At 42.5% G+C, this 72,089-nt stretch overlaps 4 protein-coding genes across 4 annotated transcripts; 2 read left to right on the forward strand and 2 right to left on the reverse strand.

Annotated features, from left to right (window-relative positions):
• Nucleotides 1-8,735: 8,735 nt before the first annotated feature.
• LOC111143552 (olfactory receptor 2A12-like) lies at nucleotides 8,736-9,677 on the reverse strand. Its single transcript, XM_022497377.1, has one exon. The coding sequence runs from the start codon at nucleotides 9,675-9,677 to the stop codon at nucleotides 8,736-8,738; it is 942 nt and encodes a 313-aa protein (XP_022353085.1).
• A 14,827-nt stretch (nucleotides 9,678-24,504) lies between these two features.
• On the forward strand, nucleotides 24,505-25,452 carry LOC111142782 (olfactory receptor 2A12-like). Its single transcript, XM_022496077.1, has one exon. The coding sequence runs from the start codon at nucleotides 24,505-24,507 to the stop codon at nucleotides 25,450-25,452; it is 948 nt and encodes a 315-aa protein (XP_022351785.1).
• A 14,315-nt stretch (nucleotides 25,453-39,767) lies between these two features.
• Nucleotides 39,768-40,706, forward strand: LOC111143576 (olfactory receptor 2D2-like). The gene is given in 1 exon segment (XM_022497400.1): nucleotides 39,768-40,706. A coding segment is annotated over 1 exon segment (939 nt).
• Nucleotides 40,707-49,565: 8,859 nt separating this feature from the next.
• Nucleotides 49,566-50,513, reverse strand: LOC111143575 (olfactory receptor 2A12-like). Its single transcript, XM_022497399.1, has one exon. The coding sequence runs from the start codon at nucleotides 50,511-50,513 to the stop codon at nucleotides 49,566-49,568; it is 948 nt and encodes a 315-aa protein (XP_022353107.1).
• Between the last annotated feature and the right edge of the window lie 21,576 nt (nucleotides 50,514-72,089).

Below are 72,089 nucleotides of genomic sequence, written 5' to 3' on the forward strand. Positions count from 1 at the left end.
TCTGGACTTCAAGCTCTGTTACAAAGCTGTAATCATCAAGACAGTATGGTACTGGCACAAAAAGAGACACAGAGATCAATGGAACAGAATAGAGAACCTAGAAATGGGCCCCCAACTCTATGGTCAACTGATCTTTGACAAAGCAGGAAAGAATATTCAATGGAAAAAAGAGAGACTCTTCAACCAATGGTGCTGGGAAAATTGGACAGCCACATGCAGAAGAATGAAACTGGACCACTTTCTTATACCATACACAAAAATAAACACAAAATGGATGAAATACCTAAAAGTGAGACAGGAAACCATGAAAATCTAAGAGGAGAACAAAGACAGCAACCTCTTCGATTTCAGCCACAACAACTTCTTGCTAGTCACATCTCCAAACACAAGAGAAATAAGCAAAAATGAACTACTGGGACTTCATCAAGATAAAAATTTTTGCCCAGCAAAGGAAACAGTCAACAAAAATTAAAGGCAACCTACAGAATGGGAGAAGATATTTGCAAATGTCTTATCAGATAAAGAGCTAGTATCCAAAACCTATAAAGAACTTTTCAAACTCAACAGCCAAAACCCCCAAAAATCCAGTGAAGAAATGGGAAGAAGACATGAACAGACATTTCTCCAAAGAGGACAACCAAATGGCCAGCAGAAACATGAAAAAATGCTCCACATCATTCATTATCAGGGAAATACAAATCAAAACCACATTGAGATACCACCTCACACTGGTCAGAGTGGCTGAAATAAACAACTCAGGAAACAACAGATGTCGATGAGGATGCAGAAAAAGGGGAACCCTTTTACACTGTTGGTGGGAATGCAAACTGGAGCAGCCACTCTGGAAAACAGAATGGAGGTTCCTCAAGAAGTTAAAAATAGAGCTAGTCTATGACCCAGCAATTACATTACTTGGTATTTATCCAAAAGATACAAATCTAGTGTTTTGAAGAGGCACATGCACCCCAATGATTATGGCAGCAATGTCCACAATAGCCAAAATATGGAAAGAGCCCAAATATCCACTGACAGATGAATGGATAAAGAAGATGTGGTATATATATATATATATACAATGGAATATTATTTAGCTATCAAAAAGAATGAAATCTTGCCATTTGCAACTATGTGGATGGAACTAGAGGGTATTATGCTAAGCGAAATAAGTCAGTCAGAGAAAGACAAATACCATATGATTTAACTCATATGTGGAATTTAAGAAACAAAACAGATGAACATAGGTGAAGGGAAGGAAAAAATAAAATAAGATGAAAATTGAGAGGGAGGCAAACCATAAGAGATGTTAAACTCTAGGAAACAAATTGAGGGATGCTGGAGGGGACATGTGTGGAGGAAGAGATAAGTGGGTGATGGCCATTAAGGAAGGCACTTGATACAATGAGCACTGAGTGTTATATGCAACTAATGAATCACTAAATTCTGCCTCTGAAACTAAAAAGAAAGAAAAAGAAAGAAAGAAGGAAAGAAGGAAAGAAAGAAAGAAAAAGAAAGAAAGAAAGAAAGAAAGAAAGAAAGAAAGAAGAAGGAAAGGAAGGAAGGAAGGAAGGAAGAAAGGAAGGAAGAAAGAAAGGAAGAAAAGGAAAGAAAGAAAAATGGAAAACCCATGAGAGGAACATGATCAAGTGGGTGGTAATGAGTTTCCTTTTGAACACGTTAAGATCTGCCTCTGAGATATTAAGTTGGATGCCAGTCAGGCAGAAGGACACAGATTTATGTTCATTAACTTTAACATTATAGAGGGCTAAGATTTACTATATTCAAATGGAATTGGAATTAGCTTCATTCCATAGCACAGGATTTTAGAATTTCCCTCCATCGTGGGCGACTGGGTGGCTCAGTCAGTTGAGCATCTGCCTTCAGCTCAGGTCATGATCTCAGGGTCCTGGGATCCAGCCCACATCAGGCTCCCTGCTCAGTGGAGAGTCTACTCTGTCTCCCTCTATTCCTACCCAACCCCTGCAACCCCAGCTTATGCTTGTTCTCTCTCTCTCTCAAATAAATAAATTAAATATTTTTAAAAAGAATTTCCCCCCATTGTAGCTCTCCTCCTCACCATTGCACATATTCCTTCTTTCTCTGATATTGGACATGAATTTAGAAATTTCCATTATGGCCCCAAGAGCTTCAGTTGCTCTATATTGAGCAATTTTTATTTACACCCAGACATAAGGGTGAGAAGCTTTGTCCTTCCAAATAATTCATTTTCAGAGCCATTTAGACCTTCTCTCCTCTCCATGAGGGAATCTCAGCTTGCCTGCCAAGGGTTAGATTGGCCTCTTAGGAACTATTCATTCAGTTCCATAACATTTGCCTGGGAGCCAAGGAGAAGATAAAATTTTAAGCAGGAAGCATCAAAGAGAGCTGAATACCATAGAGAAGATCACCCAGAGTCAAGTCTTTTAAGCTGAGGCATACTTGTCATGTCAGAAAAGAATGCTTCATGCCAGTTGAAGGTTTTGATGTTATAACCCTGCCTATAACCAAACTCACATCAATGCAATCATTCTTAGATCTTGATATTAATTCTCATAGTGGGCTGGGAAAAATCTTGAAAAACCAAATTGAAGCAAACTATGGATAATTTCATTTTTATTTGTCTTTTTCCAAATAATTTTTCTTCATAGAAAAATTGTGTCACTCTTTTCCACCCTGAGTCCTATTAAGATTATTTTAAGTATTAGTGAAATAAAACTTCCACACAGTGTAATACACATGCATCTTAAATACACAATAAGTGTACATGTACCTAATACATGTACTGTATTAGCAACAACTGACAGAATTAAAGTGAAAATCGGGCAATTTCATAATTGTAGTGGCAATTGTAATACTCTTGTCATAGTACTTGATGGAACAATTAGACAAAAATCATAAAGATGTAGATCTGAACAACAATGCCAATGCTCTTAATCTAATTGTCATTTATTAATCATTATAGCCCAAAACAGCATTCATTTAAAGGCCATATGGAATGTTTATCAGTATAGACCATATATCAGGCTATAAAATTTCAAAATATTGAAATCTTACAGAGTATGTTATTTGAACACAATGGAATTAAATTAGAAATAAAAATATATATATACCTGGAAAAGATCCAAATATTCGAAGTTAAACAGCACATTTCTAAATAACTCATGTCTCAAGGAGGAAATCACAAAGGAAATACAATATTTTGAACTGACTGATAATGAAAAAACAACATAGTAAAATCTGGGGCTGCAGCTAAAGCATTGCTTAGAAAATTTATAGCTTTAAGTACTTATGTTAGAAAAAAATGAAAGGTCCTTTAAAAAAAAAATCTCAGGTTCCACCTAAATAAACTGAAAAAAAAATCAACGAGATAGAAATGGACAAACTATAAAGAAAATCAATGAAATCAAAAGATAATTCTTTGTATTGTTCAATAAAATTAATAAATCTCTAGCTAGTTGATGAAGAAAAAAAAAGAAAACACAAATTATCAGGATTAGGAGGAAAGACGAGGTATCACACAGGTCTCACAGATATGAAAAGAGTGATAAGGGTATGTTCTGACCAACTTTATGCCAGTAAATTCAACAACTAGATAAAATGGACAAAATTCTTGAAAATTACAGCTTATCAAAATGGGCATGAGAAGAAACAGAAAGTCTGAATATTTCCATGTACCTTAAGTAAATTAAATTCATGACAAAAAAAACTTGTTTCACAAAATAAAAATAAATAAATAAATAAATAAATAAATAAATAAATAAACTGGATTTCAGCAAAATGAAAAACTTTCACTTACCAAAAATACCATTTAAAGTGGAGGGAAGTGGGCACCTGGGTGGCTAGTTAGTTAAGTGACTGTCTTTGGCTCAGGTCATGAGTCCAGAGTCCTGGGATTGAGTCCTGCATTGGACTCCCACAAATTTTACTATGTTGTTAACTACAGAGAGCAAACTTATCATTACTGGAGGGGTGGTAAGTGGGGGATGGGTGAAACAGGTGATGGTGGTTAAGGAGCGCATTTTCTGTGATGAGCACTGGATGTTGTATGAAGTGTTGAATCACTATATTGTACGCCTGAAACTAATATTACACTATATGTTAACTAACTAGAATTTAAATAAAAACTTAAAAAGCACCACTAAAAAGTGAAAAGGCTCAAATGGGTCAAAGTTTTGAACATAAGACCCAAAACCGTAAAATTCCTAGAAGAAAAGACAAGTGGAAACTTACTTCAGCCCAAGCTAAGATGCTCACTGAAAAAAAAATGAGCTAAGGATGTACATACAGAGATGATCATTATACCCCAGCTTAGAAAAATATAGCAAAAATAGGACAGTTAGTCATCCTCTCTAATGCAACCATTTTCAGTGCTATTCATGTCTTAGGGGAATGCTCATGATATTCTGTGAAAAAAAAAATAGGCCACACTGAGATTGAGAAGCTGAGCTCAGGGAATGGAGGGACAAAAATCAGACTTAGGGTAGTCTAAGGAGGAGTGCCCTGGCAAACATCACAGACTTTCAGTTTGGGACCCCCAGGGGACTGTGAGTAAAAGTCAAACAGAAATAATATACTCATATATACAAAGACTGAAGCTCAGCTTTGAGTCAGCTCAACCCCTGAATAACCTAAGGTGATTTTCCACTGCCTAGAGTGCCCCCCAGGGCAAAAAGTAAATCCACTCTGAAGGGATACAGCATAATCCAGAGCCTCAAATCATCTCTAGAAAGTTTTTTATACTTAGTGTCTGGAATTTAATAAAAAATTACCAAACAAAAAGATAAGAACTTACTCAAAATTAAGAGGAAAAACAGAGGCAATAAGAAATGGACCTATAGGGCATTTAGGTCTTGACATATATCAGACACAGACTTAAAAATAACTGTGATTAAATAATAAGATGGGGAATTTCAGCAGAGATTTGGAAACTAAAAATGAATAAAATTAAAATTTTAAAATTAAAAATATAGTTGTAATTAAAACTTTATTCCTGGGTTTCATGGCAGAATAAACCCAGCTGAATAGAAAAATTAGTAAAGGAAACCAGGTCAAAAGAAAATATGGAAACTGAAGCACAATAAATAAAATTATGGAAAGTATATGTGTAAGAGACATATAGGTCATGATGAAAAGGTATAGAACAATCTTTATACATGATCTCAATTGTGACAAATGTTACATAGAGACATACAACAATACACAAAAATATTAAGAATAGTTAGCACTGACGGGTGATATTTGAGGCATATTTTAATTACTTTACATTTTTCTGTATTTCCCCCCTCAAATCCACCCATTCATACACTAGCACTTCTCAAAGTGCATTTTTGGAAAATTCTAGTTTCTTTAGAAAGAAAGAGCTCCAACAAGTTTGGTAAGTATTGTGTTAAAAGAATTAGCGTAGGTGTTTTCCTTGTTTTTTTCCCCTCCTTAACACTTGTTTATCTATTCATTCATTCATTCATTCATTCATTCATTCATTCATTCATTTTTAAGGAGAGACAGCATGAGCGGGGTGGAGAGGAGCAGGAGAGGACCAGAGGGAGAGGAACAAGCAGACCCTGTGCTAAGTGTGGAGCCTGAAGCAGGGCTCCAACTCCTGACCCTGAGATCATGATCCCAGACAAAATCCAGAGTTGGACACATAACTCTGCGTTATGGCACCTCAGTGTTTTCCTTGTTATTAATCGTTCTTTTATCTATTGGTTGATTACTATCAGTCTTCTCAGATTCTTTAACATCCTATCTGTGCCCTGTGAAGCATGAAGAGGACATCAGTGTTTCTGAGGCTATATGGGCAAGAAATCTTTGCATTGTAGACTGTTTCACAGGGCCACAGTTCCAGGTAACAGTACTTGGTAAATACAGTCATTTAGAGGAGGGAAAACCTGAAGTTCTCTACCACTGCTGAAGTTCTTTACCCTATCTGTCATATCTGCTCTCCCCTCACTGGGCCTGTGTCCCAGCCATCCTGCCCAATCTCTATAAGCTCCACATCTCTAGGTTTTCAACATCATATCTCCTCTGTCTGGGATTCCCCCCACCCCTGCCCCTTGCTCTCTTCTTCAATGTTTCCAGCTTCTACTCATGCTGCCAGCACCCAGCACAAATATGGCCTCATCACTTCCTCAGAGCTTTGAACATATTTCCAGCAGCACAGTTAGTACCTTATAGCATCCTTGTCTTGTACTTGTCTCTTACCACTAGACAGGGGTTTAGCTTATCATGCCTGCACCCACAGGACCTAGCATTTGGTCAATGAATGTTTGATGCCATCATTATGGCTAACTTTCTTTTCTCAGACAGGTCAAGTTTTTCTCAAGTAATCTTAAATTATTTCTCCTATAAAGACAATATATACTGATTGTAGAAATTTTAGAGAGTAGAGAAAATAAGAAATAAAATAAAAATCACTCATTATCTTACTATCTGGAGATACCCATGTTAAAATGTTAACATGTATCCATTCAGGCTTTTAAAAATGAACATATTGCATGGAGCAGTGGGTGTGGTACATAAACAATGAATCTTAGAACACCGCATCAAAAACAAATGATGTATTTTATGGTGACTAACATAACAGGATAAAAAAATAAAAAATTTAAAAAATGAATGTATGAATATTTTATAAAACTTAGATTAACTTTATATATATAACTTTATATCTTGATTTTTCTATCTGACATTATATCACACTTTTCAATGCCATTAAATATTGCTTTAAAACATGATACACAGTATTGATTGCATAGCATTTAATAAATTGATATATCATATATATAGCTGCTTCTAATAACACTCTGAATAACATATTTGTACATAAAACTTGGTCTACATTTCTGATTTTGTTCTTTTTTTTAAAGATTATTTATTTATTTATGTTACAGACAGAGATCACAAGTAGGCAGAGAGGCAGGCAGAGAGAGAGAGAGGGAAGCAGGCTCCCTACTGAGCAGAGAACCCGACACGGGGCTGGATCCCAGGACCCTGAGATCACAACCCAAGCTGAAGACAGAGGCTTAACCCACTGAGCCACCCAGGCACCCCTCTGATTTTGTTCTTAAGACAAAGTTCTAGAAGTGAAATTTCTGGACCCAAGCTTATAAATATTGTTAAGTTTCATGATACATATTATTACATGCTTTCTAATTATTGGTGTTCTTATTAAATGAATTAATATATGTAAAATTTTAACAACTGTGTTGATACAGAAGTTTTGAATAAGTAAAGCCATAATTATTAGTATTATACTCTTCATATAAGAGATTTATTGAGTGCCTACTATGTGGAAGGCACTACTCTAGAAAGGTCGAAACAAGGATATTCTTTTCAGCAATACGTGTGGGTGTCAGTCTCACTGCATTCTTCCCAGCATTGAGTATCACCATTTTTGTAAATTTTGCTAGTTTAATAGGTGAAAAATGTTATCCCACTGATTCAATTCATGTTTATTAATAATAAAAGCAAACTTTTGGGAAATTTTCCCTATGATTATAACCCAACAACACTTCATCCTTTTTATCTCCTCCCCTTTTTGTACCTGCCACGATTTCCTACATTTTTCTACTCCCAATTCATCAGCTTTCCCACTTACTGGCTTCATCTGCCCTCTCTGGCCTTTCCTGTGAAGTGTCTATCCCTTCACTCATAAAATATTTGTTGAAGTCTGGAATGTGGGCAGCATGGGGCTGGATCCTAGGGGTCAACTGAACAATCAGGATCCTGCCTCATGGACGTTGCTATCCAGCAGAGAACTCAGATGTTGAACCACATGCCTTTTTAATGAGAGAAAGGTACAGGGTGCTTTGGAAGGCTCACTCTGGGGGCTCAAGAAAAAGCTTATTTGAGGAGCTGCAGTTTAAGCCAAGACCCGACAGATGAACAGGAGTCAATGTTATAATGGAGTCAGATGGAGGTGGGGTGGGGTTAAGGGTGAGGAGAGAAAAAGACCATATGTGGAAGCCCTGAAATGGGAAAGAATATGACACAGTCAAGGCAAAGAGAGGCCAGTTTACTTGGAAAGAGAGAAGGAGGAAGAGAGTGACCTGAGATGGGTCTCAGGGGTTGGTCTCAGGGAGATCAATGCAGCTGATCACAGCTGGTCCCCAACCATCCCAGCGTGTTTCCAATCTCCATGTCCAAAGCAAGCATACCACACCCCCAAGTCACTGCAGTGATGTTCACTCACTCAATCCTCCAGAGGCCAGGAATCCTCCAATGTTAGTGCCCTTACCCTTCCCTCCAGCTAACCTAACACAAAATGTGTGTGGTTTCCAGAGGAGAATGAACCTTTCTCAAGATCCAGCTACACAGCATACCCCAAAGCCCATTCTTTTTGTCTCAATAAAAGACTTCAATGGCTCAGACACCCCTTCTTTTGTTATGTCCTGAGACTCTAAAACAAAAGAAAGCTGTAAAATTGACATGTCGGGCACCTGGGTGGCTCAGTGGGTTGGGCCTCTGCCTTTGGCTCAGGTCGTGGTCTCAGGGTCCTAGGATCGAGGCCCGCATCAGGCTTTCTGCTCAGCGGGGGAGCCTGCTTCCCCTCTCTCTCTGCATGCTTCTCTGTCTACTTGTGATCTCTCTCTCTGTCAAATGAATAAATAAAATCTTAAAAAAATAAGATTGACATGTCTATGAGATATTTCATGGTGACTAGTCTGTCAATTAAATGTTTAAGGCATTGACTGTGCATCCTGAATCTTGTTTCTCTGTCTCTCAGCTATCCTTCTAGGATCTCATTCTGGAGCCCTGCCCCAGCTCACCACCTTAAAGAAAGCCCTCTTCACGTCCTTGTTCCTGAGGCTGTAGATGATAGGGTTGAGGAAAGCAGAGATGACATTGTAGAACAGGGCCAACTTCTTGTCCTCTTCCAGGGAGGCCCCAGAGCCAGGCTTCATATACATGACCATGGCTGGCACACAGAACATGGTGACCACAGTGATATGGGAGGCACAGGTGGAGAAGGCTTTCAGTCGCCCCTGGGCTGAACAGATTCTCAAGATGGCAATGAAGATATTGACATAAATGACAAGGATAAGGGAGAGTGGGATCAGGATGACACTAAAACCGAGAATGAAGTCTACCCAGTCATTGACTGAGGTGTCTGCACAAGCCAGCTTTAAGACTGCAGGGACTTCACAGAAGAAGTGGTTGATCTTGTTGGGGCCACAATACGGCAGACGCATGGCAAAGACAGTATAGATAAGAGCAGAGATGACACCCCAGAGTCCACAGAAAATGACCATTAGCCCACATAGCCATGGGCTCATGATGACCTTGTACCTGAGTGGGTGGCAGATGGCCACATACCTGTCTATAGACATCATGGCAAAGAGCCAAGACTCAGTGATGCCTAGCACCAAGAAAATGTACATTTGGGCCACACAGCTGGCAAAAGAGATGGTCTTCTTCTGGCTGGCTAGATGTGCCAACATCTGAGGCACAGTTGTAGTGGTATAGCCCAGATCCAACATGGAAAGGATGCCAATAAAGAAGTACATGGGTGTGTGGAGGTGTGAGTCCAGGCAGATGAGGATGGTGATAAAGCTGTTGCCCAGAATAATCAACAGGTAGGTCATCAAGAAGGCTGAGAAGAGCAGAGGAGTTGTCCTGGGGTTGAATGAAAAGCCCAAAAGGATAAATTCAGTCACGTAGGACTGGTTAGGGTCTTGCATCATGTCCTACTTCTAAATGAAAAAGAAAGGAATCTATTCAGACAGAGAACTAGCTAAACTGTGCACCAGGGTGAGGGTTACTGATGGGATTGGAGTAGCAGTCGTCAGTGTCCAGTTATGAGACACTGTGATCCCCCTCAACGTGACAGCCCATTTTATTTATTTATTTATTTATTTATTTATTTGAGAGGGAGAGAGAGAGAGAGAGCGCACGCGCACAAGCAGGGGGAGCTGCAGAGGGAGAGGAAGAAACAGGCTTCCCACTGAAGAGAGAGCCTGGTGTGGGGCTCAATCCCAGGATCATGACCTGAGCCAAAGGCAAATGCTTAACCAACTGAGCCACCCAGGTGCCCCACAACAGCCCATTTTACCTGCTCTTGGCCACTGCCACTGCTCTCAAGAAATCTGTGACGAGGAAAGGGCTTCCACCTCAGGTCAAGGCTCTGTCTCTGACCCACCAGTAATTACCCATTTTAGCCTCCGATCCCTCAGCTGTAAAATGAAAGCGTTGGGCTAGCTGATCTCTACTTCCCCTTAGCATCCCTTCTCCTTAGTAAGGCAGCCAGAGATTTAGAGATAAATATTGGCATACAGCCTCTATGCAATTTGGCAAATTACAGTGAAAGAACTTAGTTTGTCCTGTTGAAGACATCAATTTATTTTCCAGTTTAATTTTATCTTCAGTCCTCTCCAGGCTGGGCCATCTCTGCTACCCACAGGCCCCCTCTTGGGCCATGGCTTGTTAGAAGGCACTGAGTTCTAAGTCCTGGCTCTATAATTTACTAAGTGAATGACCTTGAGCAAGCCCTTTACCCCACTCATGTACCCATTTGAGACTGCTTCCTTGAGTACAAAATGAAGATGATTGTCTCCTAGCTACAAGTTTGCTGTAAGACTATGGTATCTATGACATATGATATCAAGGAATGACGTTTGGGCATGAAAAGCATCACACAGAAGGCCAACGACGGGGAAGGTGCATAGTGAGTGTTAACTGTATTTCTGGATGGTTTTCCATACACAAAACTGAGATTCAGGTCTGAGCTATGCAAGCAAACTTCCTGAGAAGTACCCCATCATACTTGAAGCCCATAATCAATTTTCACTCTCCCAGATGCCCACTCTCTGTTGCTCCTTCCCATAACAGAGAGTATTTCTTTCTTTCTTTTAGCTTCTTACTGACTCTCAGCTGTTTCTCAACCTCCCTGAGCTTCAGCTTCTTCATGGAGAACAGGGAAAGGACAGCCTCATCGAAGAGGTGTCATCTGCATCATTGGTACTTAGGGAATGGGAGCAATCTTGATGCTGTCAATATTTTCCTTCTCCTGGCACTAATTTATCTGATGCAACCTACTTGTTCTCCAGTCTGCTTGTTCTCCTTCAGAGCATCATGAATGAATCTGCACAAGAACCTGTGTCTACATTGAACCCATCAGATGGTTTCTTGACTTTGACCAAAGGACTGCATACACTCTGAACCTCCTATATGCTAGGCACTTTTCCAGAACCTTCAGAGACATTATCCAATAGCTATCCAATAGTCAGATAGCTGGAAAATAACTATTTTTTTATTAAATCCCCTTTCACTGAAAGGTCTTTTTTAAGTCACATTCTCTCCCCAGGGGGAAAGAGCGTGGGGTTTAGAGACAGTGGGTTCTGCTTCGATCCTAGCTCTGGCTTTACTTGCTATGTGACCTTGGGCTGCTAGCTTACTTCTCAAGCCTCAGTTTCTTCATCTGTAAGATAGGAATAAAAATACCTACCTTGCAAGCGACCCTCTTCCTGAGAGAAATTTCCCAAGGACCCAAGGTGAGAATACTCCACCTTGGGGCCAAGAGTGGGAAACGTGCTGCCATTTCTAGCTTTTAATTTTTCACACACAGCTGATGGATGGACTGACTCTTTCATAGTCTTATGTTAAAGAGTGCTTAACATGGTTGATCCGTGCAGGGAGGCAGAGGGCAACTGGAACAAGCTGTCTATAAACCAACAAAGTGTGCCCAAGGGTGCTGTTCCACAACCAGGATCCTGGGTCAGAAACTCAGGCTCCCTGAAACCCTGGCTCCCTGTCATCCTTCCCCTGACTCTCCTGAGGGGAAAACGTTTCTTTTCCCCTGGGAAAAAAATTGCCTGACTCTCAGGATTATAACCAGAAGCCCCATGTGAGGGAGAACAAAGGGAGGCATTATTATCGGCCATGATGAACTGGCTTCTGTGACTCTATTTGGGCCAAAAATATAGAATTTGGCTTTTGAGGTGTAGCTTACAATATACCTCGACATTCATTCTCTTTGAGCCTCATGATGACTCTGTGAGATGTATACGATAGGGATCATTGTTCCTACCTCATAGATGAGAAACTGAGGCTCAGAGATGGAGTGTATAGGAGAAATGGAGTCTCATTCATTCTGTAGTAACAATAAGGTTTTCTATGTGTAGCAAAACCATAGCTAACCAGAACTCAACTAATGAGCCTTCAATTTACTGAAATGTTTTCTGTTTTTGATTCTTGGGGGAAAGGCAAATGTGAGGGCAAAGAATTTTGTGTTGGGCTTTTAATTTAACTATATAATATATGGGTATAGATGTGTGCACGCACACACACACACACACACACAGATTAATTGATGGTATCTCTGAGGTAAACAAAGTCATATCAATCAGAAATGAGAAAATCTCCTCAGCTCCTTTCCCATCTCCCCGCATCCTATCCAACTCCAACTTCCTATTGCTGCCACCTTCAAAATGCCTTTCACACCCACCTGTCCCTCTCCAATTCTACTGCTACTAGACAGTGTCTAAACTAGACACTTGGCCCCTCTCTCTGGTTTCATTTCCATCCTGCAGCTGGGTCTTTACCCAGACCATTCTTTGCACTAGCCTCCAGAGTGCTCTTTCTAAAAGAGAACTCTGACTGGGCCACTCCTTCCTTTCATCCTTCAGCAGATCCCTTGTCTACAGGGAAAAGTCTAAGAGAGTTAGACCCATACCCTGGCATCACTCCTTAAAGTCAGATTCAGTTTTGGTCACCAGGTTCCAAGGCAGGTTGGTGGGATCTTTGGCCACTGCAAGGGCTGAAACAGAAAGCCTCCCTGTGACCCAAGATGCCGTGTGCAGAGAGGACACATAGGAAAGAGACAGATCCCAGGTCACAGTGGGAGCTTGTCCCAGAGTTCAGATTAGGACCCAGAACCCCTGGCTACCAGCTGCTCAGCTCCTCAGCCTCTGTGCTAGCTCAAGATAGGCCCAAGAAAACTGGGATCCTGAGGTCAGACACAGCCTGCTAGCAGCTCTTTCACTGTGTGCAATTTAATTGTTTCCCACTGCACCCTCATTACTTCATACTGAGCCCAGCGCATAGTAAGACCTAGTAACTGCTTGGCTGAATGATAAACAGACTGAGAGACCCTGGGAACCAGGAAAAAAAAGAGAGAGAGAAGGAAGAGATTCCAGATATTGTCTCTGTCCCTACACTTTCCCTTTGAGTTTATCAGAGATCTGGAGAAAAGTATCTGTGTCTGGAAATCATGAGTGCCTTGGGGAATAGTCAGGACGCAAGTAGGTTGAGGGAAAAAGAATGAGAGAGTTGGCACTAAGGTTACAAACCTCTTGTCATTTCTCTCAACTCCTGTCCTAGCCACTAAATAAAATAATAAAACAAAAACACTATTTTAAAGACTATAATAATTTAATAATTAAGGTAGTGATTATTACTATTTAATACTTTAATAAAATATTATTCTTGTTCTTTTAGCAACTCTCTGTGGACCAGATGCTGTAACATGTGCTTTACATGCACTGTAATTGGGGCGATAGCTGAAGGATTTGATAGTAAATATGGGCACCCTCTGATCAGAATACACACCTGCCACAGGAAGCAGGAAAAGCTGTACCAGCAGGTGCGCAAGCTGAGCAATAGCCCTGTGCATAGCCACCCTACGAGCGGGTGTTATTGCTGAGTCCACGCTACAGGTGAGGAGAGCAGAGACACAACTTGCCCCGGGGTGACAGCTGTAGCTGACTCCAGACCCTGGGCTCTTAACCACCAGGTGATGCTGCCTCTCGGAGCATCTCTGGTAGGAATGGAGTTGGACTGACCCACCTGGAAACAGGTCCTCCTGTTTTCTCCTCATCCCCTACTCTCTCACTTGCTCTCTTGTTTTCTGCCTCCTCCAAGGTAGACGCTGAAATGAAAGGGAAGAGGAAGAGCAGGAATCATGGCCAAAGAGCAGGGGGAGTGAAGCTGGGGGCAGGCATCCCTTCAGACCAGGCAGATGCGGGAGGCAACAACGCCAGCCATGCTCCTAAGGCTGCTGCTGCCGGCTCTGCACACAGCAACACAGACATATGCTGGCCCTGCGTGAGCCCATGGGTCCCCTCCACTCTCCTTTCCAGGGACTTTGTCCTCCCAGCAAGGTCCAAGAGGGGAACGGGCTCCCTGATGGGAGGTCAGAGGCTAGGCAGGCAATGCTGGGGCTGGCTCTTCCCACATGTCCTCCTGCTGCTGCATCCGGCAGCCCCTGGAAGCCTCCAAGAGAGCACTGCTTGTGCACAAGGGCAACCAGGGTGTTCTCTGATGGGCCTGAGGTCGTCTGCACCAGGGGATTGGTGGAATGAGCCATGGGAGCCTAGTGGGATCCAGAGAATGCTGGGAGACCAAAGACAGAGCAGGTGTAAGGAGGGGTCTGAAGTGGCAGCTCCCCAACTAAGGGCAGCAAGGAGGGACTAGGGAATAGACCAGAGACCCAGAAGCAGACCAGGAAGGATCAGTGTACACAGATGGACAGATAAGAGGACAGAGGACTATGAAGGCAAGTAAGAGTATGACTAAACTGGAAAGGGATGGCAGGTGAAGTCAGAACCTGGCTGCTGGGCTGGGCGGGGGGCGGGGGGAGACTCCCACCTTCACTCACCCCCTTGCCAGAGCACACTGAGCGTGGATGCCAGAAACATACAGCCTCTCCGAGTACTGCAGGCAGATGTTGGCTTCAGAGTAAGACCCTGCCCGTAACACTCCCAAGCCTGGTCCTCCCTTCCCAGCCAAGGAGGGCAATCCCAGTCCAACTAAGATCTTGCATCTAGGTGGCAGGTGATTCACCAAACCTTGGGACTGGAGGCGATCTTGGAGAATCTAATCCCGGTCCGGACATGCATTTTCTCTGCAGCCTCCCCGGCAAAGGATGCTCCAACTCTGGTTCACATATTCCCAAGAACAGGAGGCTCACTATCTCCCAGGGTAGCTTAGGTAGCCTTGATTGCCTTTCACAAAATCCCTTGTTGAACTGAACGGAAAGCAAGTACTTCTGACATCAACGTTGTGTTCTCTAAAATACCTCTTTGCCCCTCCACCCTGCTGCTTCTAATCACAACCACCCCCCCTCCGGAATCCCCAGTCTGCTTTACAATGCACTAGCAGCCCTTACCTGCCCTACCTTTCCTTATGAGGGTCTCTGAGGCTGTGTGAGCTGCCTTCCTTGCCCTTGATAAGCCCTCCTCCTCTGATCAGCCCATTTTCCCCAAGCTGTCATCCTGCCTTGCCCAGCATCTCTGATGCCAGGCAGCACCCCAGCAGAGCCCTCACACTGGCAGCCCAGGGAGGGCCCCACCCTTCAGCTCAGCACCTAAGGGCTCCAGTGAACAGCCTCTGGGGAAGCAAACAGTGCTCTGATGAAGATCCAGGGATTCGTAGTCAGGCAGATGTGGTCCCTGTGACCTAGCCAAGCCACACAGCTTCCCAGAGCCTCAGCTTCCTCTCTGTAAAATGCACCTGTGTTCCCTAGATCAAAATAATACTGGCTATTGGGTTTTAAATTTTTATTTTATTTTATTTTTTCAGTATTCCAAGATTCATTGTTTAACCACCATACCCAGTGTTCCATGCAATACATGCCCTCCTTAATACCCACCACCAGGCTCACCCATCTTCTCACTCCCACCCCTCTAAAACCCTCAGTTTGATTCTCAGAGTCCACAGTCTCTCATGGTTCATCTCCCCCTCCAGTTTTCCCCAATTCACTTTTCCTTTCCTTCTCCTAATGTCCTCCATGTTATTCCTTATGCTCCACAAGTAAGTGAAATCATATGATAATTGACTCTCTCTGCTTGGCTTATTTCACTCAGCATAATTTCTTCCAGTCCCATCCATGTTAATACAAAAGTTGGGTATTTATCCTCTCTGATGGCTGAATAAGATTTCACTGTGTATATGGACCACATCTTCTTTATCCACTCGTATGTTGAAGGGCATCTTGGCTCTTTCCACAGTTTGGCGACTATGGCCGTTGCTGCTATGAATATTGGGGTACAGATGGCCCTTCTTTTCACTACATCTGTATCTTTGGGGTAAATACCCAGTAGTGCAATTGCAGGGTCATAGGGTAGCTATTGGATTGTGTGTGTGCATGTGTGTGTGTGTGTGTAGCCATTATGGGCCAGACACTTGATATCTGTGCAGCATTATCATCACCACTTTAGAAATACAGAAATGGAAACTCAGAGTATTAAGGAGCCTATACAGAGCTGAGATTCTGCACGTAGTTTTGTCTGACCACAGAGGCTGTGCTCCTAACCAATGCTGATCCCAGTGTCATGATCAGACACAAGGCAGACCAGAGGCAGGGAACCATGAAGCAGCTTGGGGTGGGAGGAAGGACAGAGTCACAGGTGGAGTGGAAGGTGGTTGGCTAATGCACTCTACACCTAAGAGCAGCATTTTTGAGGGTGGGAGGCTCTTCGGGGGCTTCTTCCAGATACACAGTATCCTGAGGATAGGGAAGGAAATGGGGAAAGGGCCAGCATTTATTAAGTACCTCTATGTGCCCAGCACTTCACAGGTATCATTTCGTGCAATCCTCCAAGAAGCAATTTATTTCCACTCTATCGATGAAGATACTGAAGTTCAGGGAGGTGCAATGACTTATTCAAGGTCAAAGCAGCAAGATCCCAATGTAAGTCTCCCAGATTGTAAAGTGCCTCTAGCAACACACTCTGCTTGGGGGTGGGGGAGGATGACAAGCCAGGAGCACCCAAGTCTCTAGTCTGGGGATGGGGTCTGCCCCCAGCTTTTCTGATTCTCCTAATTTGCACACCAGCCTTTCTTCAAGTCCAAACTTGTTTCTGAGGCCTCCATGTGTGCTACAAGGTGCTAGAAGCTGAGTGAGAGACAGAGAATCCTGTTCTCAGTCAAGAGGCTGTTCCACTGCGAATTCCTTTATATCCAGAACAGTCCCTGGTAGAGTCATCCCTGTTTTCTGAGTTACAAAAGTAACCCATGTTCATCAGAGAAAAGTCATAAACAGAGAAAGGTAGAAAAAAGAAATAATTACTCTTCAGTTCCTTCCATACTAGAGAACATTTCACTGATGGCTTCCAGATGTTTCTCTCTAATTTTTTCTATGCCTGAATGATAGTAGCTTTTCCCCCCCCATCTCGTTAATAGCACACTTTACATACAGCTTTATTGTGACAGATACTGCTTGGCTAACTGTCCACTTCCCCCTTGTTTGCTGATACAACTGTGTTCTTGCTAACAACATTTGTTTGAGGCAATCAAAGCCCAAATGACAGTGTCGTTTCTTCCTTTCCCAGAATCCTTCTCAGCAAGGACAGTCACAAGATGTAGTCCTGTCCAGTGAGGCATGAGGGAAACTCACCTGAGGAGCTTTTGTGAAAAAAAACTTCTTCTCCTAACAAAAAAGATAGAATGACAGTGATACATCCCCTTCCCACAAAACTCCATGAATACAAATGTCATGTCCGCAATTGGGCAAGTCACCTTGAGACCATAAGGAAGAGGCTGAGAGAGTCACAGGGGTTCTCTCACTAACAATATCCAGCTGCAAAATATTAACTAGCTTCCTACCTCGAAACTTCTTTTTAGGTGAAGAAAATAAAATTGATTCTTGTATATCTAAACCACTGTCCGGCGGGTTTTCTGAGTTTTGTATGCAAATCCTAATGGATTAAGTACCTGCCTTTTAAAACATTTACCATTATTTGATAAACCTGTCACCATCTACTTACATATTCTTTATAACCATTATTGTCAAGCATTTATTCACCTATTGTTGGATATGTAGTTTTAATCCCATTTTTTTCTATTATACATGATACCACCTTGGATATCACCGCAATGTATTGATTTCCTGACACAAGAAATCTATTGGGTTGAATTAGAGTTATAAAATAGAAAGACACCAATTTCATACTTTTGTTCCCAATCAGGATGAAGTAAAAGAAACCAGAATTACTGCCTCACCTGTAATAACTAAAAACCTAGACAGATTGCATAGAATAATGTTTTCCAAGACACTGGACATCAAGCAACAAAATACAGGGATTTGTGAGAGATGAGAAACTGATGAGTTGAGCCCTGCAGTTGTCCCAGGTTACTGTTCACAAAGCGCCCAGGCTGCCACAGGAAGTGAGGACACAGAGGAGGCTAGTGGTTCCCCTGGGCAGAAGAGACAGAATTGAGAGTGTGGGTGGCTGCCATGGACTGAATGTTTGGGTCCCTTCAAGGCTCGTGTGTTGAACTCCTAATCCCAGCAATGTCCACAATAGCCAAACTGTGGAAGGAGCCAAGATATCCTCCAACAGATAAATGGATAAAGAAGATGGATGTACAGTGTAATATTACTCAGCCATCAGAAGGGATGTATACCTACCATTTGCATCTACATTAAAGGGTATTATCCTAAGTGAAATAAGTCAAGCAGGGAAAGACAATTATTATATGGTTCCACTAATATGTGGAATATAGGGAATAGGGCAGAGGATCATAGGAGAAGGGAGGGAAACCTGAATGGGAAGAAATCAGAGAGGGAGAAAAACCATGGGATTCTGGATTCCGGAAAACAAAGGTTGCAGAAGGGAGGGGAGGGATGGGGCAACGGGGTAACTGGGTGATGAGCATTAAAAAGGGCATGTGATGGGACAAATAATACATTATATGTTAATAAAAATGATAACTTAAAAAAAGAAGGGCATGTGATCTGATGAGCACTGGGTGTTATATGCAACTAATGAATCATTGAACAATACATCAAAAACTAATGTACTACATTATGTACTACATAATGTACATGTTGCTAATTGAACTTAATTTAAAAAGGAGAGAGAGAGACTAATAGAGAGGCAGGGAAGTGTTCTGGAAGGAAGGGGCACCAGAAGGGCACAGGTCTGGGTGCAGCTTACCACCTGTTGGCCTCAGAGGAATGGTGATGATCATGACCATGACCATTACAATGACCACAACTTCTTCCATCCCTCAAACACATACCATAATTCTAGTGTCAGATGCTTAAATATTCCATTTCGCTTAGTCCTAGAACATGTGAAATTCACATTTTTCTCCAAATGTTATAGTTTAAGGAACTGAGGCTTGGAAAGATGAAATAACTTGCCTGAGTAACAAGTAGGGACAGACTGGGATTTGAACTACGTTCAGGACTGAATGACAAGGACTAGACAGTTGGCACCACACAGCCCGGCGCAGTAGACAAGCTCCCTTACCTGCTCAGTCATTTATGGATGCGCCATCCCCTCTGGGATGTTAAATCTCTGCTTCCTATCCCAGAGATGCCAGATTCAAAAGTTTCATCCTCTTTTCGGGAGGAAGGAAATGACCACTCCACAAGCACAGTCCCCTCTTGCTTGAGAAGTGTGACCTGGGCAGGGGCTCCATTCTGCAGGCGGGCATCCAGGCTCCTGCCTGGCTACAGGGTGTCCAGCTGCCAGCTGGGGAAGAACTAGCCTGACCCTTAATACTGCTCACTTATTGCTGTTAGTATGGGATCTGCCACAACAAAGTCCCTTCTGTGGACCAGCACTTGTGCTCAGCACCTTACACATACTTCCTTAGTCCTCTCAGCATTGCTTTCTGTTCTAAATATGATGAAAATGAGGCCCAGAGAGGGGAAGTGATTTTCCCAAGGTCACATGGCAAAGAAGGGGTAGGGACAACATTCGACCACCAATCTGTCTGGCGTTTTCTTCCCTATCTTGCCCAACAAACACTGGCTTTGTGTCTTCTGGAACTTTAGAACCTAAGCCTGGGGCAGAGAATGATGTAGAGATAAACAGTTATGAGAGAAAATATATCAAAATCTAGGACTGTATTGTGCATCACCTGTTCCCTGTGCCCTGGGTAGGGCCGCCCCATGTCAGGCAGCCAGAAGGCTCATGACCGCTAACATAGACCATATTAAGTCCAAATTCAGATACATTTTGAGAGCAAAAAGGAGAGTTTGAAACAATGACAGGAGTTAATTGATCTACAGCAGGAATAAACCAGAACTGTTCCACAAAAAACAGTGTATGAGATCACCCTACCCAATCCCATCCTTGCCTGCCTTGTCTCCCCACAATTGGAGCCAAGCACTGTAACTGAGACTTGTCAGCCCTAAAAATCTATGCTGTCTGGATGTGCTATGTCTCTAGGAACTTAAGCAGTAGATCTGAGATAACATCCAGTTTTGCTCACTGCTGGCTTGTCCAACTTCGCCTTCTAAATATGTTACCAAGAGTTCTTTGTTCTTGACCTTGAGAACCTGTCCTTGAGGATGACTTGCTCTTTTCAGAACCCCTTCCAGTTCCCAGGTCTCATCCAATTCTGCCCCCTCAGGTCCCATCCAGGGTTCTGTAGACAAACACCCTTTGAACTCTAAGTATCACTTGAGCTGGATTCCTCATCACTGACTTCTAGCAAGGTTAAAAATGTATTCCCCTTTGGTCTCAAATCCCCCAGTACCCAAACTGGACTTCATCTTGCCCTGAACTTCACCTTCATTGCCACACTCCTCAGAATTTTAATTCCACCTCTCTGGACTACACCATCACTCATAGTTGGTTAGTGCCTCCCACCCATGGGGCAGTCTCCTTTCCAGTGAGCCTTGTCCTGCAGTAGTTAATGAGGCCAAGTCAGTCTTCTGCCTTTCTCTCCTGGAATTCCATAAGGACCCAAGAGAGCATGTAGTTGGGGAGAGTGTCTTCCAAGTCGACCGGAGAAAGACTGTACATCTGTGCTGGCCTTTGACCATCTGGCACCTACATCTACAGCCTGACTGTACACACCCTATAAACCAGCATTGCACCTTGGCCATAGAGACGCTGCGGGAGAATGATCTCCAATCTAGCAGATCTAGGTTCAAATTTAGACAATATCTTTATCTGCTAGGAGGTATGAACAAGCCACTTAATTCTCTTAAACTCCTGACTACCAAATGGCTTGCTGACCTTGTTGCAAGGGTGAATTGTATTATGTGTTGTGCCCAGTGTACCATATGATCAAAGTAAGTGCACAGTACTAGGCAGTTATTGCTAATGCAATAGGTTTTATAGCATTTACGCCATAATGAGGTCTGTGGCCTTGGATAATGGCAGTTATAAGGACACTAGTATTAGCAACATTTATGCTGTCCATATCCAAGCCTTAGGCACACAATCACGGGTAAGATGCTGGGAACATAGAGATACATATGCATGCTTCTGAAGGAAACAAAGCACATCTTACTAGTACAATCACTATGTCACACAGAAACATGGCAGCTCAGCTGTAGGACTCCTCCCTCCTCTTGAATCTCAGTGGGAAGAAGTTTCAGTCCCTAGTGGAAATTTAAGAAGGATGCCCAGCTCATTAGCTCTAGGGACCAAGCCTGAAGTGTCTTGTGGCATTAAACTCCCTGGCCTAGGCTTTCATCCAGCCCAGCGGCTCTGTGTTGCATTTACGAGCATGGACAGAGAATCCTCAGGGCTTTTCAGGGATCAGAAATACACTCTCTAAACCCACTGTAGTATGAAGAGGACCTCCATGTCTGCCGGCTGGAAGCCCTTCCCTGCACTTAATAGGGGCACTGTCTCCCCTGTAAGCCACCATGCTAAGGTGAAGGGCTGAATCCTTCTACACTGTATGAGACTAGGAGAAAGCAGGTTGTTGGTACCACAGGAGGGAAGGAGGCTACTCAAGCAGAAAAAGGTACTGATCATTTGTACGTGAGACTGAGGGAGGGGCTGGGGGGTTCCTTCCTTGAGCACCTCCAAGAATGACAAAGGAGCCCAGTCTTCTCTGCCCCAGCACTGGGGAAGGAGATAAGGGGGGACCTGCCCTCACCGAAAAGTAGCAGGATCTGCAGTGCACTTCCTAGACTTGCACAGGTCCCTCTCAGGAGCACCCTACCAGCCCCATGCCCAGAATGGGTGCTGGGGCCCTTGATAAGGCATCCTCTTTCCTTTTGTGCACCTAAAGAACAAAGGCTGGGAAGGAACAGTGAATTGCTGGCAAGTGGAGAAAGGAGAGCGGTTCTGAATATGGCATTTTCCTAGCCCAAGTGCTTGATCTAATTGTTTCTTCATTGGTGCTTTGAGACATAGTCGCACAGTGGTTAGAGCCTGGCAGACTATGCAATCAGAGACCCAGCCCTGGAGCAGGTGCCCAAAGCAGCCTGCCAGTCCCTGCTAGATAGTGTGGAGAGACCTAAAAGAGACATAGCCTCTGCCTACATCCTGGTTGGGAGGACAGTACACAAAATGTATGATAGGGCTAGACTGGTTGAGTAAGGAGGAGAAAATCCGAAGCTGAGCCTTGGAAGTCAATGGATTGTGGAGAAGCAGAAAGAGTTACAGAAGGCATTCCCAGCAGATAAACAGCTCAATGGAAAGACAGTGTAGATCACCATGGCACATGTGGCTGATACTGAGAAAGCTGGGTAGCTTGAAAGATCTGTGGCTCAGACAGGAGGGCATCTCAACTGCCCAGACTAGGGTCCTTTGGGGCCCATGCTGTTAACATCATGGCTCCGAAGTCTCGGTGAGGTACTGGTGAATCACAGACCTGGAAATGGTTGGAGACAGATGGGAGAGTCCTTAAATTCCAGTCTAATGAGGTATGAAAACACGCAGGACAGATGACAGTAGCAGTGGCTGGTGGGTGGACCGGGAAGAAGATCACCAAGAAGCCCCTGAAAAAGCCCAGTCTGGGGTGTGGACATTGTGAAAGAAGGATTTGATCTCTTCCTTCTTTGCAGCTCTCATCATCCGGGCTTTGGGGTTGGCCACTGGCACTGCTGACCAGTCTTAATCTCTTCAAAAATTTCCCCTCAATGTATAAGACTCTGAGCTTCCCTAGTTCTCCTCTTTGCTTCACAAACACTTCTGATCTAGGACCTCTTTCTTTTTCATCCAATTACTGGTGTTCCCTAAAGCTCTACACAAAAATATGACACCATTTTCTTTTGCCCAGACAGCCTCAAACAATGTTTCCATCTTCAAGATCCCCCCCAGCACCCCGCGGCAATGAGTCCCTACAATCGTGTTTTCAACCCTGTCCTCTGGAGCCTCAAATGCTTGAAAATGCCAGGATAGCTCCTCTCTCTTCCCTCTACCCCTCCTTCCACTCAGCTGCCCATTATCTAAATGCCCAAAAGGAAGCCCTGTTGTTAGATCAGATATATTTTGCATGATCTCCGCTATGGAGGAGATATGACACATGAAGGATATGGGACTCTGAGAGACTAAGTGACTTAGGACCAGGTAAAGAGGCTACAAGATTCAGGTGTGTTGACACCAAGTCTACAGTCTATGTATTCTCCTCTGCTCTGGTCTCACGTCTCCAACTCCCAGAAGGAATCTCTTGCCGACACAGTCCTGGTCAGCGGACTGCCCAGCTCAGCCTTCCCCTTGATGCTCATGGCACAGGTCTTCACAGGTGATAACAGGTCTTCAGTCTGCTATTCCTGGGATCAAAGAATAACAGAGATCGCAGTTTTCTTTGGAGTGGGCAAGTCTGACAGCCTCACTTAAAAATGGGACTGTGAAGTTCACAGAAGGATATGGAGTTACCCAAGATCACACAGCAAATCAGGGACATAGTAAGGATCAGCCCTTTACTCTTCTGATTTCCAGATTCATTCCACTTGTACTAATCCCTTTATTTGTCTAGCATTTTATATTTTGCCAAATGTCTTGACATATAGAATCTCATATGCTCCTTCCCATTACTCTGTACCTGGATTCTTCATCTCTAACAGGTGGGATGACTGACACCAATGGAAGTGAAGGGACTTGCCCAAGGTCACACAGCTGGGTAAGTGACAACCATGGGACATTCAGAAAGAGAGGAATTTAAAATGTGGTCGTGGGGTAGTAACTATAAGGATTCAACAGAAAATCTTCCAGGTATCCAAGCACAGGATACAAAGGGGGATCTGGGGGTACAAGTCAGGAGCCAGAGTCACACTCTCAGTGGCTTGGGGCTGTGAGGTCTCTTCTTTGCTGCCCTGCATGTCTGCTCTATCATTTCTGCAAGGCTGCCACTTTTCCTCTCTATTGCGCCAGCTGTCCTATGGCTATGTAATCACCACTGGCTCCAGGTTGTTGGTACCTCAGGCACCCACAGCCCACTGGCATAGACATCGACAATGTTGTAATTTTAAAATCCCACCAGAGAATTGTCCTCCAGACTGGGACAGGTGTACACCTTTGGTACAATTCAGCAGTGGCCAGAGGTTGGCTAGGCCTGCCGCTACAAACATGGCTACAGAATCCCTTGCCCTTTGTGGGTGAGGATGATTTCCAGAGAAGGACCTGTGGGCCATCAGGCATCCTATGTTCTATTACAGGTATGAATCCAGATCTCCTGACTTATTTCCCAGTGCCACAGATGCCCTCTCTTCCTTTCCCTCTGCAACTCACTCAACAGGTTTGATGAAATTAGTTTGAGCTACTGTGCAAGGCGCTATGTGTGTGTGACTCAGCTTCTGTCAACTCTGTCCTCCCTCCCCCAAGGCCAAAGGCAGAACAGGGAAGTCCTTGTCTCCTTAATAGGCAGACCACCATGCACAGCCTTGGCACGAAGAACCACAGCTCTGTGTCTGAGTTCATCCTTCTGGGATTCTCCAGTGAGTCACAGGTCAGAATAGCCCTGTTCTCCTTCTTCCTTCTCCTCTACCTCATCACTCTTCTGGGTAATGGACTTATCATCACCCTGATCTACCTGGAATCACACCTCCACACACCCATGTACTTCTTTCTGAGTGTCCTCTCCTTGGTGGACGTGAGTTATGTCACTACCACTATGCCCCAGATGTTGGTTAATATGGTGTGTCCAAAGAAAACAATCTCCTGGGGAGCTTGTGTAGCCCAGATGTTTATCTTCTTGGTCCTGGGCATTGCTGAGTGTGTCCTCTATGCCATTATGGCCTATGACAGGTATGTAGCCATTTGCTTCCCCCTTCACTATCCCCTACTCATGAGCCGTCCCATTTGTATCAAGATGGTCATAGGCTGTTGCTCCATTAGCATAGCTGGGGCCCTGATCTACACCATCTTCACCATGCATCTACCTTACTGTGGCCCCCAGAAGATAAACCACTTCTTCTGTGAGGTCCCCGCTGTCCTGAAATTGGCCTGTGCAGACACGTCCTTCAATGACCATTTGGACTTCATCTTGGGTTTCATCCTGCTCTTGGTTCCGTTCTCCCTCATCCTGGCCTCCTATATCCGAATCTTTGCCTCCATCTTAAGAATCCACTCATCCCAGGGGAGGCTCAAGTCTTTCTCCACATGTGCTTCCCACATCACTGTGGTCATCATGTTCTATGGACCAGCCATAATCATGTACATGAGGCCCGGCTCCTGTTATGACCCAGAGCGGGACAAGAAGCTAGCCCTGTTCTACAATGTTGTCTCTGCCTTCCTCAACCCCATCATCTACAGCCTACGGAACAAAGATGTTAAAAGGGCCTTTCTGAATGTACTTGGTAACAGAAGAACTGCTCACTGATCCAAGATGTTTCAGAATTGTCCAGAGTCATGGGCAGACTTGACAGGGCTCATTTGGTATCATACAAGTAGGTTCTAACCAACCTGAGCCTTTCTAGGGTTGTGAGCAACCAAGTTAGGAGTGGCTGTATGGGTACCCCTAAACTGAAGGCCCCTCCATTGGCTGCCACCACCCTAATGCTTCAGTTGAGAGTTGAGGGCAAAGGCTTTCTTCTACAGTGACTATGTCATGGTTCCAGGCATTGCTTTATTGCTTTTCCTGGGTTCTCTCCTCACCTTTAGAAGTTCATGTCAGTTCACTCTGATTACAGCCAAATGTGTACACACGATTTTCTACTGTGTAAGGGATGTGGAGGTGAAAATGACATCAAGAGTAGACAGGTCATGCAGAAGCAGTCTTTCCATGTGCTTACCAATAATAATCAGCATTGTTTTTTTTGCACTAGGAGCTATAAATTCCAAGCCAGAACTATTTTAGACACATCTCTGTAACAATGTATCTAATAATTGATTTGGTCTGGACTCCGCTTGTGATACTAACTCTTCCCTCTCTAATTTTACTACCTAAATCTCACTTTTATTTTGAGAAATAAATACTCCATATATCTCATAAAATAAAAAGATATGTGTTTATGTATATCTACATATCTGTATGCATTTATCTATCCCTATATAGAAAGGGAGACAAAGAAAGAGAGAGATACCCGCAGACAGAAATAAAAATACAAAGACCCCATTTCTCCATACCCCAAATAAATACTTAATGTTTTGCCATATTTAGTCTGAGACTTTATATCTTTTTAAAAAAGGATTAAATAATTACAGATGCCATTGAAGGGTCCTTTGAATATTTCCAGCTCCAGGAATCAACCACTACCATTAAACTGAAGTCATTCCATAGGTCTTTAAACTTTTGCTTACAGACTATCGAACCCATAGAATTGTTCTTGTATGAGTTTGAAAATCTATAATGGTGGTATGATATCCACATTATTCTGAAGAAATTGTAACTCAGCATCATATTTCTGACATCTACCTATTTGTTATACACAAGCCTACTATATTCTCTGTAGCAAGCATTTGAATATACCACACCTCATTTATCTTTTTTTTTTTTTTTTTGAGAGAGAGAAAGAGAGAGAGCACATCTTTTTTTTTTGTTTCATTTGTACTTCCCTGGTTGCTAGTGAATTTAACATTTTTTTTCCCCATAAGCTTCTTGGTAGTGTTGTGTAGTGAACTAAACTCAAAAGCCAGACTCCTGTGTTCTAATCCCAGTCCTACCCTTTACTAACTCAGTGGTGATGGGCAAGGTACATAACTTTGTCTGAGTCTCAGTTTCTTCATCTGTTAACAGGAAGAAAATAGTATAGACCTGAGGAGGTAGCTGGAAGGATTAAATGAGATAATACACGAAAAGAATTTGTCATAGTGAAAACCAAACTAAATATTCAATGAATATGAGATATCATTTGCCTTTTCTTAATTTGCGGTTTATTATGTATTTTGGATCTTCTTTGTTTATTGCATGCATTGAGAATATCTTCTCTCAGCTCATTGCTTGTTTTCTTTATAATAGTACCTGTTTATTCTTAAGTTTAAGAGCACAGTTGCAAACAAAAAGAAGAAAATGAAAATTACCCATTACCTTAGACTTGGTGATAATTACTGTTAACATTACAGCATCTGTATTTTAGGGTTGAAAGATTTTTAATTGTTTTTATTAATACTTTAAAAGAAATAGAATACAATTATTAAGCTACTATGTGTTTTCATGATTTCTTAAATGTTTTAAGCACCCAATTTTTTGGTCAGATTCTCACTTTATTTTATTTATTATTGTTATTTTTTTTTTGAGTATAGTTGAAACACAATGTAGTTTCAGGTATACAACAGAGTGACTCCATATCGCTATACATTATGTTATGCCCACCACAAGGGTAGCTACCATCTGTCACCATACCATGTTATTCCAATATCATTGACTATATTCCCTGTGCTGTGACATTTATTCCCATGACTTATTCATTCCATAACTGGAAACCAGTATCTCCCACTGAACCTCACCCATTTTGCCCATCCTCCCACCTCCCTACCCTCTGGCAACCATCAGTTTATTCTCTTTATTTATAAGTCTGATTCTACTTTTGGTCTATTGGTTCTTTTGTTTTTTAGATTCCGCATATGAGTGAAATCAGATGGTATTTGTCTTTCTCAGTCTGACTTATCTCACTTAGCATAATGCCTCTAGGTGTTCCTTCCATGTTGTCGCAAATGGCAAGATCTCATCCTTTTTTATGGTTGTGTGATTATTTTTAAATTTAATTATACAATATACATTCTTCTGTAACTTGAGTCATTCACTCAATAATAGGTTTTGACATTTATCATGTTGTTTTGTTTTCACTGCTGAAGAGTCTTCTTTTCTTTTGATTAATAAATAGAATTTTTAACAAACTTATGATTCTCTTCCTTTATGGTTTTTCTTAAATGAACATGTGTCAAAGATTTCACTAAGCTCATTAATTCATGAAGGAACCGGTAACATATTAAGATTGGTTCAAAGGAGAATTGGCGTACAGAAATTTATATTCTCTACTGGACAAATTTCGTTTGTGTCCCTATGAATAGGAATTATTTGCATTATTATAGACAGAAATCTTTTGTCTTGCTTCCAGTTTTCTAGACCTTAACAGTTACACCTGCAGAGTTATAAAATATCCAAGGCCTTAGAAACTCAATTAAAATAGTACAACCTTATAAAGCCAGATAATCCTCAGAGGGTCTGCTAGACAACCTCAAGCACTATACCAAGAGGGCACCATGAAATCCCTGTTGCCTTCTGCGAGTCTTAGATGATGTTTTTTTCTTACAACACTCACCCTTGTGATCTTAAATAAGCCTCAAAAATTATTCTTGATTTAAAAAAAAAAAACTGGTCTCATTATTTCTGGCCTCACTGTATCAGCGAGCAATGTTAGGTCCGTAGGAAAGTTAGCCATATGGACCGTTTCTAGTTTGTCTTGCAAATCTAGAGACACACAGTATGGAGCCACTCCTAAAGCCACAGAATTAACTTTTACCTGGAAGTTTCCATATGGAATCTGAACTTGGACTTTTTAAATGCTCTATTATTTGTTATGCTGTAGTTGGAAAATCAATCCCAAGAAAATCTGTCCTTCGTATTTCACCCATAGCACCTATAAATTTGGGTGAATTCCTCTCCAATCAAGGTTCCAAAATTTACTTAAGTTTCCTTCTGGCCAGTAGGTGATATTCCTTACCATCTCTAAGGCTGGGACATTGTAAGCCAGGTCAGTTTTTCAGGGAGAGCTTCATGGAGATTGGATTCATAAGTAAATTCAACTCAACCCTTGCTACTTAATAGTATCTCAGCATGCCTGATTAAAAGGAAATACCTCTTAAATATAATCTTTGTTAAACAATCAATTTGACCAGGTCTATCCTGGTTAAATACAAAACATGATTATTGAATGTAGGCTAATAAGTGAAGAGACTAATTGAAGTGTCTGAATTCTGGTAAGTTAGTAAAAATCAGGTATCAGTTAAAAATGTTTCACTGCAGTTCAAAAAACTTTGATCTACTAAAATCAAGTGTTAGAGACAGCTTGAGGGGAATGAGAGTTTTCTCATATGTCCAAAAACCCCAGAACATTAAAAACAATAGCAACAATGATCCAAATAACCTCATTGGTTTATTCAGCTTTGTGGGAGTACTCTTGCTCTGCTGAACCTGGGGCCAGCAGCTACCATCACAGAGTCCCATGATTGTTGGCAGGCATCAGTTCCTCCCTGGATGTTGCTCTGATGGCCTCGGTTCCCTGTTGTCTGTTGGCCAGCTTGACCACCCTCTGTTCCTTGCCGCAGGGACTTCTCCATAGGGCAGCTCATGACAAGCCAACTTACTTCATCAGAGCAAGAAATTGAGAAGAGTTGGAGAGACAGAGTTAAAACAACACGGAAGTCAAGTCTTTTATTACCAAATCTCAGAAGTAATATCTCATTGCTTTTGCCCTGTTTTACTCATTCAAAGGAAAATGCCAAGTCCCACCCACCCTCCAGTGCTGGGGATTACACAGAGGGCTTATTAGCAGGAGGTAGGGATCCCTGGGGGTTCTTTTAGAGAGCTGCCTACCTGGAGGCACATGAATGGAGATCAGACAGGAAAGAGCAGTTGGTCATCTTGCATGACTTTTCCCACAGATGAAAACCAATGAAGGTTCTTGAGCAGGGGAGGAACCAAGTCAGAGATGAAGGTCAGAAAGACGACTTTAGCAGCTGTGTGAACGCTTATTGCCTACGGAGCCTGGGTGATATTGTGATTTATAAGAAAGGATATATATTTAGTCTTCTGGTTCTTGGCACAGAGGTCCTAAGAACCTTAGAATTTCCCAAGTGGTGAGAACCATAAAGGCTCTTTTGTTGTCTTTTGTTGTGTCAGTGAGGTGACTTTTGGGCAGCCAGTGGAGCCAACCATGGGATTAAAGAAGTTTCAGTCCCACTCTTAACTTCTGGGAAGATGAGAGGGACTGGAGATGGAGTTGAGTCACTAATGGCTAGTGATTTAATCAATCATACTCATGTAATGAGGCCTCCTGTATACCCCAAAAAGATGAGTTCGGAGAGCCCCTGAGTTGGTGACCACCAGATATGCTGGAACACCCCATGCTCCATCCCACATACTTCATCCTGTGGGTCTCTGCCATCTGGCTACTCCTGAGGTATATACTTTTACAATGAACTAGTCATCTAGTAAGTAAATACTTCTCTGAATTCTAAAAGCCACTTAGCTAATTAATTGAACCCAAGGAGTGGTCACATGCACTGATGACAGCTTGGACTTCCATTTGGTGTCTGAAGTAGGAGAGTGGGGGAGAGTCTTGCAGGGCTGAGCCCTTTATTTGTGGGATCCAGGCAGATTATGTCAGAATTCATGTGAATTGTAGGACACACCAACTGGTATGGAAGATCTGCTGGGTGATATGGGAAAAAAAACCCACACTGGGATTTGGTGTCCACATCACCACCCAGCCACATGAGGAAGGAGGTGAATCACACACCTACAGTCTTGTCACTGAGGAGGAAGCACCCAGCCCTACACTGTGGCATCAGTAGGAGAGGGAGGGTACTTCCTGAGAAGTACAGGGTACAGTGAGGCTCCAGGGATTCCATCCCTGGCTTCCCACACCCTACCACAACCACAACCATGACGCAGGCCAGTATGAGCCAAGTGGCCCAGCCTGAGGAGGCCTCCTGTCCCAGAAGCCCAGTTCCGGGGCTCAGTTCGCAGTGGCTTCTCCTTCATGGAGCTCCCAACTAAACCATACCTGGGTAATGAAGTCAAACCCTAGTCTGGCTCCTGGGGGACGTATTGGGCCAAGTTCCAAATGCTATGGCAGCCCCTGGGGCCATCTGTGAGCAACGGGTCTTCTCATGCCCAGAAAGAATGGACCTGATGTTTCTTTTGCCCCCCAGGCAGAACTGATCTCCCCACCCTTTGGCCAGAAACACCAAAAGAGAGGGCTCCGAGGTCTTTGCTGCTACCTCAAAGTTGCAAGGTCTAAGTTCTTCCTGTTACCTGTCTTTAGTCCTTGTTGCTACAGTTCGGACCCTTTCTCTCTTGCTTTTCTCTCCACCAAGAGGAAGGTTTCTCACAAGTGATCTTAAATGACAGAACATACCCTCGAAGGGCGGAGACCTGAGAGCCACTGGGCAGTTTAAGACCTCCATGGGCATGGCCGTTTATAAGACACAGGAAAGTATACCCATGTCTCACATTAAGCATAATTAATGTGTCACTGTATACCCATAAAAAAGCTGAATGAGTTTCCCCTGACGAACTGATAAAATGTTATGTTAAAGGTCACTTAAATATTTGCTTATTTTTATTCTGTGAGATTCTTATTTTTCGACCAGTATCCTTTTCTTTAGGGTCTCCAGCGTGTTTGTAGGTTATGAAAGCCGAAGGACCCTAGGCACTTTGCCTGATGTATCTAAAGAGTGAAACAGCCCTGGGGACACCACTTGGCAAAGGAGAGGACAATTTCTTGGCCTTCGTCAACCTAGACCTCCCATGGTACCTCATTTTTTTTTTCCTGGGGAAGGAGGAACAGCTGAGGAAAGACCTGTCCTCAGCGCCCTGTCTGAGCCCCACACAACTTCTCCCCAGCAACTGCAATGCCTCCCCTAGCTGAATTTCATCTCCCCCCGCCCCCCGCCACAGACCCCCACTGGACGTTGGCGTCCAGGCCGGCACTGCCTGAGATCCTTGGGGAGTGAGGCTCCTCATGGGAGCCTGGGCCAGAGGCTGCAGGGACTGTCCTGACTAGGGTCCTGGGCCCACATGCCACTCAGGAGTGGCCTCCTGAGTCTGAGAGAGCCCTGCCCACAACCTCCTTCCCTGCAGGGTTATAAGCTCGGGACACCAATGTCCCTGAGCATGCAGGGAGGTCAAGGAGGAGCCCAGTGTGGGCCACAGTCCTGCTCACCGGCCGCCTGTCTCTCTCCTCATGTCTATGTGAGTGTGCGCCCGACCGCCTGTCCCTGCCTTTCTCTTTCTGGCTTCCCCTCCCTGTCCACCGGCTCTCTGTGGCTCTGTTCCTGCTTGCTGGCCTGCTTCTCTGCCTCTAAGTTTCTGTCTCTCTTCTCTGCCTGCCTGAGCAGCTCCAGTTCTGCTGTTCAGACTGGGTCTGCCGCTCTGTCTCTCGTGCCTTCTTGACTCCGCCGTGGATTGCTCACTGGGCCTCTGCATGAGCCTGTGGCGAGGCCGCTCTCTACCGTCCCTGGTTCTCCTCTTCTCACCTCCGCTGTCTCTGTGATTCACATGGATTCCCCACTTTGCTGTATCTCCCTGCGTCTCCCTGCAGAACCTGGCCCTCGGCCCATCCTTCCTCCCCCTTCCCACCTCCTCAGCCTCCATCCCTCTGTCCACTGTCTGGTCTGCAGTCCGCCACCTGCTGGCTCTCCTCTTCCAGCTCCTTCTCTCTCCTCTCTCCATGCCCCTGTCCTATGGCCTCTGTCCCTTTCCTTCCCTGCCTGGCCTCGGCCGGCTCTCGGGGGTGCAGTGGCCCTGGGCAGCCATCCTGTGGATCCCACCCCACCTCCCCAGCACCAGAGATAGACCTGGGCCTGTCTCCTCCTCCAGCTCCCACCTCCTACCCCTTCAGTGTCTTGCCATATTCTGTCTCCATGACCCTCTCCCACTGGGCTCCATGGCTCCATGGCTCGTTCCTTGAGTCCTTTCTCCTCTTCCAGCACAATGGGAAGAATGACCCTTCTTTCACCTTCTTCCTCCTTTTTTCCCTCTCTGGCCCATGCCCCTCGCATTCTGGGTCTCTGTGCCTTTCGGCCTCCTTGTCGCTTGTTTTGGACGTTTTTCCCCTTCCAGGGCCTCTTTTTTCCATCATTCTCTTGGATTTTGTTGCTCTCTGGGTCAAGTTTCTCTGGGTCATTCTTAGCCTTGGCAGGTCAGTGTTGATCCTGGGGGAGGGCATGTGTATGTGTGTGTGTGTGTGTGTGTGTGTGTGTGTGTGAGAGAGAGAGAGAGAGAGAGAGAGAGATGGGGAAAGGACTGGAGAAAGAAAAAGGGAGGAGAAATCATACATGTCTTCAGAACTTACATTTCAGAATTAAATATTACTGTAATCAACCACCACTTTTGCTGATAAGAAACAATTGCCAGCTCTGATTTATGGCAGTAAATCCTAACAGTGAAAATGCAAACCTCTTGAGTCTTTCATCTCCTAACTGTGCTTCAGGAAAGCAGATAGGAGAGGAGGAGATCAATATAAGGGCCCACATGAAAAGAGGAGCAACTTTCCTCTGATTTCTCTTAGATCCTAACAAGGGAGCAAGGCCGGCACTCCCAGCCTCAAGCCTCGGACAACGTGGCGACTAGTGGCTCAACCCCTACCAGGGCCTTGCAATCACACCACCCATTCTGTCTTCTCACCAGCAACAGGTCATCATCAAACCCGGCTGTGGGAGGGTCAGAACCAGAGGCTCAGAGAGGCCAAGCAACGGACCCCGAGACACACAGCAAACCAGCCGAGGAAAGTGAGAGAAGAAACCAGTCCCCAGGCTGCATTCTGGACAGAGACACAAATTCTTCAAAGGCCAAGGAGTCCTGGAGGGCAGAAGCCTGTCACTCACATTTCTGTTTCCTCTGTCCTCAGTCGGCAGGCACAAGCTGGAGGTAAGACCCAGGCAGCCTCTCATTGCTGTGGCCCTTGCCTAAGAACCTCCATGTCCCAGGAGCTGGGAGAGAATGTAGTTTGCAACAACAGGTTCCCTCTGTCCCTAAGTCCCATTCCTGGTTCATGGCTCATTTCTGAGAGCAGCACTGGGCAGGGCAAGAACCCCGACTAAGGATCAAGCTATGTGGGTGTTCTTTATTCTTGAGACTTGCTAGGTGACCTTAGGCTAGTTGCTTTCCCTCTCTGAGCTTTGGTAAAATGAATGGATTATACTAGTTGTTTTCAAATTGAGCTTCAGGTCTGTAACTAGTAAGGGGAGCTGCCAGGAGCCGTGTGTGTTTGGGTGAGGAGGGTGTGGATGGAGTGGGTTCTGAGCACCTGCAGAAGTCCGTCTTTGACAAAAGCTGAAAATGCATAACCCCATGTCCTGCTTCCCAAGAGCCCAACGATCCAATATTCATTTTCAATTCTGTTCTCGAGAGCGGCCCATCTAGAGGACAGTGTCCCTGCAGTCACACATGCCTCCCCTCCTGGCTCAGCCTTGAGTGTCCTCCGTGGAGACATTAAGCACAGTGCAGCCTAGGCTCCTACCTGTAGGACGCTGGTACCCACTCTAGCTCGCCAGCCCCACCCCATGTTGCCTCCAGTCGCCTCCAAATCTAGGAATAAGTAGAAAAGCATTGCGTATCTGTCCTGGAGATGTTACAAATTGCCTGCCACCCTCTTTTACAGATGAGATCACAAGGGCCAGGCAGGTGGGTGACTCCCCAGAGCTATGCAGCCAACTAGCACTCCAGGGAGCAGGAGAACTGGACTCTTATAGGACACAGGGGGGCAATGACCAGGGAAGTTGGCTGGGCCCTAATGTGAAGGCCTGTGTGCATGTTAAGAATTCTGATCTCTCATATTATTAATGATGAACAATGGCCTCCCGGCCCTAGCTGGATGGCAGGCAGGGGATGAGGGAACAGGGCAGGATGTAGGCTGCGAGGAGTGGGCAGACTCATTCTGGTCTTGGGTCCATCTGCTGAAGAGCTGCGGCTGGGGGCTGGCCTCTTAGGAGGGAGCCCTTAGGTACTTGCGGGGAGTGAGTGGCCAGAGCCCAGCAGCCTCCCCAAGGACAGTGGGCTTCCTCCTCTCAGTGGCTGGAGCCTTCTCTGGTGGTTTAGGAGGCAGAGATGTGTCTGTGTTTTATGTCCCTCTGCCCGTGCTGACTCAGGCAGGGACACCAAGTCCAAGACACCAGCCCCTCATGTGTTTTTCTGCCACTTATTTTCTTCACTGGCATGAACCCAGGACTATCTTCATCCGACCTTCAGCCACACCGCAGAGTTCCCATGGTACAGACGAGGTTGCTAAGACTCAGAGACGTGGGGTAATCTGCCCGGGTTACACGGTAACATATATCACAAACATCATTAGGTTTGTTTTTTTTTAAACTTAGAGAAAATTATTTTGCCCAAATTTTCAACTTTCCCTTTACTGTTTTGTTTTTATGTTTCTATGAAAGGCAAAAAATTGGCATTTAGGCGAGGGAAAATATGGACACAGAGAAATTGAAAGGAAGAGAGCCGACTTTCTTGGCACAAGAAAGTAGATCAGTGGTTCTCAAAGTGTGGTCCCACCAGCAGGCAGCATGTGCATTACCTGAGAACGTCTTACAAATGCAGATTCTCAGGCTCCACTCCAGACCTCCCGAATCCGGAATTCCTGGGTGTGAAGCACAACAGCGTGTGACAAGCCTTCCAGGTGGTTCTGATGCACGAGGCGAGGAGATAGGAGGGTGGAGTCTGTGGCTGGCTGCTCAGGCGGCAGGAGGAAGGAGTCCTAGAACGGGGAGACAAGGGGAGAGGGGACAAGGCTCCAGGAGGGAGACCAGACCCCAGTATGACGTAACAGTCATCTTGGGACTAGAGAGAAAAAAACTGCTGCAGGGATGGCTTAGGGACTTTTTGGAATTAAATATTCAATTTCAAATGGTGCTTCATTATAAGGATCTTTGCCTCTTTTTTTTTTTTTTAAGATTTTTTATTTATTTATTTTAGAGGGAGTGAGAGAGCACAAGCAGGGGGAGGGACAAAGATCAGGCTCCCCACTGAGCAGAGAGCCCCAGTGGTGCTCAATCCCAGGACTCCCGGATCATGACCCTAGCTGAAGGCAGATGCTAAGCTGACTGAGCCACCCAGGTGTCCTTAGAGACATCTTTCTCTCCCTTATTTATATCATATTATATTATATTATATTATATTATATTATTATGTTAATCATCATACATGAAAAAATATACATCATTAGCCAACAGGGAAATTCCAGTCCAAACCACAATGAGATACCACCTTACACCAGCTAGAATGGCCAAAATTAACAAGACAAGAAACAACAAATGTTGATGAAGATGTGCAGAAAGGGAAACCCTCTTACAACTGTTGGTGAGAATGCAAGGTGGTGCAGCCATTTTGGAAAACAATATGGCGGCTCCTCAAAAAGTTAAAAATAGAGCTACCCTATAACCCAGCAATAGCACTACTGGGTATTTACCCCAAAGAGACATCTTTCTCTTAACACACCTTCAGGACAAGGTTTACGACAGCATTGTGTAGGGAAGTTTGGGGCGTAAAGGAGAAAGAGAATGGGGATGAGCCATGAAGGAGGTCAGTATGCACCCAAGAGTTCAGTGAGAGCAGAAAATTTGAGAAGTAACCAGGGATACACAAGGAACCCCTAAAACTACTACAAATCTAAGAAGAGGGAAATAATCAGACTTCTCCCAGCAGATGGGCTGAGGAGGTATGTTGCCTTGTGTCCATATTAAGGTTCATCACCATGAGGCTGAAAGACTCCCAACATTCAGGTAATGCTTCAAAGGTCTTTCTTGTCTCATCATAAAATAAACATTCACCCATATATTTTCCCCTAGGTTGCTTTATCGTTTTTACTTTTTGCATTTACCTGTTTAGCATAGTTAGAATTTATCTCGGTAGGTGGCATAAGAGAACTTTTTCTGTCCAGATCATTAACTAATTGGCAACATTTGTTAAATAGCTTCCTGCCCTCTGACTTATAATAGGCTTTTCATCATGGGCTAGGGTCCATTTCCAAGCTCTCTGTTCTGTCCCATCAATCTGTGTGTCTATCAATGAGCTCACACTACATTTTTATGGTATTACAGTACATTATAATATTATAGTATTAAGTTTGCTCCTTTGGAAGAGTGTTTTCCAGGATAAAACACAGGATGCCCGGTTAAATTTGAATTTCAGTATCATTTTTATTTGCTAAATCTGACAACTCTGCTTCCATTTCATTGTTCTTTTCTTTCCCATAAGTATTTCCTTGACTATTCCTATGCACTTTTTGTAATGAGTGCTTGAATCACATTATCATTTCTTGCAAAATCATTTTATTGAGTTTTAATTAGATTGCATTAAAAATATAAGTTTAGAGATGTTTTGGGTTTGTTTTGATTTTCATGGGGTTTTTGGTGTGGTTTGTTTGTTGTTTTTGTTTTGCCAATTTTAGTCTCTCTTTCCAGAAACATGGACAAGGTGCATCCCTGAACTTAACTGAAGTTTCCTTTATGTCTTTCAAGAAAGTTCTGCAGAATCTTCTGTTTGTTTTGTTTTCATTTGTATGGCTCTCATAGGTCGTGAACACTTCTTATGAGGTTCATCCCTAGGTATTTATGTATTTTTGTTTATTTGCTGCTTTTATAAATCTTTTTTTTCCCAATACATTTCTAACTTTTTGTCTAGGACAGAACATTTCTACCTTTTGGGTACTTCTTAGTTTTTTAATGACTCATAAATATACATACTCATTGTAGATAAAAAGCAAAGAGGCCTGAAATGTAAAAAGAAAAAGGAAAAGTGCCTCCTTCCATCCCTAGAGGCTCCCTCACCACTGTCACAAACCTCAGTCCTCAATAATAATAATAAATGCTGACAATTCTGGGAACACTCGCAGGCATTTTCCATGCATCTAAAATGTGATGTAAAATACAGTTTTGAAAATTTGTATGCATATACATTTCTGTACACATGGGATCTTCCTATGTGTATTATTCTTTGACTCTCCCCCCTTCCCTTTTTTTTCTCAAATTTAATTTGGTTGCATGGGGCTAAGCGGAATCAGGGACATCTCAAGGAGCCAGGCTAGGGGAGATGCGCTAGGCAGCAGGGCAGGCGTCAGGGCCCAGATGTGGGTGTCACACGCACTCCCGGGCCCCCAGTATTTTTATATTAGGCCAATTTAAACAAACTCTTCCATTAGTTCTAGAGCTGTATCAGTTGATTCTCTTGGATTTCCAGATACGATAAATACGACATTTGCAAATCATTAGAATTTTCTGATCTTCATAATTTTTTTTCCTTGCCTTCAACTATTTCTTTGGCTACAGCTTTCTGAATAATATGATATGCCAGCAGTAAGAGTAGCTCTCACTTTGAGGGCACACCATTAGACCAGGGATCATAAATTTAAATGCATGGGGTAGGGGGCAAGCATAGGCAGTTTAACTGAGTAAAAGTAGTCTACGAAAAATAAGGGACCACAAGGAATATCATGAATTGGGGAATTCACACTTCATCCAAAGAAGAATCATCCATTCACCTCCTGCTGGCTGGAGGAATAGGGCCCATTTGCCCACTGTAGTTTGTGATGCTGAAAATCTAGTTTTTTATGTGTAAGCTCCACTTTTAAAAACACTGGCAATAAATTTAATTTTTTAAAACTATACAAAATATATCTATGGGTTATATTTGGCCTGTGGACAGCCATTAAGTGACCTCTATGTTATAGTTTTAAGCATGATACTGGCTCTTCGTTTGGAAGAGATACTCTTTACGATATCAAGAGTTTTTGGAGATGCGATATTAAATGTGTCTGTGAGAGTTCACAAACCAGAAAGTTGAGAGCAATCTATAAAGCCATGGGAACAAAGGGTGTACAAGTCAGCAATGGTTAAGGAGGTAGGCTGGGGTAACCACCTGGATAGAGTGCATGAGTTTAGGAAACCCTTCCTGACAAATTGTAACTGCTCTCCATGAATTTCCCTTTCACAAAACTCTGGGTTTTGTGGATTTACTTCTGCATAGTTTCCTGTAGTCACTAGAATTTTTAATATGCTCAGAACAAAATATAAATTTTTCTGAATCATAAGACCAGAAAGGCAATGAGTATAAAAGGTGGACCAGCCACAGGGAAAATTTTTAAACCTCAGTATGTTCACGGCCTCCAACAAAGCAAAACCAGCTTATTGACATCATATGGACAGTGTGAAGGAGGGAGTCTTTGAAGAGCTTCTCATTAAGAAGGTATGATAAATGAAGATTAATTGTACAATATACACATCATTAAAATTATATCCTCTTTGCATGATGTGCTGGAGTTGACAAGCTGGGGTTATTCTTTTTATTTTGCTAACTCTAAAAATTGTCTATGGGACTATACCCATGATGTTTCTTTGACTATAAAATATCCCTCACATTTTGGAAGACAACGAGTAAGCATTTGGTAAAAATTTGTTGGATGAATGACCTAATTAATGAACACCAATGAAAAAGCTCATTCACCAGAAAAAGCTAAATCTTAAATATTAACTCTAATTTTTATTCTGCATAGCATTGACTTTAACCCCGCATTCTAACCTTAGTCCTAATCCTAACTGTGATTTTTTAAAAAAGGTAAACCTTAACCCAAATAGTGAGTATAATTGTCCTTCCCTGATCCTAATCTGAAACCAAGAATTTGCAACCTCTATACTTCCAAGAGAAAACAGAAAATGGTGGGAATAATAGAAAAGCAAGGCTGTGTCAGAAAAAGGAAAAATATACCTAGAGGCCAGAGCAAAGCATAGCATACAGCACCTCCCTGATTTGGCATTCACCCTTTTCATCACTATGACCCTCAACTAAATCCTGAACCCAACCCCAATATCACCCAAGCAACTATGGGGACGTATCTCATGGTGCTTCCATCTGCCAATCCAAACTTCCTGTTAAGAAGCAGACGTACAACAAGTGTGAAAATTCCTTACATACCCTTGTGCATAGACACCCAATCAATTACATACCCTCAAAACTCTTTAAACAGGCAGATCGCAATGCAGGAACTCAACCAGTCCACTGTGACAGAATTCATTCTATTGGGCTTTTCCCCCAACCCCAGGACAAACCCTCTGCTCTTCACCTTCTTTCTCATCTTTTACCTGCTCATCCTCGTGAGCAATAGCCTCCTCATCACCCTTATCCACCAGGACTCCTGCCTCCACACACCCATGTACTTTTTCATCAGTGTCCTCTCCATGCTGGACATGTGCTACACAACTACCACTGTGCCCCAGATGCTCGTGCATATCCTCAGCAAGAAGAGGGCCCTCTCTTTTGCTAGGTGTGTGGCCTAGATGTACATCTTCCTCCTCTTTGGGGTCACCGACTCCTGGCTCTTCTCCATCATGTCTGTGGACAGGTACGTGGCCATCTGCCATCCTCTCCGGTACAAGGTCGTCATGAGCCCCTGGATATGCCTCCTCATGGTGGGCATCTGTGTAGCCTACGGTGTGGTGGGTGGCCTGTGCTACACCTTCTTTGCTGTGCGCCTGCCCTACTGTGGCCCTAATGAAATTGACCACTACTTCTGCGAGGTCCCTGCCGTCCTGAAGCTGGCCTGTGCAGACACATCCCTCAATGACTTGGTGGACTTCATCACAGGCTTCAATGTCATTGTGGTCCCCCTCACCCTGGTTGTCATTGTCTATGCCAACATCTTTGCCACCATCATGAAGATCCACTCAGCCCAGGGATGGATTAAGGCCTTCTCCACCTGTGCTTCCCACATCACTGTGGTCACCATGTTCGCGGTTCCGTGTATCATCATGTACATGAGTCCTGGCTCTGACTCCTTGTCAAACAATGGCAAGAAAATGGCCCCTTTCTATAACATTGCCACAGCCTTCCTCAACCCTGTCATCTACAGTCTGAGGAACAAGGACATGAAAAAGTCTTTCCTCAAATTGATGGGACAGAGCGGGGTCTCAGAGTGAGGCTTTAAAGTGGAAGACCCTGGGAGCCAAACAAAGCAGGACTCACACCCACAGGCCCACCAAAGACTCTTCTTCCATGAGATCTGGGAGACTGAACTCCACCAAATCACACCATCACCCTGGCCCAGCTGGGAGGGAACTGGGTACTCAGACAATGGCAGTATCTCTAGTGATGTGGTTGGCGACAGAGGAAATTGTGAAGGTAGAGTATGTTAGTCAAAAGCCGGGACCTCAATGCCAGACAGAGTAGGATGAGAGACTTGATTTGAACATTAATAGATATGTGACATTTTGCAAGTCATTTAACTTACTCTAAGGTTTATATCTCTTCATCACAGGGAAGTTGTGATGATCAAATGAGATACTATATAAAACATGTTTAGTATGAGACTGGCAATAGCTTTCAACAGATACTAGTTTTAATTTAAAAAATTTATTTCTCTGGAGGAACTGTCAGCCTTGAATTAGCCATGATCCTCTTCCAGGCTTTGAAAGTGACTAGAACCCTAGATTGTAAAGTGGGGGGGAAAGGAGGGAGGGAGTGGAAGTAGTAAAAACTCAAAAACCAAGAAGTGAAGAATCTTAGGGAGAGAAACTCAAGAATGAGAAAGTGAACCCCTCTCTCCCCATCCACAAATTGGGCACACTGCAATTATCTTACGGTACCAGTTTGTGGCCATTTGGATTTGTGCTTTTGTATCTTTATACCTTTTGAATTTCTGTTTCCCCTTGTTCCTAATAAAGTCCATTTTGGAAAACTATAACCTGCCTTGGGTGATGTCAAGGAAGAGTGATTCTGTCCACCTGAGGATAAGCAAAATTAGACAGGGGTGTGTAGGCAAAAATGTTTCCCCAGATGCAAAACGTAGGCAGTCCAGAGAGAGGTTAAAATCTCCCTGGGTGGCTTCTGCTCTGCTTCCTCTTGCTTGGAGAGACCTTCCCTAAAATTCTGCTTACTCCTCATAGAATTTTTACAAATGTAGATTGCTTTCCCCCAAGTTTTACCTTTCTTCAGGATCATGTTCCTGGGATCACACACATTTACAGGCTTTGACTGTTTGCTGCTGTAGGAATTCCAGCACCCAACAAAGTAATCTCCATGAGGTTCTAGGGACCCGTTCCACAAGCTAACAGCCAACCCCTTTGGGTTGTCCTTACCCAGTCACTTGCTGATATACATTGGCTATGAAACTCCTTGCAAAAAAAAAAAAAAAAAAAATCAGCTGGGTTGGCCAGAAAAATTCAACATGGATGCCTATGCCCCCCACAGGAGACCAGGGTCTGTGCCAAGGGACATCCTCAAAGATACTGCCCTCCGCCCCCACACAAGAACCAGAGTGCTGCATCAATAATGAAACAACATTAAAAGGCAGATAACAAAACAATGTGTTTCATTGCAACATACTTACGGACATGTGGATAATAACATAGAACGAGCTCTTACAAATTGGTAAGAAAAACACAAACACCCCAGAAAACTGGCACAGATCTGAACAGTTCATAAAAAAAGACATTCAAATCATCAATAAATATATGGGAAAATCCCACCACAGTGGGCACTAAAGAAATGCAAATGAAAATAATAAGATTACTTTTTTGCCTTTGAAAGGAGCCGAGTTTTTAATTTTATTTATTTACTTGACAGAGGGAGACACAGCAAGAGAGGGAACACAAGCAGGAGGAGTGAGAGAGGGAGTAGTGGCTCCCCTCAGAGCAGGGAGCCTGATGCAGGGCTTGATCCCAGGACCCCATGATCATGACCTGAGCTGAAGGCAGACGCTTAAGGACTGAGCCACCCAGGTGCCCCACGTGCAGAGTTTTTAAAGAGAGTCAGAGGTGGCTAGAACACTGTGAAACACACACTTCCATACGTTGCTTGTGGGAGTAAGAATCCATCTTTTTGCAAGGTGGTTTGGCTTTATGTAACAAGAAACTTAAATACATTCATAACTTCCTACTTTCTACTTCTACTCTCAGGACATTTTAGGAAATAGACATCAAAAGGGCAGGAAAAGTAGCACAATCAGTTTCATTCTGTTAGTTAAAGAGGAAAAAGTTGGAACCAACTGAAAACATTATGTAATTGTGCATGAGTGATTAAAATATGGTAAATATGGTATGGCCACATAATGGTGTACTATGCAGCCACTGAAAATGTATTTTATAAGAATATTTAATGATGTGAATGCTCATAGCATGGTACTGAGTGCATAAAGGCAAGAAACAGCTGGGGAACAGCATGTTGTGATCACACCATTAACAGTCATAAATACCTTTTCACCCTTGAAGTCAGACATTAACGCTTAGAATAGGAGAGAGGGCCACTGAGTCATACATCTGTACACACACACATACACATATGCACGCACCCGTGCACACACACACACATGCTCCCCACCTTTTCAGATTAACAAATTAATAAACTAATCAGGGCAGCTTACCTCGTCTGTGTTTTCAATTCATTCTCTTGCTCCTCTCTTGCCCCAATTTAATCTCACCCCCAATCACGATACATCCAGTCATCTGGAAAGTTGTGGCTTTCAACAACCCCATCCACTGTATGGACCCCTTCCCTCACATCCACACAGCAGGGATGGAATCATGGACTTCCCGGAAGTCCCAGTGAACAAAGACACACAGTGTGCCTGGACAGGGTCTCTGGCATTGTCACAGACATCTCATTTTTTTTTTTTAAGGAAATACAAATTAGATGCTCCTCTGGCAAAACTGTTCAAAGAATAAAGGGAGAAGAAAGGTACATTTTAAAAATCCCTGGGGCGCCCGGGTGGCTCAGTGGGTTAAAGCTTCTGCCTTCGGCTCAGGTCATGATCTCAGGGTCCTGCAATCAAGCCCCACATCGGGCTCTCTGCTCGGCAGGGAGCCTGCTTCCCCACCCTCCCCGCCGCCTGCCTCTCTGCCTACTTGTGGCCTCTCTGCCTACTTGTGATCTCTCCCTCTGTCAAATAAATAAATAAAATCTTAAAAAAAAATTAAAAAATAAAAATTAAAAAAAAAAATCCCTTTATTCTTTGAACAGTTTTGCCAGAGGAGCATCTAATTTGTATTTTCTTTTCTTTTTTTTAAGATTTTATCTATTTATTCGACAGAGATCACAAGTAGGCAGAGAGGCAGGCAGAGAGAGAGAGAGGGTGAAGCAGGCTCCCCGCTGAGCAGAGAGCCTAATGTGGGGCTCCATCCCAGGACCCTGAGATCATGACCTGAGCTGAAGGCAGAGGCTTCACCCACAGAGCCACCCAGGCACCCTGATTTGTATTTTCAAAGAAACAGATTATGGCTTTGTTAATTAACCTTCTACACATTGATTTCCGCTTTTGTCTATATGATTTCCCTCCTGCTTGCTTTCTGTTTACTCTAGCCTATCCTTTTGAGTAGAATGACTACCTCAGTAATTTCTGTCTTTCTCACTTTTTAGAAAGGTTTTATTTATTTATTTGAGAGAGAGAGAGTGGCAGAGAGAGAGACAGCACAAGAGGGAGGAGGGTCAGAGGGAGAAGCAGAGTCCCCGCTGAGCAAGGAGCCCAAAGACGGATTCCATCCTGGGATCCCGGGATTACGACCTAAGCCAGAATGGTTATGCATAACCCACTGAGCCACCCAGGCGCCCTCTCATTTTGTAGTAAATACCTGTAGAGCTGTAAATGTCCACCCAAAGACCTCTTCATCACTTCCTACAAAGTTTAAATGTGGTGGTTGCCACTCAGTCTTAATCTTGGTCTGTTCTGCTACAATGTTCATTATCATCACTAGAATTAGCTCAAGTCAACCAATAAATACAGGAATAATGTCATTTTAAGTGACTCTCATTGGTTCATACCCACTTTTTTCCCCCAAACACATTCACATTTTACACAACCAAGTACTAGTCATTAGTCCAGATCCTGACTGTATGTCAGCCAGAATTTTCCCTAAGTCCATGGTATGGCTAGAGGATTGCAGGAAAAAAAAATTCTCTTCAACCAGCCATATTCCAGGGTTTGCTTTTTTTTTTTTTTTTTAAGATTTTCTTTATTTATTTGAGAGAGACAGAGAGAGCAAGCAGGGGGAGGGGCAGAGGGCAAGGGAGAAGCATACTCCCTACTGAGTGCAGGGCCCATCCCAGGACCATGAGATCGTGAACTGAGCCGAGGGCAGACACTTAACAGACTGAGCCACCCAAACACTCCCCAACATCACGAGCTATTAATCATATGCAAATAACAGCCACGGAGAGGTGTCACTCCACTACTACACTATTTAGTCTGGTATATTGACTTACATAAAAAATACTGACCACAGTGCTGGAAAGAATGCAGAGTAAAGGGATCTCTCCTACAAAGCTAGTGGGAATGTAAAACTGTACAGCATCTCTGTAAAACAGTTTGGTATATGCTTTTAAAAAAAAAAAAATAGCTGTATTGAGGTACTATATGGTGACTAACATAACACAATAAAAAAAATTAAGAAAACAAAAAAACCCCAGCTGTATTGAGATATAATTTACATACCATAAAACTCATGTACTTGAACTGTGTTAATTCAGTGGTTTTTATTATAGTCACAGGATTGTGTAACTATCACCACAATGCAATTTAGGAACATCTTCATCACCCGCAAAAGAAACTCCATACCCATTAGCAATCACTCTTTATCACCCTGCTCTTATCCCTAGGTCTGCCCAATGACTACTAATTTACTTTCTGTCTATAGATTTGCTTGTCCTAGATATTTTATATAAGTGGAACTGAATAATACACAGACTTCTCTGACTGGCTTTTCTCACTGATTTCAAGAATCATCCATTTAGCATTTATCAACTGTTCATCCCTTTTTATTGCAAAGTAGTATTTCATTGTATGGATAAACCACATTTTATCTACCCATTCAGTTGATAGACATTTGAGTTGATTCCACTTTTTGGCTACTATGAATAATGCTGCCAGGAATATTCATATACCAGTTTTTGTTAAACATATATGTTTCATTTCTCTTAGATATACATCTAGGAGTGGAATTGACAGATCCTATGATAACTCTATGTTTAACGTTTTAAAGAACTATCATACTATTTCCCAAAGCAGCAGTACCATTTTGCATTCTTACCAGTAATGTGTAAGAGTTTCAATTTCTCTACATCCTCGTCAGTACTTGCTAATGTAGTTTTTTAAATTGTAGTCATCCCAGTAGGTATGTAATGGTATGTCATTGTGGTTTGGGTTAGAATATTGTTATAAGCATACACATATCATATGACTCCAGCAATCACATTCCTGGAAATTTATTCTAGGGAAAAATAACTTACTATTTTTAACTTTACACAAATATTCATAGCAAATTTAATCATAATAGCCCAGAACTAAAAACAATGCAAATGTGCTTCAACAGGTGAATGGATAAACTCTGGTACATCTGTACAAGAGAATACTACTCAGCAATATAAAGGATCAAACTACTGATATGTGCAACAATCTAGATGGATCTCAAAGGCATTAGGCTGGGTTTTAAAAATAATTAGCCTTAAAAAGTTACAGACTTCATGATTCCATTTGTGTAACATTCTCAAAATTAAAGTGACAGAAAAACAGATCAGTGACCATCAGTGCCAGATTTCTCTGTGGTAATGGAACAGTTTTGTATCCTTATTGTGGTTATATGAAGCTATGAATTTAATAAAATTCATAAGACCATATATCCCCAAAAATGAGTACAGATAATAAATGGTGAAATTCTAATAATGTCTATAGTTTAGTTATTAACATTGTGCTGATGTCTGTTTACTGGATGTGATAATGTACTACAGTCATAGATGTCATTATTATGGGACAGCTGGATAAAGGGTACCCAAGAGCTCAATTTATTATTTTTTGCAACTTCTTGTGAATTGTAAATTATTTCAAAATAAAAAAAATTTTTTTTAATAGCTCCAATGTTCTGGTAGAAACTGAAAACCTAACTATGGGTCATCACATGACAAGACAAACAAAACGGCCCATTATAAACTGTGTTATCATATCCATGGAGTCATCCAACTGGACACACACAGAAGAATTCTATTCTAAAATGGAAATTTTATATACAATCTGAGATCTAGGTGGTGAGCTTCATAAGTATTCACCAAGTATCCCATGGTTCTTGCTCCTACTTTACTGCCTCTCCCTCAGCCCCATTGGAAATGCCCTATAGCTACTTAACAGAGGACGGAAAGGCCTAGTTTAAGGCAGCACTGAGTATGGTAAAAGAAAATTGTTTCCATGAGTAGAATTTTAGATGGTATATATGGCTGTCTACTTTACAGGGAATGAGAGAGGCCCCTCAGTGTGGCTATACACTATTTCATGGGCAGTTGCTAACAGGATGGAAGGGTGGCCAGAAACTTGGAAAGAAGATTGGAGGATTAATGATGTGGGATCTAGAGGAAGTCATGTGGATGTGCCTCTCCATGACCCTGAATATGAACATAATTGTGTGATACATATATATGCAAACTGAGCATCTACTGTGGGGAGTGTCTCTCAATAATCAGATAGACTAGATGATCCACCTGTAGATTGGTCAGCCTCTTTCCTGAACCACACAAGTGCTTGCTCCAGCCATTGCAGCATAACAGAGACTATGTGTGGACTCAGCTGCATGGAGTCAGCCTCACCAAGGCTGAGATGGCCACTGCCACTGCTGTGTGCCACACTCCAGCAGCAGAGACAGATGCTGAGCCTTTGATGTGGCACCATTCCCTGAGAGAGCTTCCACTTAACCTGGTGACACATAAATTACATTAGATACTTTCCATCACAAAGGGGCTGCAGTCTGTCCTCCCAGAGATAGACGCATATTCAGGTTTCCTACCTGACGCATCTCTTTGACGATTCACCATTAATGGTCTGACGGCATCTGTTATCCATTGCCATAGTACCCATGCAGCATCCTCTCTGAACAAGATATGCACTTTATCTCAAAATGTGTGACTGCCAATTGCTTCTTGGCCTTTTGGCTAAGATCAAGTGTAAGAAGTGTGACAGTCAACTCACTCACAGAATTCAGTGGACTCCCATTGTGCCCAAACACTCAGAAACTCCTGGGCATAAGAGGATTGTGGAATTACTGATTTAAGTTTCGATTATCATGCCATTTGGGGGACAACATTTTGTAAGGTTGTAGTGCTATCTTACAGAATGCACTTTATGACTAACACCAGTAGTCACTCTATGGTGAGAAAGAGAAGGCACAGATCCAGGAGCGAGGAGATGTAACAGGAGTTGTCCCTCTCACCAATATAAAAAGCTTCCCATAGAAATTTTTGCTTCCTGTCCCTACAACTTTGAAGTTGTGTTCAAAGAAGGAATTCATTCATCAGGGAGGAGATCTATGGTTCTGATTAATTAGAAGCTGAGATTGCCTCCTGGCCACTTTTGCTAAACCAAGTGGGAGGAGGAATGGCTTCTGCATTTCTTAACTCCTGAGTGATACTGGTGATGCTAATCCCCAGACCCTTCCTTGATTAGCAAGAGTCTAAATCTCAAAAGAGAAGCAGTGATTGAATCAATATCCCCAGCACTCAGGTAGTCATGCCTTTGGGTAATCCCATGCCCTTGAGTTTGGGCTGGACCTAGTAGTGAGCTTCTCATAAATACCCTGAAAGTGATGGGAAATCATGTTCAAATTTAGGTTACAAAAGATCCTTGCTCACTCCTGCTCATGACCTCCCTGATGAAGCCAGCTGCCAGGTGGTGAGCTGCTCCAAGGAGAGGCCCACATGGAAGTAACTAATGAATGCTCTGTACAACTGTCAGGAAGAAAATGAGACTCTCAGTCCAAGAGCCAGGAACTAAATCCTGGTGACAATCAGGGGAGTTTGGAAGAAGATCCTTCCCCAGTTAAGTGTTAGGATTTCTGTAGCTGGTAACTTGATTGCAGCCTTGTGAGAACCCCCTAATCCAAAGGATCCATCTAACTTCAGATTCTTAACCCAAAGAAACTACAAAAAATAAATGATTGTTGTTTTAAACCACAAAAAATGGGGGTAATTTTTTACACACTGATAGGTAACTAATACAAAGGAACTGCAAAGAGTCACAAGGAAATTTTGGGGGATGTTGATGATAATGATCTTGATCATGGTGATGTTTTCACAAGTATATATGTATTTCACAACTCATCAAATTGTATACTTTCAATATCTACAGTTCACTATATGTCAATGTACTTCAGTAAAGTTGAGAATACATTATGAAAGTGTCTGAGTGGGAGATTTTCCCAATTGTTAGGAGATCCTACTTTCCCCTTCAAATATCACTTCACTGAGACAGAGTTCCTTCTTTTAGTGACATGAGGGCTTATGTGACCTAAATTCATACTCTTCTAATAGTATTGAATGAAAAGTGACCTGTATTACTTTCCTGAACCCTATTTTATATGATCATCATTGACTTTCTTAAACTATTCTGTCTCCAGAACTTGTCAAATCCCTTCTGAGCTACAATGGTGTCACTGACTTAGAAGGCTGGAAGTCACTTATACCCATCAATTTCAATTTATTTCATGAGTCCAGAGCTCAAGCACTCATGTTCATGTTCATTCAGTGACAGAAAACATGAATATTAGTGCCAATTTTATGCCAAGTCTTGTAAACTGGTCATACAGAAATGAATCAAATATAGGTGTGCCTTCATGGAGTCCCCTGTCTGAGGTCTTTATGCTTGAGGGAAACCTACTGCCATAACCTTCTGGGTTTTCTCATGTTATGATCTTACTGGGTCTAATCCATTAATATATCATATGTGCCTACTGGATGTTGCAAAGAATTTGGATGGAGAAGTCAGTAGGTTGTGTCCCAGGTTTGGTGCTGGTGCCCATGCTTCTGTGACTTCATTCTGGTGCTTTGCCCCAGCCAGTCACTTTGAGGAAAGCCCTCTTCACATCTTTGTTCCTAAGACTATAGATGATGGGGTTGAGGAAAGCAGAGATGATGTTGTAGAATAGAGCCAACTTCTTGTCCTCTTCTGGGGAAGACTTAGAACCAGGTCTCATGTACATAACCATACATGGTATGGAGAACATGGTGACCACAGTGATGTGGGAGGCACAGGTGGAAAAGGCCTTGAGCTGCCCTTGGGCTGAGCGAATCCTCAAGATGGCAGCAAAAATATTGATATAGACAATGATGATGAGGGAGAGTGGAACCAAGAGAAGGATGAATCCCAAGATGAAGTCCACCTGATCATTGAGAGATGTGTCTGCACAGGCTAACTTTAAGACTGCAGGTACTTCACAGAAGAAGTGATTGATCTCATTGGGACCACAATAGGGAAGAATCATAGCAGAGACAGTGTATATCAGGGCACAGCTGATACCCCAGAATCCACAGAAGGCCACCATTGACCCACACAGCAAAGGGCTCATGATGACTTTATACCTCAGGGGATGGCAAATGGCCACATACCTGTCATAAGCCATGACTGCGAAGAGCCAAGACTCAGTGATTCCTAGCATCAAGAAGATGTACATTTGGGCCACACATCCAATGTAAGAGATGGTCTTCTTCTTGCAAACCAGGTGTACCAGCATCTGGGGCACTGTGGTGGTGACATAGCCCATATCCATAATGGATAGGACACTGAGGAAAAAGTACATAGGTGTGTGGAGGCAGGAGTCCATGCGTATCAAGGTGATAATGAGCCCATTGCCCAGAAGGGTGATGAGGTAGAGGAAGAGGAAGATGCTGAATAGAATAACATTTATCTCTTTGTTATGAGAAAATCCTAAAAGAATAAACTCAGTAAGAGAGCTATGGTTTCCCCCGAGCAAGTCTTGCATCCTTCTCCTGGTATAGAGAAAGAATAGAGCCATAATCATTCATAAAATAAAGTTTCCAGATTCAAACCCTGATGCTACTGTTTTATTAGAAATGTCAAGTACCAGGGTGCCTGGGTGTCTCAGTTGGTCAGGTGTCCAACTCTTGGTTTCAGCTCAGGTCATGATCTAAGGGTCTTGATATCAAGCCCTGCATTGGGCTCCACGCTCAGCAGGGAATCCACTTAAGATTCTCTCTCCTTCTCACTCTGCCCCCCCAACCCCTGCTCACACACACACACACACTCTCTCTCTCTCCCTAAAATAAATTTAAAAATCTTTAAAAAGAAGAAGTGGCAAATATCAGTAGCAAAATAAGTGCATATTAGGACACCCACAAAACCGAGGACCAAAAATTTTTAAAGAACTTCCATTTTATATGAAAGAGCATGTTAATATTGTATTACTTAATCCCAGTTTATTCTGAGATCACAGATAATAATTTCACATTTCAAAATGTAGAACTTATAAAAGGAGGGTTCAAAACTGTCTTCTGCACTTCATGAACTTGCACAATTCATGTGGCTCATAAAGGATTTCTAAGGGGTCAAAAAACTAATCGGACATTTGAGGATCTAGCACCTGTTGTGAGTTTCATACCAAATGAAGATTTCTGCCCCTTGTTTGAAGCTCTTATCAAATGGGCTTCAGTGGGACTACCTGAATAGCTTGATAGGTACTCTAGAAATTTAGAAACATAGTTATTAGACATCTGACTCAATCCAGAAAATAAGTATTATTTGAAAAGAAATTATACTCCATGAAAAGTGAAAGTCTTGTGTTTCCATGGACCAGCAGTGGATAATACATGAGACAGAGACAGAGACAGAGACAGAGACAAAGAAAAGGAAGGGAAAGGAAGGAGGGAATGAGGAAGGGAGGGAGGGAGGGAAAGAAACTACCATGCTAAGATACTATACTCAATAAATATATCCTTAAGAAATGAAAGCTGTTTGTTCTCCCCACACCAAAAAAAAAACCCCAGATAATTAATTATTAAAAGACTCACAGTAAAAGAAATATTAAAGAGCTTCTTTAGGTTAAAGGAAAATGATCCCTGATGGAAGTGTGCAATTGAGAGAAAAAAAATGAACACCAGGAATCATAAATGTGTGGGTAAATATTATAGGATATTGCTTAAAGCAACAAAAATGGCAACACATTATTGGAGCTTACATATACACATAGAAGTTGAATATATGACAAAAATTGTCCAAAGAGTAGGAAGAGAACATGGATGGAAACCCTTGTTAGATTTTACATTGTTTGGGAAATGGCAATTTAGGTGAGGTTATGCTAATCAAATATGCATATTTTAGTCTCTAGATCAGATGTCAGGACCCTTTTTCTGTAAGGAGCCAGAGAATAAATATTTTGGGCTTTGTACAGAATACAGTCTGTGCAAAATACACTGCAGCATATTTTTTTTGTATTATTAAAACCTTTTTAAAAATGTAAGGTTTACCAATCCCTGTTCTAGAATAACAAAACAATAATTCTTTTAAAAATATTAAAACTCAAAATACAATACAGAATATAAGGGGAATAATTAAAAGTTTTTGATTAATTTGGAAAAAAACAGGAAAAGTGGAATGAAGAAATGAAGAACACTTGGAACAAATAGGAAACAAGTAGTAAGATGATAGACCCAAAAATAATTACAATAGTAACCACATTATATGTATTTTACTAAGCAAGCCCACTGAAAGTCAAAGATTATCAGACAGGATTTTTAAAACCAGTAGCAATGAAAGAATTCCATAAGGAAAGGAATTATCTTTAAATACCAGTGAAGAGGGCGCATGGGTGGCTCAGTTGGTTAGGCGTCTGCCTCTTGATTTCCACTCAGTTCATGATCTTGGATTGTGAGATCGAGCCCAAGCTCTGTGCAGGGTGTAGAGTCTGCTTGGGATTCCCTCTCTCCCTCTCCCCTTCCCCAAACCTTCTTCCTTTCTAGAGAAAAAAATACCAGAGAAGAACTGGAAGCACAATTTTTAGATTATCAAGACAGTACCAGTCAACGCAGGACTATCTTGCCCCTCGCTTCATCTCTCTCTTCTGCAAGCCTGGCAATGGCTGAAGCCACTGGGATTTTGGATGAGGAACTGACAAACTAAAGCATGGAGAAACATACCATACTTCCTTCTTTTGACAGCAGGCAGCTTGCTACAACGAGCCTAACTCAATCTGGAGAATTATGGAAGGCATCCTACAGGAGGTAAGAGTCAAGCTGGTCTTTGAAGAGTGCGTAGATCATAACTAAACACAGGGGAAGTGCAGAAAAGGATATGCCAGACAGAGAGAGTCATCTGTGTGAAGTCATGCAGCATAAGCTAGCCAGAGAGTGATAAGAGGTAGGCAAGGGCAGACCACAGAGGACCTATCAAGCCCTGCAAAACAGGCTAACAAGGGTGGATTTTACAGAGAATAAGATAAGGAAGGGATGCCTGGGTGGCTCAGTTGGTTAAGATAAGGATACACCAAACAGACGTGACATCAGGCTTATTTCTGACATCAGACAATCACTCTGGCTGCAGTGTGAAGACTGCAGTTATTCAGGGAGGAAAGGATGAGCATGACAGTGACTATTGACACGAAAGGTCAGTATTAGACAAGAGTCTTTAGGAAGTGGGATCTACAGAAGTAGGTAAGTGATTAGGGAGTGGTGAGAAAGAAAGATGGGTCAAGAATGAGTTCCAGGTTTGGGTAAGTGGGTGAGTGATGGTGCCATTCACTGAGGTCGGGAGCATAGGAGTGGGAAGTTTGGGAAGCAGGTGAAGAGGACACATGATGAGTCTAGTTTTGGACTCAGGGAACTTGGGAGACTCCTAGGATCATTGGGCTGATGGTTGGGAGCTGAAGAGAAAGTTCTGAGGACAGGAATCTGAGTGTCCTCAGCACTTCTGTAGGAACTGTAGCCATCAGAAGAGACCACCCAGGGAGAGCGTGTAGAGAGCAAGAAGACAGCTGACAGCAGAACTCTGAAAAGCCACAACATTTAGGAGCTGGCTTCAAGGACAGAATCCAGAGGAGAAGGTATTGAGGGCCAAAGATGGATGACATGTGACACAGAAACCCAGGGAGAGACAAGGTCTGCAAGGAGAGGGTAGTCTTTGTGGCCAAATATGCATAGATATCAAGTGAAACAAGAACCAGAAGTGTCTGAAACCAGCCCGTCTTCTGGCTTAAGTACATCTCCATATTTATATCTCCTGGCCAGATGGTCCACTTGCATTCCATGTGTCCAAATGCCTACTTGAACTCTGCCCATGGATATTTAATAGGCTCCTCAAACTTCTCATGTCCAAAACTGAACTCTGAATTTTTCATTACATGCTCTAACTCTTGAATCTCATCTCCCATTACTGTCTCCTTGGCTCACTCCACAAAAACCACACTATCATCTTTTCTAGTCCAACAATGGCCAACTAGACTTTCAGTTAAAGACCTTTGCCACAACATCCAGAACTTATGCTCTCCATTGCCAGATCTCTTTAGGGTGAGTTCTTTTTCTTCCTTCACATCTCTGCCCAACTGTCACTCATCAGAAAACTCCTTCTTCACCATCCTGTCTGAAATGCAGCCATTCTTCAGGGACTCCTTAGTCGGCTCTACTTTTCTTTATTGTATTTCTCACTTCTCAAAAACACTTATCTACTTACCTGATGATTGTCTGTTACCCCCAGGTAGTCTGTAAGAGCAGAGACTTTTTTATTTTGTCCACTAGTATAGATCCAGCATAAATCATTGTGCCAAGCTTTTGGTAGGAACTCAATTAATATTCATTAAATTCTTAAAGCAGGGATGCCGGTCTTCGACTCCATCCTAGAAGCTATGTTGGCAGGATAAATAGGGATGATTGATGCCTATCCTCTCCAGTGGGGCAAATTTCAAACTTTCTTTGGAATGTAGAATTTACACCTGTGACCCATGCCTTAAGGAGGTGTGTGAACAAGTTGTGGCTTCTGGGAAGATCTATTGTAAAGGTACAGAAATAAATCTGAGCAACTGGTAGTGTTTTCCCTGCAGAAATTGAAGTTAGGGAGAATGCTGAGGACTGTCTACAGAAGTTTATAAAGGGCTGTATTAAGGAAGAAGATAAGAATTGCTCTGCATAGCCCCAAATTTAAAATTAGTATAAATTTTGACTGGGTTAATAGTTTTTTGAGTGTTGAGTTTGAGAAGTTCTTTATAGATCTTGACTATCAGCCCTTTATCTGTAATGTCAGCTGCAAATATCTTCTCCCATTCCATGGCTTGCCTCTTAGTTTTGTTGACTGTTTCCTTTGCTGTGCAGAAGACTTTTATATTAAAAGTAAATTTAAAATAAAATATTTTATTTTTATTATATTATATTATTCTATATCATTTTATTTTATATTTATTATTATATATTTTTAAAATATATATATATAAAATAAAAATATTGTATTATTTTTATCTTGATGAAGTCCCAAAAGTGAAGTTCATTTTCACTTTTGTTTCACTTGCTTTTGGAGACATGTCTTGAAAGAAGTTACTGTGGCTGACATCGAAGAGGTAACTGCCTATGTTCTCCTCTAGGATTTTGATGGCTTCCTATCTCACATTGAGGTATTTCATCCATTTTGAGTTTATCTTTGTGTATCATATAAGGGAATGGTCAAAAAATGGTCAGAAGGCAAGAACAAATACTTCTCTAAAAAAGACATACAAATGGCCAAGAGACACATTAAAAAATGTTCAACATCACTAGCCATCAGGGAAATACAAATCAAAACCACAATGAGATACCTCCTTACACCAGTTAGAATGGCAAAAATTAAAACAAGAAACAACAAATGTTGGTGAGGATGTGGAAAAAGGGGAACTCTCTTGCACTGTTGGTGGGAATGCAAGCTGGTGCAGCCACTCTGGAAAACATCCTCAAGATGTTAAGAACAGAGCTACCCTATGACCCATCAATCACACTACTGGGTATTTATCCCAAAGATACAGATGTGGTGAAAAGAAGGGGCACATGCACCCCAGTGTTCATAGCAGTGATGTCCACAAAAGCCAAACTGTGGAAGGAGCCAAGATGCTCTTCAACAGATGAATCGAAGAAGAAGATGTGGTACATATACACAATGGAATATTACTCAGCCATCAGAAACGATGAATACTCACCATTTGCATCGACGTGGATGGAACTAGAAGGGATTATATTAAGTGAAGTAAGTGAAACAGAGAAAGACAATTATTATAATGGCTTCACTCATATATGGAACATAAGTAATAGCACAGAGGACCATAGGGGAGGGTAAGGAAATCCAAAGGGGGAGAAATCAGAGAGGGAGATGAACCGTGAGAAACTATGGACCCTGAGAAACAATCTGCGGATTTCAGAGGGGAGCAGAGTGGGGGGAAGGCAGTAACAGGGTGATGGGTATTTAGAAGGGCATGTGCTGTGATGAACATTGGGTGTTATACTTATCTAATGAATCACTGAACACTGCATCAAGGACTATTTGTATACTATATAGTGGCTAACCGAATATAATAAAAAAAATAAAATAAAATTAGTATAAATTTTACCAGAATGCCAAGCACAGATTGACTAGAGGATGTCAGAGATGTTCATAGACAGAAATAACTGTCCTGAGAAGAAATGAGCTCCCTGTTTTTGTTGAGAGCTTCAGGCTCAATCTAGCTGACCATACGTCAGACACACAGTAGGGTCAGCCTAGACTGAGAGAGATGTGGAGCAGAATGGCTGCTGAGGTCCATTCTCCCTGGAGAAGTTAAGGACTTTCACATCTTCTCTGTCCTCTTTATTATCTAACTTCATCTTTTTTCTGCAGAGCACTGTAGCAGCCTCTCACTGTGATTCCCATCCCCCAGTCCCACCCACTCACTCATTCTACAGCATTTTTTAGGAACAATCTAAATAAAAGAGCATTTTCACCATGGCCTTTGTCTGCTCGTTCTACTGGTGCAGAATGTATGTGGGAAAGAGCACTGGGCACACAGAAGAGAAACAGAGGGAATGTGAGTGAGAGATAGGCTCCAGAAGCACACTCAGCCCCCACACTTCCTGGCGACTATGACAGGGAGCATCGCTGAACTATAGGTATCTTGGTGGGAGGCATATGCCTTGCTCCCCCTTCAATAAGAGATTTTTAGAGCAGCTTCCAATGTGGACTTCCAAATCCCTGCCTCCCTGAGATCTCTTTGCAGCGTCGCTTCCTTCTCTCCCATATCCTAGTGCTGTCCTATCAGCCTTCCTCACCTCCCATCTGCATCCTTTGTCTTGCCCACTTTTAAAGGTTCCCCCTGATTAGGACAGGGACATGGGAGAGCCCAGCTGCCTCAGCCTCCCCAGCAGCAGTCCCTCTTCTTCTCTTTGTCTTCATTGGCAACTGAAGGCCAGATGTCTTAAGGGAATTGTGCACACTAAGTCAGATAGAGACAGATAGCTGGGTGGAGAGCAAGTCAGAGAGTTGGGGAAGAAGATGTGGACAAAGGAAAGGACAGAGCAAAGACACAGGCATGAAGGAAATTGCAGATGTGCAGATTTGTAGACAGTAGACAGAACCAGAGCAGGCCAAGAAAGGATGACTCGGAGGAGAAGACACACAAGCCATGGGCCACTGTCCCCACTCCCACCACTCCTTACCTATTGTCGGGTTCTGTGTGAGAGATGGGGTAGGGGTCTAAGGAGCTCTCCTTTGAAACTGGGCTCCTAGGGGCCCTGGTTCCCAGGGGGACAAATCCGACGACTTCCAATGAACTCCCTCGGCCTTTGAATCCCCCAGGAACCAAGCATCAAGTCTGAACTCTAACGCCTGGGACTCAAGGCTGGGGACAGTGAACAGTAAGACCCTCCCCTGACCTGAGCCCTGACTGCTCCTCAGAGGTCTAGGCCCTCCCAGGCTGCATATTTTCTCTGGGTTAGCGCCAGAATACATGGGTTGGATCTCTGGTTTCATAGTTACCAGCTGTGACTTTGGACAAGTTTCAAAAACCTTTCCAGGCCTCCAGGCCTTTTATCAGTAAACGAGAACCTGCTCCATAGGGAAGACTGTAGGGAAGATAAAATGAGTCAACAAATGTAAAACTTTGAAGATGGTGCCTGGTGCATAGGAAGTCATCTGTACATTTACTATTCTCCCTCATTTGCAACTTATGAAGATCCTCTCCCCTTATGTCTTCAAGTCTTCCCTAAATTTCAGGTCCACCTCCCTCAGGAAGGCAGCCTGATGTGTGCTGATGAGGGCTCTGAGGACGGAACGGGGACACGGAGGTGTGAAGTTTTTGTATATTACTGTGATTCAGTTTCAGTATGTGGAGATTCAATAACACACTCTTATATAACCAATAGGTCAGAGGAGGAATCACAGGGGAGATCACAGGGGAAAGAAGAAGATATCTGATGTAAATGAACACAAATACACAATATACCAAAATTCATAGAGTGCAAAAAAAAAAAAAAGACCAAAAAAACAGTGCTTATTTAAAAATAAGAGGTAGGGGGAGGAGTCAAGATGGAGGAGAAGTAGCAGGCTAAGACTACTTCAGGTAGCAGGAGATCAGCTAGATAGCTTATCTGAAGATTGCAAACACCTACAATCCAACGAGAGATCGAAGAGAAGAACAACAATCCTAGAAACAGAAAATCAACCACTTTCTGAAAGGCAGGATTGGCGGAGAAGTGAATCCAAAGCGAAGGGAAGATAGACCGCGGGGGGAGGGGCCGGCTCCCGGCAAGCGGCGGAGCAAGGGAGCACAAAATCAGGACTTTTAAAAAAGTCTGTTCCGCTGAGGGACATCGCTCCAGAGGCTAAACTGGGGTGAAGCCCACGTGGGGTCAGCGTGGCCTCAGGTCCCGCAGGGTCACAGAAGGATCGGGGGTGTCTGAGGGTCGCAGAGCTTACAGGTATTAGAACAGGGAAGCCGGCTACAGAGACGGAGCCGAGGAGTGAGCTCACAGCTCGGGGTTACCTTGAACCGGTTGCAGGCTTGGTGAGCTCGGAGCTCGGACGGAGGCCAGGCAGATGGGAGTAATTGGGCACTGTTCTCTGAGGGCGCACTGAGGAGTGGGGCCCCGGGCTCTCGGCTCCTCTGGGCCGGAGACCAGGAGGCCGCCATCTTCATTCCCGCCCTCCGGAACTCTACGGAAAGCGCTCAGGGAACAAAAGCTCCCGAAAGCAAACCCAAGTGGATTACTCAGCCCGGCCCCTGGTAAGGGCGGTGCAATTCCGCCTGGGGCAAAGACCCTTGAGAATCACTACAATAGGCCCCTCCCCCAGAAGAACAACAAGAAATCCAGCCAGGACCAAGTTCACCTACCAAGGAGTGCAGTTTCAATACCAAGGAGAGCAGCGGAATTCCAGAGGAGGAGAAAGCAAAGCACGGAACTCCTGGCTTTCTCCCCATGATTCTTTAGCCTTGCAGTTAATTTAATTTTTTTTTCTTTTTCAATTTTTTTTTCTCTTCTTCTGCTAAATTTTTTTAACTTTTACCCTTTTCTTTTTTAACGTTTTTAAACTAGTTTATCTAATATAATATATTTTTTTCTTTTTTATATTTTTTCTTCATTCATTTTCTTTTTTTAATTGTTTCTTTTCTTTCTTTCTTTTTTTTCTTTCTGAACCTCTTTTTATCCCCTTTCTCCCCCCTCACGATTTGGGATCTCTTCTGATTTGGTTAAAGCATATTTTCCTGGGGTTGTTGCCACCCTTTTAGTATTTTACTTGCTCCTTCATATACTCTTATCTGGACAAAATGACAAGGCGGAAAAATTCACCACAAAAAAAAGAACAAGAGGCAGTACTGAAGGCTAGGGACCTAATCAATACAGACATTGGTAATATGTCAGATCTAGAGTTCAGAATGACGATTCTCAAGGTTCTAGCTGGGCTCGAAAAAGGCATGGAAGATATTAGAGAAACCCTCTCCAGAGAGATAAAAGCCCTTTCTGGAGAAATAAAACAACTAAAATCTAACCAAGTTGAAATAAAAAAAGCTATTAATGAGGTGCAATCAAAAATGGAGGCTCTCACTGCTAGAATAAATGAGGCAGAAGAGAGAATTAGCGATATAGAAGACCAAATGACAAAGAATAAAGAAGCTGAGCAAAAGAGGGACATACAGCTACTGGACCACGAGTGGAGAATTCGAGAGATAAGTGACACCATAAGACGAAACAACATTAGAATAATTGGGATTCCAGAAGAAGAGGAAACAGAGAGGGGAGCAGAAGGTATATTGGAGAGAATTATTGGAGAGAGTTTCCCCAATATGGCAAAGGGAACAAGCATCAAAATCCAGGAGGTTCAGAGAACCCCCCTCAAAATCAATAAGAATAGGTCCACACCCCGTCACCTAATAGTAAAATTTACAAGTCTTAGTGACAAAGAGAAAATCCTGAAAGCAGCCCAAGAAAAGAAGTCTGTAACATACAATGGTAAAAATATTAGATTAGTAGCAGACTTATCCACAGAGACCTGGCAGGCCAGAAAGAACTGGCATGATATATTCAGAGCACTAAACGAGAAAAACATGCAGCCAAGAATACTATACCCAGATAGGCTATCATTGAAAATAGAAGGAGAGATTAAAAGCTTCCAGGACAAACAAAAACTGAAAGAATTTGCAAACACCAAACCAGCTCTACAGGAAATATTGAAAGGGGTCCTCTAAGCAAAGAGAGACCCTAAAAGTAGTAGATCAGAAAGAAACAGAGACAATATACAATAACAGTCACCTTACAGGCAATACAATGGCACTAAATTCATATCTCTCAATACTTACCCTGAATGTTAATGGGTTAAATGCCCCAATCAAAAGACACAGGGTATCAGAATGGATAAAAAAACAAAACCCATCTATATGTCGCCTACAAGAAACTCATCTTAAACCCGAAGACACCTCCAGATTTTAAGTGAGGGGGTGGAAAAGAATTTACCATGCTAACGGACATCGGAAGAAAGCAGGAGTGGCAATCCTTATATCAGATCAATTAGATTTTAAGCCAAAGACTATAATAAGAGATGAGGAAGGACACTATATCATACTCAAAGGAACTGTCCAACAAGAAGATCTAACAATTTTAAATATCTATGCCCCTAACGTGGGAGCAGCCAACTATATAAACCAATTAATAACAAAATCAAAGAAACACATCGACAACAATACAATAATAGTAGGGGACTTTAACACTCCCCTCACTGAAATGGACAGATCATCCAAGCAAAAGATCAACAAGGAAATAAAGGCCTTAAATGACACACTGGACCAGATGGACATCACAGATATATTCAAAACATTTCATCCCAAAGCAACAGAACACACATTCTTCTCTAGTGCACATGGAACATTCTCAAGAATAGATCACATCCTCGGTCCTAAATCAGGTCTCAACCATTATCAAAAAATTGGAATCATTCCCTGCATATTTTCAGACCACAATGCTCTGAAGCTAGAACTCAATCACAAGAGGAAATTTGGAAAGAACCCAAATACATGGAGACTAAACAGCATCCTTCTAAAGAATGAATGGGATAAAAATATATTATATGTTTATAAAAAATAAAATTTAATTAAAAAAAAGAATGAATGGGTCAACCAGGAAATTAAAGAAGAATTGAAAAAATTCATGGAAACAAATGATAATGAAAGCACAACAGTTCAAAATCTGTGGGACACAACAAAGGCAGTCCTGAGAGGAAAATATATAGTGGTACAAGCCTTTCTCAAGAAACAAGAAAGGTCTCAGGTACACAACCTAACCCTACACCTAAAGGAGCTGGAGAAAGAACAAGAAAGAAACCCTAAACCCAGCAGGAGAAGAGAAATCATAAAGATCAGAGCAGAAATCAATGAAATAGAAACCAAAAAAACAATAGAACAAATAAACGAAACTAGGAGCTGGTTCTTTGAAAGAATTAATAAGATCGATAAACCCCTGGCCAGACTTATCAAAAAGAAAAGAGAAAGGACCCAAATAAATAAAATCATGAATGAAAGAGGAGAGATCACAACTAACACCAAAGAAATACAATGATAAGAACATACTATGAGCAACTCTACGCCAACAAATTTGACAATCTGGAAGAATTAGATGCATTCCTAGAGACATATAAACTACCACAACTGAACCAGGAAGAAATAGAAAGCCTAAACAGACCCATAACCAGTAAGGAGATTGAAACAGTCATCAAAAATCTCCAAACAAACAAAAGCCCAGGGCCAGACAGCTTCCCAGAGGAATTCTACCAAACACTTAAAGAACTAATTCCTATTCTCCTGAAACTGTTCCAAAAAATAGAAATGGAAGGAAAACTTCCAAACTCATTTTATGAGGCCAACATCACCTTGATCCCAAAACCAGACAAGGATCCCATCAAAAAAGAGAACTACAGACCAATATCCTTGATGGACACAGATGCAAAAATTCTCACCAAAATACTAGCCAATAGGATTCAACAGTACATTAAAAGGATTATTCACCACGACCAAGTGGGATTTATTCCAGGGCTGCAAGGTTGGTTCAACATCCTCAAATCAATCAATGTGATACAACACATTAATAAAAGAAAGAACAAGAATGATATGATACTCTCCATAGATGCTGAAAAAGCATTTGACAAAGTACAGCATCCCTTCCTGATCAAAACTCTTCAAAGTGTAGGAATAGAGGGCACATACCTCAATATTATCAAAGCCATCTATGAAAAACCCACCGCAAATATCATTCTCAATGGAGAAAAACTGAAAGCTTTTCCGCTAAGGTCAGGAACACGGCAGGGATGTCCGTTATCACCACTGCTATTCAACATAGTACTAGAAGTCCTAGCCTCAGCAATCAGACAACGAAAGGAAATTAAAGGCATCCAAATCGGCAAAGAAGAAGTCAAACTATCACTTTTCGCAGATGATATGGTACTATATGTGGAAAACCCAAAAGACTCCACTCCAAAACTGCTAGAACTTGTACAGGAATTCAGTAAAGTGTCAGGATATAAAATCAGTGCACAGAAATCAGTTGCATTTCTCTACACCAACAACAAGACAGAAGAAAGAGAAATTAAGGAGTCCATCCCATTTACAATTGCACCCAAAACTATAAGATACCTAGGAATAAACCTAAACAAAGAGACTAAAAGTCTATACACAGAAAACTATAAAGTACTCATGAAAGAAATTGAGGAAGACACAAAGAAATGGAAAAATGTTCCATGCTCCTGGATTGGAAGAATAAATATTGTGAAAATGTCTATGCTACCTAAAGCAATCTACACATTTAATGCAATCCCTATCAAAATCCCATCCATTTTTTTCAAAAAAAATGGAACAAATAATCCTAAAATTTATATGGAACCAGAAAAGACCTCAAATAGCCAAAGGAATATTGAAAAAGAAAGCCAAGGTTGGTGGCATCACAATTCCGGACTTCAAGCTCTATTACAAAGCTGTCATCATCAAGACAGCATAGTACTGGCACAAAAACAGACACATAGATCAATGGAACAGAATAGAGAGCCCAGAAATAGACCCTCAACTCTATGGTCAACTAATCTTCGACAAAGCAGGAAAGAATGTCCAATGGAAAAAAGACAGCCTCTTCAATAAATGGTGTTGGGACAATTGGACAGCCACATGCAGAAAAATGAAATTGGACCATTTCCTTACACCATACACAAAAATAGACTCAAAATGGATGAAGGACCTCAATGTGAGAAAGGAATCCATCAAAATCCTTGAGGAGAGCACAGGCAGCAACCTCTTCGACCTCAGCCGCAGCAACTTCTTCCTAGGAACATCGCCAAAGGCAAGGGAAGCAAGGGCAAAAATGAACTATTGGGATTTCATCAAGATCAAAAGCATTTGCACAGCAAAGGAAACAGTTAACAAAACCAAAAGACAACTGACAGAATGGGAGAAGATATTTGCAAACGACATATCAGATAAAGGGCTAGTGTCCAAAATCTATAAAGAACTTAGCAAACTCAACACCCAAAGAACAAATAATCCAATCAAGAAATGGGCAGAGGACATGAACAGACATTTCTGCAAAGAAGACATCCAGATGGCCAACAGACACATGAAAAAGTGCTCCATATCACTTGGCATCAGGGAAATACAAATCAAAACCACAATGAGATATCACCTCACACCAGTCAGAATGGCTAAAATTAACAAGTCAGGAAATGACAGATGCTGGCGAGGATGCGGAGAAAGGGGAACCCTCCTACACTGTTGGTGGGAATGCAAGCTGGTGCAACCACTTTGGAAAACAGCATGGAGGTTCCTCAAAATGTTGAAAATAGAGCTACCCTATGACCCAGCAATTGCACTACTGGGTATTTACCCTAAAGATACAAACGTAGTGATCCGAAGGGGCACGTGCACCCGAATGTTTATAGCAGCAATGTCTACAATAACCAAACTATGGAAAGAACCTAGATGTCCATCAACAGATGAATGGATAAAGAAGATGTGGTATATATACACAATGGAATACTATGCAGCCATCAAAAGAAATGAAATCTTGCCATTTGCGACGACATGGATGGAACTAGAGGGTATCATGCTTAGCGAAATAAGTCAATCGGAGAAAGACAACTACCATATGATCTCCCTAATATGAGGGAGTGGAGATGCAACATGGGGGGTTAAGGGGGTAGGAGAAGATTTAATGAAACAAGATGGGATTGGGAGGGAGATAAACCATAAGTGACTCTTAATCTCACAAAACAAACTGAGGGTTGCTGGGGGGAAGGGGGTTGGGAGGGGGGGTGGGGTTATGAACATTGGGAGGGTATGTGCTATGGTGAGTGCTGTGAAGTGTGTAAACCTGGCGATTCACAGACCTGTTCCCCTGGAGATAAAAATATATTATATGTTTATAAAAAGTAAAACATTTAAAAAATTAAAAAAATAAAAATAAGAGGTAATTCACCTCATCATTCACCGTAAGAAACTAGAAGTGCTTGATTGAACTAGAAACTAGCTCAACTATGGTGATCATTTTACAATGTATGTATATTATCGAACATCACATGGTACCATTTAAATCTATACAATGTTTGGGGCACCTCTGTGGCTCAGTCATTGGGCATCTGCCTTCGGCTCAGGTCATGATCCCAGAGTCCTGGGATCGAGCCCCGCACTGGGCTCCTTGCTTCGCAAGGAGCCTGCTTCTCCCTCTCCCTCTGCTGCTCCCACTGATTGTGTTCTCTCTCTCTCTGTGTCAAATAAATAAATAAAATCCTAAAAAATAAATCTATACAATGTTTATTTGTCAATCACACTTCCATAAAGCTGGGAGAAAAGAAGTATTAGCTTTTAGTGAATGTTTTTTCTGCAACTATGCAGGTGGTCATTTTTTTTCTTCTTTTTTCCTTTCTTCCTTTTTTCTTCTTTAGTTCACTTATCCAGTTCACCAAAATTGTCAAAATTATTGTAATAAAACTGTTAAGGATATATCTTTACTGTGTGTTTTGATTTTTGCAGATTTAAGGGGACTAGCATTGAAGATAAAATCAAAGGGGACTTCTACTTATCTGTATTGTTTCAATGTTTATAATGACTGTATTAATGGTCATTTGTATAATTAGAGAAAAAAAGGGATGTTACAAATGGCAGTAAAAGCACTTTCGGGATTTCTGGTGTAATTGGACCATCACTATCAGCTTCAAGTCTCTTAATAGCACTGATCTTTGGTGACTGACTTATGTGTCAAGGCTAGTTCAAGGAGGAGAGAAACTTCTCGGCACCATCTGCCAGCTGAATCTGGGGCTCACCCTGGGACTGTGCATGGGGCTTCTCAAGTGTTATTCCCGGCCCCAAGCTTTGAGCTACTGAGAATTTCCCGCCAGCTCTGCAGTAGCTGGACTCTTCCCAGGAGGATCCAAGAACTGTCTGTTACACAGAACTACACTTTTCTCAGCTCAATTAAGACAGAAATAAATGTCTTGCTCACTCTTCCTCCTCCCTCCTCCTGCCGTGAGTCTCCAAGTTTGTTCCCCAGTTATGAGGAGCACCCCAGAGTCCCTCTGCCCCAGGAGGTCCTGGCTGGCTGTGGCCCAACTAAGCCACAATGGAGTTGCTCTGAAGTGAGAAGTCCTGGGGGGGATTGTTAAATTCCGAGTCTACGAATATGGAAGGAGCATCATTAAGAACTTCAGCTCGTTAGACAGCTGGGCAAACAGCAGCAGCTACGCAGAAAGATCACAAGTGACCCAGTGTCCCTCAGGAACCCCTGAAGAAACTTGTTTTCTTTTACCTGACTTCATCCCAAGTGCAGACACTAGCATGTGTTTGCACCTCTGCCTTCACCTTCACCACTACCATCATCTGTCATTTCCATCAGACATTACATCACCACAACCACATCACCCCATTAGTGTCCACCTTGCGTTTGCCATTGGTCCCAAATTATCACCCTTCCCCTAGTACATTACTGCCCTCAGTATTATCACCCAACTCAGTAGCTCTCCACCACCAGCATCGGTATCATCATCATCCCGTTATCACGCAAACACCCTCACCAGCTCCACTGGTCCGTCAGTCCGTCAACGTCAATGCCGTCACTCCCGGGGCCAGAGCTGTGATAGGCACCCGCAGCTTGTGAAAAGAGAGCAGCGTGCTGGAGCTTCGGAAAAAAACGCCTTTATTTGAAAAAAGAAAAAAGAGAAATATTTTAAAATACCTGTTCTGTTTCTCAGAGTCCACAGTCTTTGGGAAACAAACTGGGGGTTTTGGAGGGGAGCAGGGATGGGGAGTTGGGTGAGCCTGGTGGTGGGTGTTAAGGAGGACACGTACTGCAGGGAGCACTGGGTGTGGTGCATAAACAGTGAATCTTGGAATACTGAAAAAATAAAATAAAATTTTAAAAAATAAAATAAAATACTTGTTCTGTGATTTTAGTCAAGTACAAGAGGACAAAGCAGGCCATGTGAAGAAAACAGACTAAGATAAGAAGGCCTTAAGTCCAATAAAATGAATTGAACACAGTAGTCAAAAATAGCCTGAATTGGAGACAGTAAATGGAGCAAGGGACTTTGCATACAAATATAAATATTCACAGAATACAGGGAGAAAGAAACAAAATTATGATGATTACAGATTGAAGAATTTCTAAAGAACCACTAAATGTATCAGAGGCAATATCTAAAAGTATAATATCAGAAACCTTGCTGAATCGCAAAAGAAATACTCTGAAGATTAAAAATGCCCCACATATTCCAGGGAAAATTAATGAAAGAGGTCTACACCTGCGCATATACACCTGGCAATTGGTTTTCCACACTGTAGCCAGAAGGATCACATTCAAAATATGAGTCTTAGAGGATCATTCCCAGTTTAAATAGCTTAATAACTTTCCAGGGCTCTTAAGATAAAGAACAAATTCCAAGGCCCATGGTTTGGCTCCGCATCTCTCCATAAGCTTCTCCTTTTCTTTCTGCCTAACTGGCCTTCTTTCTGTTGCTCGCACACACCATGCTCCTGCTGGCATTAGGAAATTGGTGTATGTTGTTCTCTCCCCCTGGAAATGCTCTCAACCCTCCCCATAAAGTTCCACTAGTTAACTCCTTCTTTGGGATCTCGTACATCACTTCCTTGAGGAAACCTTCCCAGACCTCTCTAACTAGACTAATGTACCCATTAAATGTTTTTGTAATGCCATGTACCTTCCACGTTAGTACTTCTAACAACTAGATTTATATTTATGTGTATGATTCTTCAATTGCTATCTACATGTCCCTCAGACTGTAACATCCACAAAGGCAGAGACCAAGGAGCAAAGTCAAGTTTCATAGCATTATCTAAAATGGCAGGATGTACACGCAGCATCCAACTGGCCTGTGGTAAACACACACATCCTTGCAACACCAAACGGGAGTGCAGGCATTACAGCTGCTGGCCCCCCTCCCTGCCTTCAGGGCCTCTCTGGTCTGCCTTTTGCCTTAAGTACTCCCCAGGTGGGAAGGAGGCACCAGTCTCACTCATCCCTAAAACTCCAGGGACACATGTCAATCTCCCAGTCCCTCATGGTGCACCTATCCAACTGCATCCTGGGTCCAGGGTAGGGAGGAGGTCTAGAGATGCAGCTTAGCACAGATCTCTCTCTGTGGCCTCTCTGACTAGTCTCTTAAGAGTTTTCCCCACATGACTGGTGAGGGGCCAGGGAGTACCCACTCCCCTCCCTTGCTGAAAGGGGAGTGGAAGAGCACATTACTCTCCCCTAGCACAAAGCCTACACATACTCTCCTATGCAATGAATCTCCCTTTCGTGTTTCAAGTCTTTCCATGCAATGTACCAGCGCATGATGATGGGTGACAATAACAGGACTGCTTTGTGTCTAGCAGCTCATTGAGGCTTTTTGAGAAAGTGGAGCTTTAGCCAAACTTTTGATACAACAGGAAAAGCCCCAGTCAACATCCTGTTATGACTACACACGCTGAAAGTTGGGAAGATAGAGAATAGGAATCAGTCATAATCTCACTTCTCTAAAATCAATGGCATCTTCTTTTTCGTGTTTTTTCTTCCATTATCTTATCAAGTACAAGTTTTTGTCTAAATCTGTATTTATTTTATGCTGGTTCTTTTGTAGACTTTTTTTTCCCACTTCATGGTAGATACCACATGCATTGCTCCGAGTTCTGCCATATCTAACATATCTTAGGTGAATGCATAATAACATAACATACACAGTAACAAAACTTCCTTTTATAAACAATTCTGAAATGAACATCTTTACACATGTAGAATTCTTCATTCTTGGACTGATTCCTTAGGAGTGATTGCTAAAACGGGTGTCATAGAGTATGCTTGTCGTCTGGGATTTTTCTGGCCAGTATCTGTTCTCATTGCTTCTACTGATACTGCCCCGAAGCTTTCCTCCATAAAAGAGAAAATATTGGTATGTTGTGTTTTCATTTTTATCCAGTTCAAAATAATTCTAATTTTCCTTGTTGATTTCTTCTTCGGTCCATGGGTTATTTAGAAGTCTGTTATTTAATTTCCAGGTATTCGTAGATTCTCTAGAAATCTTTGTTACTGGATTCCTCACTTAATTTCACTGTGGCCAGAGAACACACTCTCTATGACTTGAATACTTTTCAGTTTACTGAGACTTGCTTAATAGCCCAGAATATGCACTGTATTGGCCAAATATCCCCTATGTGTTTGAAAGAAATGTTTATTCTGCTGTTGTTGGATGGAGTGTTTTATAAATGTCAATTAGCTCAAGTTGTTTGTTAGTGTTGTTGAAGTCTGCTGTATCTCTGGATTTTGTATCTATTTGTCTTACTGATGATTGATGATTGAGATTTCCAAAAATAACTGTAGATTTCTCCATTCCCCTTGCAGACCTCTGATTTTGCTTCACTTATGGTGAAGTTCTTTTTACCAGGATCGCTTTCCTAGGCCCCTCCCAGAGCAACCTCACCATCAACCATCCCTACCCCTACCCCAAAATCAATAGCTTTGAGGGAGAGCCAGGGTGCTGCAGACCTTCTTATGTGCAGTTAGGAGCACACCTAGACCAGCCTGCCAGACTTCCTCTGCATCTCCCAAATTCGTTATTGCTGTTATTATTTTAGTCACATCGTGCTTGTTTAGATTTGTCTATGTTAGGGACACCTGGATAGCTCAGTTGTTAGATTTGTCTATGTTTACCAGTTTCTTTGTTCATTGCCATGCCAGTTACCAATGTATTGCCTGTTGGACCAGACTCAAACTCACGGGGCATTGTGTGCTTCTGGAGCTGGACCCAGGAACATTTTTCCTTTATCTGCTGACACACTGTAATGTTAAAGTGTCATTAGACAGTGTCAGTAGACAGCACCAGAGGGTCCCTCAGGAGGAAGGGGCTTTTCTTTGTTTTCAGTGTGCTCCTATTCTTCTAACACCTACAGCCAGGGGGACTGCCAGCAATGTGCAAGCATTTTGCAACAAGTTTTGTAGTCACTAATGGAAGGCTTCCTACTTACCAATCCTAATTTATGGTCCCCTGCTTTGGCCTTACTTTTTGTGTTTCCTACTTCTTGGGATCAAAATTTCTTATCTTTTGGTTTTTTTCTTAAATAAGAGTTTATTAGTGGTAAATTCTCTTTGTTTGTCACTTGGTCTTAAATGATGGACATGTCTTTATTTAGCACTCAGTCTTGAATGATAATTTGACTGTGTATGAAGTTCTAGATTAATAGTTACTTCCTCTTGGCACTTAGAAAATAACATTGCACTGTCTTCCATTTTCATTAAGATTTCTCTTTGAGTTTAATTCCTTTATGGGTAATTTATCTATGCCCTCGTACTGCTTTTTTTAAAAAAGATTTTATTTATTTATTTGAGAGAGAGAGAGTAAGAAAGAGAGAGAGCATGAGAGGGGAGAAGGTCAGAGGGAGAAGCAGACTCCCCACAGAGCTGGAAGCCCAATGCAGGACTCAGTCCCGGGACTCCAGGATCATGACCTGAGCCGAAGGCAGTTGCTTAACCAACTGAGGTACCCAGGCACCCCTCTTTTACTGCTTTTAGGATCTCTTTATCTTTAATGTTTACAGTTTCACTCAATGACTCTATTTTTTCATTCTGGGGTTGGTTTTGTTGTTTCCTTGTTTTGCCATCAGTTCTTTCATATCTTATACTTTTTTATAGAATTACAAGTCCTTATTTTATGCCTTTAATTACATGAAATTATTGGTGAAGTGTTTGTGTAAATACGCCCTTTGTTATACCCACTGATCATTCCTCACGTGAACAGTTTGCTCATGAGTTTTGTAATTTTGGATTGTGAACTCATCTTCAGTGGGGCTTCCCTTGTCGCCTGGGCTATGGCAGTATTCCTACAGAGTGATAAATTTTGTATCTAACACCTCGGAGGTAACATTGCCCTGAAACCAGTTTAATTGTTTCTACATCACATAGTTCACATTTTAGACTCAAAACCAGGGCAAGTGGTAGGCACAGGATTTCAATATCTCAAGAGAAACTTCTTTTTTTTTTTTTTTTAACTCGGATCCTAGTCAGAGACCTTGCCATTTCTTTGTGGTGATGGATAATTGTTTTAGTTCCATCTAGATAAGCAGCAAAACCCAAGCCCCTAGCCGTTAACAATTTCAATAATCCATACCCCACCCCTTCCTAATCTCCCATCAATGTCACCTCAAGTACTTACCTCTCCTTATTTTTTACATCTGGACATTTCCTTTTCATATTCTATGGCGTGGCTGCACCATAATTTACCTAAGTCCTTATTTATAAACATTGAGGTTGTTTTCCATTTTTCTTTTACTCTAATAAACAATATCACCATGAACATTCTCATAGGTATTGAATATTATGTGTATATTATTTAGTATTAATCTTCCACATTGTATGAAAAAATTTTTTCCAGAAGCATTCAACAAACAAGCAAGCCAAATTTTTGGAATCACCCATATTAGGGTTTTTCCCCAAGGAAAGCACAATAAAAGGATATGGCAAGAGAGTTTAGAACCATGATAAGAAAATCAGTGAAATTCTGAATCATAGATTCTGAAGTGGGTAAAGAGAGAAATAAAGATAAAAGGGAATCAGAATTAAAAAGAAGAAACTAAGAGTCCATGGTTGTAAGCCCCAGTGACATGGGAACAACTGAGTAATTACACAGTAAGTTCAGGAAGTAGTGGTCAGAATATGGAATGTCTGAATACATGAATACAGCTACACTGTAAAGCCCTGTTCTGAAGCACCCCTACCAGATCATGTCCAGAAACACGGGAGAAGGTCATGCTGACAGTGCTCTGTACCATTTGGTGTACTCTCCTGCATGCCCCCTATCCCCCAAGTTTTGGCTCAAGTTTCAGTCACACCTGCTTTGTCACCTGCTGCGTGCTTATCTAGTTCCTTTTTGGTAAAATGGACATAGTATCTCTGATCACCTCATATTCATGGAGTGATGTAAGTGATGTACAAGGGCTTTGAAAAATGTAGTCAGTTAAATAGCTAGAGGCACAGACTTCTCCTCACTTTGCCCACGCCTGCTTCAGATCCATTCTCTTGGTCCCAAGCCTCTAACTGTACCGCAGCCCTCAGATAGATCTTTGCCTAATAAGGGGCAAAACTACATGTTATCCCAAGAAATAAGGACTAATATTACAGCCCCATTTCTTCTCTCTGCTATTTCCTGTGATCACCCTCCAACCTAGCACCTGGTGCCATTTCCCTGGCTGCCAGGCCAGCTAACGTGTCCAGAGGGGCGGGGCACATACATCTCATAATGGGCATTCAGCCATGGGATGTATGTGAGGGCTTGTGTGGAGATAAATGCTGGGGTGTGTTTGAGCTTATGTCCAATTACTCCTTTTTGCCAAGATGAGTAACTAGAGAAATGTCATGTGGAAAAATGATGAGAAAGCTGCCCCTGATTTCCTCATCTCAGCCCCAGACTCCTGCCCACTCTGCCCCCTTATGCTCTCATTTTTCAACCCACTTTCCTCTCCTATCTAACTCTTGTGACTTTCAGACTGCTTCCCAGCACCATCTACCTCTCTCAGCTTACTGCTCTACCACTTTACCTTCTCTGACTA

Source organism: Enhydra lutris, unplaced genomic scaffold, assembly GCF_002288905.1.
Source record: "Enhydra lutris kenyoni isolate GAN:26980312 unplaced genomic scaffold, ASM228890v2 scaffoldscaffold9, whole genome shotgun sequence".
NCBI lineage: Eukaryota > Metazoa > Chordata > Mammalia > Carnivora > Mustelidae > Enhydra > Enhydra lutris.

Excerpts from the sequence above, each read along its gene's own strand:
- LOC111143575 (XM_022497399.1), bottom strand. The coding sequence starts at position 50,513 with ATGCAAGACTTGCTCGGGGGAAACCATAGCTCTCTTACTGAGTTTATT.
- LOC111142782 (XM_022496077.1), top strand. The coding sequence starts at position 24,505 with ATGCACAGCCTTGGCACGAAGAACCACAGCTCTGTGTCTGAGTTCATC.
- LOC111143552 (XM_022497377.1), bottom strand. The coding sequence starts at position 9,677 with ATGATGCAAGACCCTAACCAGTCCTACGTGACTGAATTTATCCTTTTG.